This window comes from Aethina tumida, chromosome 3, assembly GCF_024364675.1.
Source record: "Aethina tumida isolate Nest 87 chromosome 3, icAetTumi1.1, whole genome shotgun sequence".
NCBI lineage: Eukaryota > Metazoa > Arthropoda > Insecta > Coleoptera > Nitidulidae > Aethina > Aethina tumida.
In genome coordinates, this window is record NC_065437.1 from 22,446,462 (window position 1) to 22,516,219 (window position 69,758).

Below are 69,758 nucleotides of genomic sequence, written 5' to 3' on the forward strand. Positions count from 1 at the left end.
ATGTATGGGTTGTTTAGGAGCATCGGACAATGAATGGTATGAGGGAAATCTGTGCAATAACAAAGTATGTAAATATTGTTCATATTTTTTTTCAGTACAATAACGTTGAATGTTAACTTTGTAAATTAAATACAGCCACGGATACTGTAATAACAACTGTATAATAATAGACATGTTTTTGATTGTTTTGTTTTGATATACAATTTTTATATTTTATTTCTCTATTATCAAAAACCATTTGATTTAAATTTGTTCAGAATAATTTTATTTATATGTTCAATTAAATAACGTAGTATTTTTATTTGTAAATAAACTAAAATAATTACATTGAAAGTTTTTTGGAGTGGATAATTTGAATTTCACAGAATTGATTTGATTTTAGCTTAATTACTCGTTTAAAAGTTCTATTTTTGCAATGCACTACAATGTTGTTTAATTTTTGCAGAAAATTATACTGTTGTATGCAAATGGTCAATCTAATTTTATTCTTTAAAAAAATTTCGTTGTTTTTATTTTTCACTGGCCAAAATTATAGTAATTTTTTACTTTATGGTCTTTCATTGCTCTCTAGAGATTACAGATCAGATATTGAAGGATCGCGACTAGAGGCTGGAGACCTCCTAATATTTCCTCTATAAATATAAACTGAAACGTAAAATATATTCAAATCCAGCTTCTTATTGGATGTATTCCTTGAATATAGAATTATCTCAAAAATTTACTTTTATATATTGAACAAATGATGCTCCTAATATATGTGTTTCAATATGAAAATAGTGGCAAACACAATCAAGATCTTATTAAGAATTTTTTCATGAGTTTCTGAATTAGCCTACAACTGGGTACAAAGAAATTGTATTAATCAATTAACTGGTAATTGTTTACAATCACGGCTGCACCTTTTTTCAGCAACAAAGATTCGAAAAATTGAGCTATACTACTCTTTGTACAAAAAGTTTATTAAAAATAACATATTTAAAAAAAAATTCTCGATAATCTAATTATTCATTTTTTTATGAATTTTTGAAAATTGAACAATTTTTATTAAATTGAGGTATCATGTTTTATAACATAGAAAATCAATATTTTTTATCTATTTTTCTATTGTCAATGAAAAAAAAATCAAAGAAAATTAATTTTAAATTTGAACAATGTTGCTGATTTTTTCTAGAAAAAAAAAAATTAAACAGCATACCTATTTTTTTCAAAACACTCATGAAAAATAAGATATATATATATATAAAAAAAAAAGAAATAAAAATCTAACCTAACCTATTTTTTTCAGAGAGTTCAAATAAAATAAAATATTAAAAAAAAATTGCCCATGATGTAAATTTTCAACTTTTTTCTGAATTTTTCAATATTTTGTCATTTTTATTAAATTTAATAAAAAAAATATTTATCTTTTTTTCATGTTTTACCCTATTTACATATTTTGAAAAATATACGAAAAAATTTTGATTGAAAAAAAAAAAAATTCAAATATTTAATATTCCGTTTTAAACAATTTCTATTTTACCGTCAACAGATAAAATTATAGTCATAATATATATAAAAATTAGATAATCTTATTATTGTCAAAATATTTACAAATCTGAAAAAAAATTAAAAAGTTTCAATTAATAAATATGTTCATAATATCAAGAAAAGAAATTCATGAAATCAGTATTTTTTATTTTTAAAATTATTTCTTCTCTAAGATTCATTTTATTAAAAAATTGAAAAATTACGTTATTGACAATTTTTTTTTGGAAATTATTTATATATTTTTAATGAACTTTCTGAAAAAAAATAGATTAGATTAGGTTTCTAGTTCTTTTATTTAATATTCTATTTTTGATAAACTTTCTGAAATAGGAATATAGTATGAAAAATTTTGATTATATGATTTTATCTATTTTTTTAATAACTCTAGACTTCAGAAATTTAAAGGGCTTCCAGACAAATCCATTTACCTCGGAATTGAAAATAAACTGGCCGCATTGCTATTAGCACATCTACGTATAATAAATAATGGGCGTAGCATATTCCGGGACACCATGACGCAGTTTTTTATTTGCCATAGTGTGTGTTGTGCACCAATGTAACGAGTACCTGATCGGCTAGATGCGGTGCAGATAGTATACAAGGTGTTATTAGAACCACTAAGCAGGTGCCGAAAGGGACCGGCACCGCGGCCGGTTATTACGAACGAGTCATTAAATTGTTTGCGGCTGCTTAGCAAGACTAACGAACGCTCCTCAATTTCGCAGACCTGAACAACCACTGACTCGTCCGAAGAACACGTTGTACTGCACCGTGGGCCCAAGACCAAATTTAATAAGTCTCCATCAATCTGTTTTAGTACGGAAACCATACTTCAGTGGATTTGATAATTATATTTGTTATGTTTAATAATTTTAAGCATGGATTAATATTTCATTTTAAAATACTAAAACAAGAAGTTCAAAAATTTAAAATACTTTTAGATATTCTAATGATGGAATTAGACAATTTTTGATAGTCATTTTCAAAGAATTGTCTGTCATACTCTAACACCATTTTGTCTGTATAAAAATGATTACAATAAATTATTTGAACATATATATTGAGAAATTTTGATAGTAATTCAGCATTATATTCGCATTGGACGTAGGTACGATTTTTTAAAAAACATCTGCCAACAGTGCGTCCATTACTGTCCCGAAGTGAAGCCCAAAATGACTTGCTAACTCATCAAAACCTGCCCACGTATTATTATAAACAAATTTAAAAACCTATCTGCCTCACAGACGCCCGATACTATCTCGCTTAATTGTTGCGTTAAGCTTTTAATTTGATACACGGAATGGTGGTCATTTTCTTCTTTAATCGTTATATTAAGGCCTTGTTATGTCAATATGGGTATTATAATTAAAAAGACATTTGCGGCTTCCACCGATGTCCAGATCGTATCACGTTTGCTAATTCGAATTCTAACAGTTACAAACAAGAAAATTGCAAACTGGGCGGATAAATTAGAGCTGTGTGGAGCCGAACACCTGTAGATTGGCTACATAAAACTGTCCCTAGAAATGATTTATTAGAAGTAATCGTCGTTAACCATCAAGGTGTGCATATACCCTAGATATGAAAATTTGGTTTCCAGTTTTAAGATTTTTAAATGCTTCAACCTAATATCATCTCAAGCAAGACTCACTTCCACTTATAACATTAAAAAAAACCACGCCCCCTACTTCTCCAAATGAATTAATTATAAAAGAAGATGAATGATTCCACATCCTTGTTCATTTTATTACCGACCTTGCCATAAGATACTCGACTTTTTTGATGTGGCGATTTATTAATGTTGGTTTCATATCTAAAATTCTTAAAAATGTATGAGCTATATATATTATATATATTAAAAATTTTTAACATTCTATTATTCTAACTCATTATCCCATAATTTATATACAGTAGGATTTTTAATGTACATGAATATGCATAAGGTTTTCCCAAGAACACTTTACGCCCGACTGTACGTAATTAATATTGGACACTTAATATAAAAAACCGGAAAATATCAACTATTAAGATGATTTAGTGGACATTTCTCTAATTTATTTTAATATTAGCTTAAAAACCAGTGTCACAAGCTTTCCTGAAAGTATAATTCCGTCACAGCAATACAGTAATACAGTGACGGAGATTAATTCCGATGTCGTATAAAGTTAATTAAGGATGTCATAAGAGATATTGTCGTAATTTCCTTCGTGAAGCTTTCATTAGAGCCAATATGCATCTGAACATAATAAAGTCGTATAATTCTTGCTGATAGTTTCATGGTAGGTTAATGATTATTTCAATTTTAGTCCCGCATAAGCTCCAATTGTTTAAATACGGAATAATTCGGTGAATTTCCTAATTTTAACTCGTTATGTTTCTATATCAGGAAGATTAAATTCCACGGCGTTTCAACAAAATTTGCCCGTATAAATACGAACCTTGGAAGGATTTTGTTGAATATTTATCGTGTTCAGGTGTTGGAAATCACTAACAAGATTTAAAAATTAATGTGTCGTGATTTATAGGTGCATTTTTTAATTGTTATTTGAGACTTAGAAATGTAAAAAATCACCCAGTTGTTAAAACAAAATTTACATTTTTCTATAATAAAGATACCTATCAATACATACGCAAGATATACAATTTGAGATAAGCGTTTATAATTACAACTTTCGTATCTCATCCGCAAATTAGACGAATTAACAAGACATATCACCATTATTAAAATGGTATTAACAGTGACTTTTAAGAATAATTAATAATATAATTATAGAAATTATAGTCGCCTGCAGAATTGTAGTAAACATTACGCCAATTTATTTAGAGATATTACCTTTAGTTAGGTTATTAACCAGAGAACTTGACTTATCATTATTTTATTTATCTAGTCTAGTTATCAGTTTTTATATGTTTTTGATTATTAACTACTACTAATTAAAATTTAAATGTGAATGAAGCTGTTTATTTAAATATATTTATTTAATGTTAATAATTGCTAATTAAAATTTGTTGATTTACATTTTAATCAGTCTTGAATTATCAGTTTTGTAATAATATGGTGATGGACATAATTATAACAATTTCAGAAAAAATTATGTAACATTTAATAGAATATATAAAACAAAATAAATTAATATTATTTTAATAGTTCACATTAAATAACAGAATCATGGATAAAATATTTAACATTTTAAAATAATGACCACTACTATATATTTATAATAATAATAATTCCAATTTATATTAAATCAGTATAAATGTATTTCCATTAACTGCATAAGTTGAGTTTCCTTCCGAAGCTTTTCCACCGTTAAATTTATTATTGTAATTTAAAAATGATATATTTCTTCGAACATGCACCGTATTAGTTCAATCGGTATTCTCTGTTGTCCACTTGTTCTGCTCGGTTATTTCTGGCATATTATTTCCGTATATCGATTACTTTTCCGCTAAGAATGCCGCACAAGTGGGCTTGAACAAATTGAAAGCCAACTGTTCGTACAAACTCAACATTCGTCCAATATTTATTTCACTGAATTCCTAATATCCGATGGTAAATTAAATTGCGTTGAGATATGAGTATACTTTTTTAACGTGGATTATGATGCTCGATCGTCCTTTGGTTTGTAATTTTCAACGAACATTCGTGAAAGTATGTTCCAGAATTGCCCGTTACAAAAGCTACGGAATTCGAACCGCACGTAAAATGTGTTTCAATTAATTAATTCCATTTAATATTTTTTACAAACATATTTATCTGCGATCTTGGGGTTCAGTTTAATTGACACTTTCATTACATTCATTAAGCGATGGCACGCATCGAAACTATGATAAATGAGGTATTCAAATTATCATTCAAATCGTAACTAATCAACTAATAAGAGGTGTATGACCTCTATACATGCGAGCAGTATATCACAATTGCAAAATCCAACCGGGGAGTTATCTATTAATTCGAATACCTGAGTAAATGTGATTTTATAGGAGGACATTTTTAATTAGTAAATGATGTATCGTAGTCACACATAATAAACGTTGATTAAACGAAATTTTATGTTAAGTCAAATCCAATTTGGTAATGAGTTATGGCGGTTTTGGAAAATTTAAATTCATATATTCCCCTATATTATAGCCATGCAAGAGACGAGTGAGTAATTTAGTAAATTTGTTAATATTTGATTGAAGCAACTGAACAAAAACTAATGATATTTAAAATCATGTTATTTGAATAATCGTATCAAGTTAATTGGATTAATTCGCCTTCGAACTGAAACCGACTAACCAATGAAGTCATTCCCATTCTAATTAAAATAGGTAACATGTCGCTGAGATAAATATTTTAATTAGATGCCATTTAGATTATAAAATGGTTCTGTTGTAAATTTGGTTAAAAATAGATATAACTGATCAATTTATTTGATTCGATAATATTGGAATTATTGAAAATTAAAAGATAACATAATAAGTGACATTTGGACATTTTAGAAGTAGTACTTATTACTAATAATATTCCGTTGAAGAAATTGGATACACATTATGTCACTGCAAATGTCTCCTTGCACCTGGAGCAACGTTGTGCAGTTGTGGTTTACAAAAAGAAAGAATTTGCCGAAACAAATATTTTGTTCAAATATTGTATAGCTTTAAAATTTATCTTTACAACTGTCAAAGCAAAATAAAATATCATTTCCGCTTTTCGCCCGAAACAAACCACCCTTCTCATGGCAGTTTATTTGTCACATAAGTTTTCACACCTTCCAATGCGGCAAAATTACTTCCTTATGCATTTTACAATTCTTGAGAGCGTGCGGCACGTGCAGAAAGATTCCGCCTTCTTTTATACACTTAATGGTTTTCGATTTTATATACCAGCTGGAATATTAATAGGGAACTGTCAAGAAAATGACGATAATAGAATCAAAAAGTTCCAGTATTGTAATAAATTGAAACAACTTCCAAATGGATAGAGTAATCAGTAAAATTTCTAAATCAATTATAGGGAAATTATTATTTCATTTATTGCAATGAAGTCTGTTTAATATTTGAAATACCGGAAATTAATAATCAGTTTGGACTGGAAGAGTGAATTTGGGTCAACCAGACAGAAAACGTCTCGTTTATAAATACTTCCAATTATCATTTTCCCAACTATTGTATGCTTAAAATCAGTTCCATTAATCTGTAAAATATGAAAATAAGTTTAATTAATTGAGGATATGAAGATAAAGATGTTTTGCTATCGAAATGATGATTTATAACAGACATAATAATAATGTATGTATATTCTAATATCAGATATAAATATTCTAATTACATCATGCATATTTATTCAATTCCAAACACTGAAACATTCACCTGGATCTAATCATCACAATGACGTGCATATAAACTACCTAATAACACGTCATCATGTCACTACAACAATATTATCAATCAGCTTTTGCGACATTTCAATAATATAATTGTGACATTTTTAACTCGTTATCTAGGTATTTAATCTTGTGCTCACCCGTACCCATAAACTGGCAACGTTAAACGAAACGGAATTTATCAAACAGATGGTTTAGTGCGGCATGAGGGCAAATTTTCGTGTTTCTCTTATTTTTAAAAGGATTTCCATGTTAGATTGCTTAATTGCCGTCCTTTTGTTAATTTAATTTGGACCGTGGCAGATAAAGCGCCACATGGTTGACTAGATAGCTTTTAATTTTTTAAATTAAATTTAAGGATTTTTATCTTGTGAATGCAATAAATGTCCGATTTCCTAATAAAAGGCTTGCGTAAATTTATTTTTCGGTTTAATAATTGCCCTTTACAATTTTATTGAATTTTCAACATTGAATTCATGTTATCTACTAAAATGAACACGATAATAAATTAAATTACAATTACGGTCATATTCACAAAATATTTATCAAACATACACTTTATGCATGTGTTCTACAATAATGCGTTCGTTAATTAAACAAAGGAACGCGAGTATAAAATTTATTTTTATCAGTATTCCATTCGAGACTAATCACGTAAAAATTCATTTTAAAATTATACACCCTGTTGCACTGCCGTTGGTGCAAAGGAAACCAAAAGGGAATTGAATTTACATTCACGTAATTAATTGGTAATATCTTATAATTAAAATTATCATAATTACCGTAAACGTTACTTACTTTATCTTGTTAGCAATTAAAGGAAATAATTTTGTTAATTTGTGAATTGGGCTCATTAAGTTTATTGCAGCAATGAAATGGTAAATTATTGGGAAAGAGGAATTTATCCACACCAATTAAATTTCTTATTTTAACGAAGGGTAATTAAAAATATTTAGGTCGTTTACTTTACGTACATCATTAAATGATCTAAATCGTGGTTATGCGTGAATATAAAAATTGTGTAATGTTTATTAATTTATAATATTTATAGCGCATATTCCGTAACACGGATGAAACATTTTGCTAATTTGAATTGAACCAACCATGTGTTAGTTTAACCTGTACTACATTCGAAGAAGTTCCCGAGTAATATAAATAAATTTAGTTGCGTGATAAGCACGTGGTCACAGATAATGGACAACGTCTTTCTTATTGGTAAGTTCGAAAGGGCTGGCTTGTGTTCATACCTAATTCATTGTGTAAGGGCAGCCTTCTGGCATAAAGGTTATAGTGCTATTCCGAAAACATTTATTTAATTTATTATTATTATAATTTTACGGGAAATAATGCCAATTACAATGTTATTTTTTGCTATGTTAAATGCTAAATTATTGAGTCCAAAAGAATATTCTTAATATTTGTTTAAAAAAATATTTGTATATCTTTAGTTTTAGATACGGCCCTTTCGACAATCATGTGAATATCAAGTAGATGATGGCGACAATTGTTTACTTCAGTCCGTACCTTGTGTGCATAGACTATAGGTTTATGTATCCATTACTCTGGTAAATTGGTTTAAAAACAAAAAAGAATGTGGTATCATCAATTTACGCTTTTGATTCATAATATATTATTTGAAAGTGTTTTATTCTCTTTCTAAGGCTGCTATTTATTTCTTTCCTATTGCATTTGAAATATTTTTGAAGTGATGAAGTGACACAACTATATTTTCATTGGTTTTAAACAGGTCCCCATAAATTACGTGAGGATAAGAAAATTGGGACAATTACTAACAAATTTAGGACAATTGTTAATTCTCTCTTCATACATAACACAAATAGGCATTGTATTAATCTTTCTGTTACACGCGACGAAAAATACATAGGTTACAAGAAGTCTTATCGGTCTCGACTAATGGTTAAAGCTAGTAAATTTGCAATATTAAAAAAGTTTAAACCCAATAGAGGTTTTGACAACTGTTTCATGGACTGTAATTGAAATTTTACATATTGGCTATGTATCAGGAGATCAAACGATCAGTGCAACTGTCTACTATTCACAAATTGAGAATTTTTTTCATAGAAAAACTTTTTTAGTCAATATAAAAAGAGTTCTGCTTCCTCATGATAACGGAAGACCACATGTCCCATTGGAGACGGAAAGGAAGATTCAAAATATTAAATGGGAATTTCTACCTCATCCACCATATGCTCCAGTTATTTTTTCATGTGACTGTTATTTTGTCATTGTCCAATATTCCGTTTGTTGTTTAGTAGTTATGCTATTTTAAAGTTAACCAATTTTTGCACAAAACCAGCATTTTCTGAGTTGATTTAGAAAGGTAACAGTGGAGTTTGATGTATTTAAATACATGCTTAAGCATGTAAATTTGGTAATATGTAAACAAAAGCGTAGACAAAATTGTAAAATTTTTTTATTTTATAAAAACCCTTTTATTATTAGTGATTAACGTTAAAGCAAAAATGATTTACGTTAAAAGTCCTTACAAATTCTCGAAGTGGTTTTTGATGACTCTCGCATATTTTTATGTAAACGAACACTTAAGTTTAATTTAAAAAATATGATACGTACAAAATTCGTACTCGTATTTCAGCTTTCACATGTATGGAGGTATATTTTGTTGAAAAAACCTCAGTGCAACATAAATTTACAGTTTATATTTGATGTTAGCAAGCCGAGGTAATATATTATTTAGAAATTGCATTTCGTTCGCGAAACCATGAAATGTGGGATACAAAAAAGAATGATTTAGATACGCCCCTGGCATCAGATGTTTCCAAATAAAAAGGGTGAGACTACGTATTACATTGTGTTTTTTTCGATGTTTAGAGTTTCTTACTGCGGGGACGAGGCCACTTTTTTTTCACCGATAATAATATCCTTGTGACAAAAATACATGAAAACAAAAAAAGGTACGAATGAAATTACAAGTGGAAATTCAACCGAACACGTTATCGAACTGGATGACAGGGCTTCCGGCCTGAGGTTTTAAACTCGGTGGCGTAAACGTCAACAACTTCTTAAACCTGTCATCGACACAAAGTAATTAACTGTGTCAACTCAAGGAATAAAAATTGTCACGATTACTCACGTACATGCCGACGGGAAAAGATATCCAAACGACTACTGTGTAATTAATTAATGGTTCAGCTGGGAGCGCTTTTTATCAACTTTTTAAATTGTCCCTAAGAAACTTAATTATTAATTAAAGTATCAAATGCGTGACGAAAATGAAAAGGCCGAGGATTTTTTAAATTACACAAAACGGGTCACGGAACAAAGGTCTGAAATTATTTTATGTTTAGGTTTCGACTTTTACGACTATAATTACTAATTTATTATTTCACTAGTTTTCAAAAAACTTTGCGATCCCCAAATTGCTAAGGTTAAGGCTGATAATGAATGAATCTATATTTTTTGGAAAAAGAAGTTTTTACTCATAACACAAAGTAGTTTCATCATAGCCACAATGTTTAAATAGGTGATCCCAAAATGAAATAAAAATTAGAGATTCATTCTAAATAATCCCGAAAGCCGAACCAGTCACTACTACGCAATACCTATTCAACTTTTATATAGATGTGATTGTACCCAATGTCACACACTATTAAACATGTTCTTTCTCTATTAACCAACAACAATAAGCAACTAATAAGATGTTTAGACCAAAATCCTATATGTCATCTAAAAATTTTGCAGTTTCAGAGAATTGCTCTTTGAGTAAAGTATAATTGCTTAAGGTACTTAACAGTAGGGGTTCCGGGACAATGCCCAAACAAAAAATGTTTTGGGACAAATGGTCTAGATTAAATAAAGACGTGTCAGCTGGTTGGATTGTCGAAAGATTTTTCAATTCGTTTAATTCTATTCTATTCAAAATATATGTGATTTTCTGAGGTTCAGGCACAAATGTGATGTATAATAGGTTTAAAATAGATTTAAATAGGTAGTAGTCCAACCTATTGTAAAAAAATGGGACAAATAAATATTCAGGTGTATAATTCAAGATATAAATATTTTTGAAAATTTATTCTAGATATTGAATTGCAGGTATATAGTGAAATAATTAAAAATTAGACTACATACTTCTTCTATATACCACTTTTAGGATCAAATATTTTTTTCAAGATTGATAATATTGAAACTTTCGAATTAAAATAACACTACAGAAAACTTCTCTCATTATATAAGAATGATACAATGGTAACCATATAAAATCGGAAATCTATAATTCTTAATAATCATGCTTAAAAAAATATTTTATTGATAATTATCAATTTATCAAATACACGTAAAAATTAAGCGAGAAATTCAATTTATATGTAATTATCAAGAAACTTTTACCATCATATTTTTATCTACACATATTAAAGTCAAACTGCATTAAATTTAGCTATTTCATATATATATTGTTTAAACATAGGTAAATTAATTAAATAATTAATTATTAAAAATAAAATATTCATGTTAATTTTAAATAAAACGTTGAATAACTGAATAAGCGAAATTCAAATAATCAGAATTGAAAATTAAAATTTCAATTTGCAAAATTGACTACGTTAAATAAACATTTAAATGTTAAAGTTAGCGTTTTTGCCAATCTGCGTCTGATAAAAAATAATATTGGTGTTTGAAAAATCTATATTGTAATTAGACGAACATTTTAACGTTTGCTTTTGACACGGATATTATTATTAAAAAAAATATGTATTTTTAAACTGTATCGCAATTTTCTTTATTCATTTAAATCTAAAAATAGCTTGCGGCTTATTGTTCCCCGTTTAAAACTTATCACCCCTTTGAGCACGAAAAATGGTGCACCATTCAGGGCGAGTTAAAAGCGGTGCTCGCTTTGAAATCGTCCGCTATCGCCGGGTAATTCGAAAAGTGACAACCCATCATCGCATTTGTATTTCCGGGAAACGTTTCGGCGATAGTCATCGAGCCTTAGTTGCAGCCTGACAGTATCTCACCATTTGGTCTATCGGTGTAATACGTTTTCACGAGCGCTGCCAGTTCTGTGACCAAATGTCCATTGATCTCCGTAAATAGGGTACGTACTTATAAATTAGGTGCGAGAGGAATCTGAACGACAGATGGGCAGGTAGAAAAGTAGATTGCACCAATTTCCTTTCACAATTTAAATTGGTAGGTAGAAACAGTGGGGATCAGACGCCGCGTCGGTTGTAATTTGTGGCTCACGGACCAAGTGCACACTTTCAGGCCACAATAAAACACAATTTGATTTTTAGGTCTATTTTGAATAAAACGAAGAATTGTTAATCACAATAAACTTTTAAACATTTACGACACACTTGAGTTATCTATTGTAGCTCTAGTTCAAGGACTTTAAGAAAGTTTAATTAGATAAACCACCAAGTTGGAGATAGTGTGGATTTAAACCCACAAAGTGCATGAATAAACAAGTGTGGACGGTATTTATACACGTTTGTTATGCTTCGCAATAAATTGCAAACATTTTGCTGTTATTCAAAATTCATTAAATTTAAATAATTTTCAATTATATGTAGATTCCTCGTTTTTATTAATTTGCATTTGCTCTACTTCCCCAAAAACTTCCATAACAACATACAATATGTACTGGTAATGACATAAGTATTAACATTATGTTAATTTTGAAAATTTGGTCAACTAATGAAGCAGGATTATTCCCGCCACATAATTTCACCCAAATATTATAAAATCCAATGGACGTCACTCAAACTTATCAAATTTGTTTCAACAATTTATTTAATGGAAACATCCATTAAAATACTAAAACTGTCACATAAAACTGATTGTATTTCATTTGTTTAATCTGCGAAATTTAATTTTGTTATTTTGGTTGTGACAGCACGCAGTATAAATAAATATTTATATAAAATACAAACGAATTGTGCAGTACCTACTACTAGGTTCCGGTAAAATGTGCTTTACTTTAAATTTATATAAACCCGATTCATTATTTTTCATTTGCATCTTAGGCAAGTATTTTAAACCCGGAAGAAATATCATTACCTTTGAAAATAATACAGCAATACGTCTGGCGCGTTGTCAGTTTCAGTAGACAACAGATAAAAAAGATTGCCAATTTATACAGTAAGAGTAAAGGCTTACATACCATCTCTAAGCTTGCCACTGACACATGGTAAAATACAATCCAGCTGGTATCGTTAGAAACTGTTTGCAGCTTGACAGACGTTGAGCTGGTACAAACAAGGAAGAATTTTAATATCGCGTCTCGATCTCGAGAAGATTCAAATAAACGCCTTACTGAACCTTGTTATATTCAGTGTAATATTGGCAGATAGGCTTGTCCTTAATATGGATGCTGATGCTCCGCACTCGACAGTCAGTTGTCTGTGTCTGTCGGGAATTTTTAGGATGCGGATTTACATCTGAACTTAACGAAAGTTGAATGAAATTAATATACTCACACATTGCAGAATTCCTTCCTATTGCGTCAGTTAATTATATTTTATAATTCCATTTTTTAAATTAAAATTGCTGGTGGTGTTACGAAGGGGATTGCAAAATTCCATTAATTTTTAAACTCAATAAAGGACAACAATTTTAAAAAAATTACGAGACAAGCCGACAGAAATGAACTATTTAATTTTACACTGGATTGCATTTCCTAGTAAGTACGCGTGGTCGAGCTTTATTAAACGGGATGGGTTCTGATGGCAGGGGTAATAAGTGGATTTGATAAAGGAAAATGTGCTGCGCTTGTGGCGGTAGAAATGACATCGTTTGGGTGCACAGTCAGGACAGAACAGAACGAAAGAGGGTCAATCGTTCCATAAACCTGGAATTGTCACGAGCGGAACTGAATTAGCTTTTTGAAAGCTCTCTGTTTAGCTGTTATTTTATAAAGAGCATCAAAATGAGGTTTGCATTCTTGTCGTTGTGCTTTAACAAAAAACGGTTTCCGCGTTTTTGCTTGTTTGCATTTTCCGCTGACAAAATTGTGCACTTAATGTTACAAACAACGGCTGAGGTAATTCATTACACACTTTATAATCATCAAAGGAAACTTGTATGCCTATGTATTTATGTTTTGTATTGTAATTAACAATATACATTTTCCAAATTTAGATTCTCTATGTTATACCGGTTTAATTCTGTATAATTAGAAGCTCTCTAACAAATAAATTTGGCAACCTTTGTTTAAATTGACAATTTTTGCATATCAGTAGAGGGCATTATTATAGGTTTAATTTTTTCCATATTTTTTTTAAATTAATGTGCACTGTTAAAATAATATTAATTTAATTTAATTTCTTTTATATCTATAAAATGTTACATATATTTTTGTGAATTGTATTGGTCATAAATATAGTAACTCTAATTTTGAAAGTGATTTTTAATGATTAAATCTATGTTATTTAATTTAACATTAACACTTTGTATAACATCTTTTTTGTTTTATAATTTTCACCCATTTTCGTTGCATAGACTCGACCATTTTCCGGATACACGACTATAAGTCTATATTTCTTCTAGCTTCTTGAATTTGTATGTCAAATTTAGTTATAAACTTGATACCCCAGGGCTGATAGCTGGAGATTGGGATAAGCAAGTTTTTCGAAGAATTTTTTTCGTAGTTACCATTTGGCTAGTTTCTCTAAATTTTTTAATAATATGGAATACGATTGTAGATACTTTATGTACTTTAGGTACTGACATTATCCAAGTGTAATATTTTTGAAAATAATCATTGTAATTTAAAATCCAATCTTTATCAAAAATTACGTCGACTTTCGATTAAAAGATAGCGTATCTAAACAACTTAATAATTCATTCAATAAAAAAGATTCCGCCAATAATAAAGAAATAAAAATAAAATCAATGTATAATAAATTCAATTATCAAGTTTTATATCCTAATTTAATCTTTTATTACTTAATATGGATCACAGAAAATGAAACCATGCCTCTTTAGGAACCGGACATCATTTTGATTATTTTGGATACTGATCTATATGTAAATGTGTTTAAATCCATTAAGATATTATTGACCTAAACACCCATAATAAAGTAGTGAATTAGACGGAAACGTTCAACGTTGTACCACATATAAAAACTCTATTATTAAGGTTTATAGAAATAAAATAGAAAATTCCCAGACACTGTAATAAAGAAAAATGATTTAGTAAACTAGTAAAAACTGAGGAAGAGTTCTTAAAAGGGAAGTTGTTAATTAAACCGAACCTAAAGTCGAGACATAACTCAAAATGAACAAACAAAAAAATGACAAACATCAAACAAAACTAGATTTGAAACGAAAAATATCCAATCAAAGTAACGACTTTTGTTATGTTTCGCGTAAAAAGAGCACCATCAAACGGATGTGAGACGCGTTTTGCATTTGTAGGCAAATTCCGAGTATGCCACGGATGCATTTTACAAGAGTAACGATACAAGATCTACAAGATCGGCGCAGTGTTTCTTTATCGGGCATCTCATAAAAGCGACAGTGAACAACATTATTATCAATGCTAAGAAGTTCCATCGTCTGGCGGTCACGAATAAAAGTCACGGAACCGAGCGAACGTGATTCATGAAGTTAGCATGCAATTGCTGTGGTCGCAGAGTGCAGTAGATCACGGCGGTCGGGACTTGAACGCCGAGCCTGGCCGGGGTCCCCAAGACCGTGGCAAGAAACTCCTCCAGGCCCCTTGCATTGTCATATTTATCCACGGCGATATTTCACGTTTAACGAGATATGGCGGTATTAGATATCTAGAAGGATTAATCCCGAATTTAAAAAGTACAAAATCACACTTGTCTCTTCCAAATAATTTATCTTCTTTGCTTGAAGTTGTTGTTGAAAACAGCGTCTGTCCCACTTTTATATAAAACCTAAATACGCATTTTTGTATTACAAATAACTTAATAAACTGTAATAGCTTATTTTTAATCAATAAAAGATTCAAGGGCCAAAATCCTTTACAAGAATCACAAACTAAATAATAATCAATTATTGGAGTGAATGATCTGTAGGAGATAAAACAAACTTGTGTAATAGTAATTATGGAACAAACCTGGTATGTGTCCAAGATGTATTTCAGCAATTGGAGACGAATGGACACAGAACGAACTTTCGTCGTTTCTGCTTTACCGGAAGACGTTATTGTTATATTGAAATTCTGATCATCTTCGTGTTATTGTTTCAGGTCGAGGTAGCCCGTTCTCATCACGAAGTGTTTGAAAGGCTGAAAGATGGAAAGAGATCGGGTCGTTAGCACTAATGAAGGCATTACATCCTCCGTTAAAGGTTTTCTTCAATAACTAACAACTCTTTGTCCAGCCAGTGCAAACACTATCTGGAAATTCTTTCCGATAATGGTTGACTTCCGTTTTATATTCTCTTCCTGATACAAGTTCTCGTATTTATATATCTGGAAGTGATGTGTTTTGTTTGTTTGTATGACAATGATTAATTTAAATACCAATTATTTTGTTAAACAATTAACAATATGTCATTATTGCTATGATCCAGGTTGAATTTAAAAAAAAAAAAAAAATAGGCTCTAGAGAAATTAATATATAAGTTTTGCTAAGTAGATTTTGATATATTATGAGAAATTTATAACCTAGAAATGGAAACTCAATATCTCGATGTGGCACATGTTTTCCAAAATTAATAGTTTTCTGTTGTATCTATCTTGATTAAGTAGATGCATATATTTTACACTTTATGTAACCCAAAACCTTATCGTTTTATCTTAACAATTTACCGTTTTCACCAATTAGTAACCTGATTAATGATTTCCACTTGGTTAAAAATTGAAACATCCAAGAAAATTTATTGACAATCGTACCGATAATGTTTGTTTATTTAGATGTAAATGATCGGTCGCCTCTCGCACCGAAACGAATCCTCGACCTGTATCTTTGAAGATAAAATCAATACCGATGTCAATAAGTAACCCATCAGAAATAAAGATGCACTCTTGCCGTGGCTTTTAAAGGTATTAAACTCATTTTAACATAGATCGTAGCAATTTAAACTGGAACAGCTAACTAAAATATTGAACTACATTGAACATCCTCTCCGCATCGAAGTTATAAATGATTTTATTTAAAAGTCTAATTGAAATCATACCATTCAACCTAATATATTTGTATATAAGACATAAAATTCCAGAGGATGCAATAAAAACGGGAAGTCTTGGGTCGTTGCATGCATTTATTGGAATACAAGGCTATAAAATGATTATTCCAATGAATGTATATCATTTATGTGTGAAAAAAAGATGAGAAAAACTGTAATAAAACGTTATTTACGAGTTTATGTAGTTTTGGCAGTAAAGTTTGTTTCTACAAGTTTGTTTGACTTGCGTTGAACGCCAACTTCGATGTTTCCAGGAAAACGTTTCATACTGAGAAGCAAAATATCGGATTTAAGTGTTTTTTTCCCCGATAACACCCGTGGAAGCTTTTATGCTCTAATTAATTTTATTCTAGTTGCATTTAGTTTCTTTATATATCCGCCAAGGCAATAATTACGAGCAAAAAGAGCACGAAGGTCGTAAATTTCATTTTCGCATTGTCAGGAAATTGACTTATCAAGAATGTATATGTTTTGCCACACACGTTGTCCCTCCTAACAATTGTCAATACATTTTCATTCAGTAAAAGGAAGATGTAACAATGAAAATGACATTTAAGTAGTAACTCAAATAGGAAACTTTCAAATAGATTTAGGGGAAATAATGGAATAGGCCTGGACAGCATCAGGAAGAACCTTTTTATATTGAGTAATTTTGTTTATTTTAGTTTTGAAATCACTTTAGTGACACTCGCATTTTACTATTTAATTTTGTTCAAGATTTATGTTCGGAATGTATTATACTAGACCTACCACTGTGTGTAAATTTCTATTATACGCTGCAACGACTGTGTTAATGTTAACAAAGGAAATACTTTTCAATGCAAAATACATATGTACTGTTGTGTAAACACTAATAAGTAGATCTTTTCATTGCATGAAATTGTATTTCGTTCGATGTTTGTATTCTGTTCAAAATTAGTGCCTTCGTCTATATATAATTTATTTATATCATAGAATGTAATGTTTATATATTCCTTCTAATTACGCTAAATAAAATAATAATAAAATAAATACTAGTAGTACTAATTTCAAAATTAAACTGTCAGTTAAAAATTGCACAAAGGCTTTTTCATAAAAAGGGAAAATTACGTAAATATAAATTTAATTAACGTAATGATATCAATTTATGGATAATTAAATTATGAAAGCACGTTTCACTTCAAATTAAATTAATTACCTAATGTTACATAAATGCAATTTGTAGAATATATGTATAACCTGACTTAATTAATTAATAAGGGAGGAAATAATAATTTATTAAACTAACAAAAACTGGTAAAATTTAACTATATAAAATAAAAAAACACCTTTTTCACCAAGGAACTAAACATATTCTTTCATCTTGTTTTTAATTAAAATAATTAATTAATTAATGTAGCATATACGTAATTTTATAATTTTGTAAATGAAGATATAATGTTTGTTTAGAGAAACTGCAGGTGAAGGTATTACTTTATTTACTATTTAGATTGTTTTATTTTGCTTCTATAGTGTATTCATTTAAGGTACGGAGTGAAGTAAACTATACACACAAACTGGTCATTAAGAAACATATTTCATCAATTACCTGCGATCACATGCAATTAAATTTATTTATGCTACTCCGTTCGTATTTAAAATGTATAAATATATTTATATTTAATATATTTATTATTTTCTATAAATGATTACCAATAATAATATTATTAAAAGAGATTTAATATTACTTTAGGTAATATTTTTGAATACCTTAATTATATCATGTGCTAAAAGTAAAATACCATTTACTGCATTTATATTTGCTTCCGATTTCATCAATCGTTGATTTTATGAGAAATTTTACATCGAAATAATACTACGAGACCATTCTTTTCGATTTTATTACTGCGCCAGCTAATAAAATATGTCGTTAAAGTTCTGATGAAAAAGTTGTAAAAGATTTTCACTAGATAACACAAGATGAGTACATAAAAGTAAAGTTTCGGCACTCCGTCCGTGTTCCCGGTTTTAATTTTCATTTTAATAAGATTTAAATATTTCATCCGAGAAAAGTTTGAAACACTTTCAGTTTTTATTATGTTGCGCGAAATGTCGAATTATGCACCTCCGACAACTTGTAAAGGCCATAAAAAGTGCAACAATTTTAATTTTTTTTCAGTAAGAATGGTAGTTTAAAAGCGATCAGTAAGAAGCTTGGCTTCAAATAGAACGGGAATTACCTAAATAATTTGTGGTAATTTGTCAAATACCGTCACGATATAAAATTAATGAAACATCTTGAGTGTTCGTAGCCAGCTACGTTGCATGATGCATGATGTTAATTTGTCACTGATGACGCTCGCTTCTAATTTACCGGGTCGTCTTTCAATCTGCCTGCTTCATGTGTTTATAAAAGTATCACCCTTTTGCTCGCAAGAAAATTACTTAACGACTTACACTGCCGTAATTAACATCAAAGAGATTGTTTATGTCCTTAATATAGCATCAATCCTGAAATGCTACTTTAAAATTTCCGTCATAAATTGCGAAAGGTCGCATTTTGTTGACGGAGGATTCCGACGCTCATCAAAGAGACAAAAGTTTTAAGTCTGTTTATAAATACATTTCGACTTCATTATCGAATTTCCATAGTGATGTTTCATAATGTTCAGAATTCCATTCCTTTTATAAAATATTAACAGTTAAAACTACCCGGTAGCTTCCGGTTTTGTCATTCCTTGTTAAATAGTTTAATTTAAAGAAACGTCCGAATTAAATATGCCACTACCGTAATTGAATGCAAATAGAAATAGGAAAAACCAATCATAAAACTCTCAAACTGGACCAGATAACAACTCAGAGTCCGAACCTCTCCTGATTGTATTTACTTTAATCACATTTCAATTTCCTGCTTAACTGTGCAAAACTCTGTAGCAGAAGTTACGTTGGGTAAACGTTTCTGTTACCCAATCTATTCCGGACTGATTTTATGAGCTTGATTTTTTTCAACTTTAAAATATACAAGGCTTTTAATCAAAACGCCCCTCAATTGTTGCCAATTTTGATTTCGATGAATGCTATCGCATTACCATAAACCCATGGGTTAGTGCACTAATTAATTATTCATTATTAAATCGGATTTAATACTGAAACTGGCAACATTGTAATTTAATAGAACGAACTTACAGTGTTTACAATGACCCAATCGGCTTTTAAGAATGTTTTAGTACTGCCATTTTGGCATCAGATCGAACAGAATATGGACTGATAATGTTTGTTGACGGACATAATAATAAAGGCATTATCAGACTATTACAGCTCATGATTCGGCGCTTTTATACCTGATTAATAAGCCAACTAATCAACAAGGTAAGATTAATATTCATTTGGATGGCATCCTTTTGTGTTGATTTAATTCTCTATGAATTTTTTTTTCTTGTGTTATATATGTTTTAAACATATATACACCACCAACTCATACATTATCAATATATTTTGTTTATACAATTTACTATTATTAATATCAAAAATTGTAAATTGTTTTCGGGTTTCTTCTATTTAAGTAAACATATTATAAAGCTTATTTATTTAAGTATAACAGAAATTTCTATAATATATACTTGTATTTTCAAATTTTTGTTCATAATCAGCTTTTGAATCACAGAAAAAATAAATTATAAATGATTTGTAGAATAATAAAAGATAAAAATAATAATTTCCAAAAATATACAGAATAAAAAAAACAAAGTTTGTTTTTAAAAGGATCAGTAGGTAACCTAAACTAAACCCACAAGGGTAATTTTAATTTCGAAGTCATTATTATTATCATAGTGGCATCTGTTTTACACATCAAAGCATGTGTAAATGAACGATGACATATGTTCAGAATTATGACAATTTGAATAAAACATTAAACGATCTAATTGCCCTAATTCGAAATTAGAACTGAGGCTATAGACAATTTTGTAATTAACACTACTGATCGTCAATGTAGCTAGATATTTCCTTAAACAGACCAAATTCGAATGAGAAACTGAGTTAAATGGTATTGTTTTAAATTTCAAAAAAACTTCTTGACTTATTACCGTTAAAATTTTAGTGGTAAAATTCTTCATCATAAAATAAGTCCAATAAAAGTGTAAAGTTTTTATTAATTCTAATAAGTAAACAAATGGAACGAACCTAAGTTTGTAATTAAAGTGTAACTTTGTTTAATCAAGAGTCAAACTTTGTAATTCAAATTAAAGCAAACTTTTTCTTTCTAGATATTTTAAAATTCGTACTGTCTAGAAATAAAGAAAAAAATACAGAATTCTAAGCTACTTTTAAAATGTGTTATTTCATTACCAGCATTTTAAACGTATTTCTAATTCATTTTAGTGTACATTGAAATTAAATTATGAACATTGAACGTTGAAAATAAATTATGAACATAATTTAATAAAATACTGATGATAACTTTAGAAATATTAAATTTTATGCTACAAAGTTACATGAACGTTTTTTCAATAGAATTGCAGGCACTAATTTTATATAATTTTGTTCAATTTGAATCACAATTAGCCAATAGTGAACCGCGAGTTCGAAGTGCTTTTAACAAAACACATTGTTAATTTGGATGCCGTTCAATTACTAGTTGGAAGGCTTAAATTTTTCAAATTGAGACAATTGCATAATTGAATTAAATCCTTTTTTTGTGATCTATCTGTAGCTATTGTTCAAAGTAAATTGACGCATAAATTACAATATGTTCATTTCATTTAAATATATATAATTAAACAAGTGCAAATCTATTTGACATAATGTAATTAATGGGGTAAAATAAAATTACTTGTACCACAAAATACCAATTTCGTTTTAACAGTTAAACATTTACTAATTTTTGTTCAATTTATTTTCATCAATTGATAAATTTCACTCAATAAGTATTAATTAAAAATGTGAACATACTATACTGGCATAAGAACAATTTTACATAAAAAATACAAATAAATTTTACATTTTGTATAATTTTTAAAAATGTTCATAGATCACGCAAATAAGCCTAAAATAAATAGAATTAAATAAATTACTGGTTTACTCTCATGCATGTTTGGTTTCAAATTAATTAATTAAAATGAGTGCAAATATGATGGATTTCGATATATTATTTTGGGTTGAAACAATAGCATAAATTACTCAGGGAAACGTGTATTATTTCCATGTAATAAATAATATATTATCTAGTCAAAACGTTTGATTACATGATGCTCATACTTTACTGTATGAATTATTGTACAAATAAAATAATTTATTTATATAACTGATTGAAACTAAATAAACTATAAACTGTAATTTTGTATGCATCTAGTTTTAAATGTTATAGAAAATATTGATGATTTTAATGCAAATTTTGGATAATTAATTTGATTTAAATAGATTCCGGTAGCATACGAATTTCATATATATTCTAATTAACATTTTATGCTTTGCGTTTGAGTGAATAGAATTTAAATAAAACAAAGAGCCAGTTTTATAATTCGTTCATATGTTTGAATTAGTTTATATTATGTAGAATGGATTTAATATTTAACTAAATTTATTTAAGGGGATTTACACCAAACATATAAAAATACGTCACATATCTTTAGCTGCGTATCAAGGACAACAGTTTACTGATACTGAAAGGGAAACCCTTAAATTAAGAAATATATTTTATCGTATAGCATGAAGTCACGTTTTGATAGTAAACTTAGAACAGAGCTTAAAATCTCGGCTACGCAACTCTGTAGCTATAGAATTACCCACTAATGTAGGTACAATCTGAAAAGTAATAAACAACTCTCATTGATTACAAATTTTGATTTTCCTCTATAATATAATTTTGCTTGCAGGCTAGTATTGATGATTTAGTGCTTATCAAATTTTAACAACATAATAATAACTAATTAATCATAATTAATAATTGATAAAATTTATTGTAAACAAATTCTTTAGCATCTGTTTTGAAACGTTTAAATTTTACATTCGTCTAGAATAGTAATTTTCTATTTTAATAGCAAATCTAATTTTATCTAAAAACAAACTATTCTCGCCGAGACAATTATAGCCACAAATTTATGAAGTGTTAGGAGAAACAACAATCATAGAACTGTGCTGTCTCGAACAGTAATGTTCCTTGATTATTCGTGGTGCAGTGATGTTTTATCTGGCAATGGCAGACACACAAAGTAACTTGTCAGTCAATAGACTCATTAACATTTTTCTGGCGCTCGATGTAAGAAAAATACTTTGAGAAAATTTGTACAGTTCAAACAGACCGACTGCGGTTATTAGGTTATTTTAATGCACCCGGAAATAAATTCGAAAGCATCCGACATTTTGAATGCGTTCAATTGAATATTTATTTAACGATAAACGTAAAATGCAATATAAATTAAAAACGGTTTTGGTTAAAAATCATTAAGCACACAAACAGATTTGTTACATTGTTGAATTTTGCTACCCAGTACAAATAAATGCAATTTTGCTCCCGTATTCAGAAACTTTTGTACTTAAAGCTTTACCCGCATGGAAGTTCGACCTGTTTCGTTCTACTACAGACGTTTGTTTATTTTCAATCAAAACTTTTCAAACAGGTCGGTTCTCTACCCAGGATTACATGGTTGACTGTCCACTTAGATTGCAATAAAATCTGCATATACAAAATGTTTCCGGATAAACGTTTTCAGATTTGCGAAAGGACATGGAAACTTGTTTAAAATTTAAAGAATTTACTATAACGTGTTGATGTTGAAGCTTTGTTCCATTTCGCAAGAAGATTTCTAAAATAATTTATTTCGACTGGTCTCTCACAAATGAGCAATATGAAGAAACACGTTTGCATATATAGAAAATTTATCTCTGCCCGATAACTGAAAATAGTAATCTGATACCGACTTTTTTCGACATAATTTATTGCCACGCTATACTTGTTACTTTATTTGCATTATAAACCAATTAATAAAGGCCGATGAAGTCTAACGGTCTTGATATATACGTTTTAATTTCGGTTTGTATATTTCAATATTTTTCACCGGTGCTGATAGATTTTGAAATATTTAATGAACACGGGCGCGTTGTCGAGAAAGCAGGCGCCCATTATGATTTAAACAACTGGGCATGTTGTGTTGCGTGTCTTTTCAAAATTTATATCAGTCTTATTCAACGGACTGTTTTGCTGCATGGTGTAAATCTTATTCAACTTAATTATTTGGAGACATTTTCAAAAAGCAAATATGTTCGTGCTAGATATAATTGATTTATTTCAATTTTTTTTAGAAAAATATAAACCTATTACGGAATAATAATTGATTAAAAAATTAAACAAAAATCTTAAAGCATAAATTGTTAGCAGCTAATAAAGGGTGTGACCCCCTCTTTGATTAAGACACTGACGTCTTAGTTCGTTAAGAGTCCGTGGAGGGCGAGGTAAATTCCTTAAGCGTCGCCTCATCATATCCCACATATGTTCGATTGGAGAAAAGTCTGAAATCTGAGAGGCCAAAGCAGTAAATTCACATGGTAGGCTTTTAAGAAGTTTAATGTATTCCTGGTAATATGTGGACGGACATGAAAAAATATTCTGGGATCTCTTCTTATGTAGGGTTGGCTCCAGTCATCCACATATCGTTGGGACGTCATTTTGCCACTGAAGGTGACCTGCTACCATAAACAATAGAACCCATTACACAAAAAGTGTAATGAAGTCTCCATAACAAAGCGAGGATCACGTCTTTCTCCACGTCGCTGGCTTACTAACAGATACTACCATCGTGCATGCCCAAGTAAATTCATCACTAAACACGATGTGATTCCATTCCTTATCCCAATGTCGACGTTCCACACACTTGTCATTACGTTGGCGCCTATGGTTTACTGGTAGAAATAAGTCCAAAAAAGGCGATAAATCCGAAAGCCAAAAGACCTTATACTGTGATTGAATACTAACTGGCCTACCGTCATTGGAAAAAAAATTCATCAGCAATCATCCGCGTTGAAGTGACTCTGTCCCTAAGGACTCTAAGACGACACTCTTGTGGCACTGTGGTAGCTCTGGGTCTTCCGGAACCTCTTACTCTATTCACTCCATGACTGCCAATATCGTATTACAATACTCATTTTTGTCCAAACGCCTCGCTATTTCTCGAAACGAAATTTCAACTTCATCCAGGTCCACTATTCTATCTCTATCAAACTCGTTTAATTTGTTAAAATTATTTCTTTTTCGTATTTTAGGCATATTAAACATTTAGTATAAATTACTAAATATAACAAACAATATGGCAAAAAATTTGAAGAAAAAAGAACCAAACAAATTTGAATCATTTTAATAGGTACCTACTTGTATACCAAATTTTATAAAAATATCTTAAAGCGTTCTGGGTGTTTTTTTCAGTTAGTATACTATCTACGAATTATTTAATTAAATAAAAATACTAATTAATTATGCCACAAATACAATTAATAGTTAGTCAATTATTTAAGTTCTGTAAACCATTCGTTCTTAATTATGAATAATAGACCACCTTTTTTACAGGACACACAATTTATATTTTGGTACAAAATTTTTAATAAATCATCTCTGTTATATTTAATCGATTTTTCAGCAGTTAAATGTTCCAAATGCTCTTGTATAATTCATTAGTCTTCCCTCATTCCATTTTCAAAGTTATTTTAAATAGTTGGCCGCAGATGTAGTACCTTCAAGAATTCTGATCCTGAAGTCGGTAGGTGGCATGGTACCCCGTGAAGTGACGAAGGGCTAAACCCATTTAGGACCATTATGTTTTAAATAAATATTACATATTTTTTTCAGTTCAAAGCGCCGAAGTCTTTTGCTGACTGTTTTATTATATTTATGTTTATTTCTGAGCAGATGGATATTATTTGTTTTAGGTTTTCCATATTACTTAATTATACGAAGCTGGTATTTGGATTAAAATGCATAATTAGAATCAATTTGTTTACAAACGTGTCCACGAGGAAACTTGTTTTTAGGAAAGAATGTGTTCAGTAAATCTCCTCGTGTTATGTGCTGCATTGGGCTGTTTAATAATTTAATCGCATTGGGTATTTAAACTACTTCACCAGATTCCATCGATTTGTGTAAAACTGAATTACACCTTAATTGACACTCATTTATTTATTTAGGGATCAGTATAGTGAAACTTTGTCAGTTAAATAATAAATTCAACTAGCACACAATCGCATGTTCGTTGAGTATCAGGTATTTAAAACACGAATTTCCAAATCATACATGATTTGTGTTTCAATCCAATAATGCATATGGATTCAAATCCACCGAAATATTTATTATTTCTTTCCGACCGAATTCGTGAATTAATTTCGTTGAAAGCTTTCGTTTATTAAATTATCTTGAAAGCTGATTTAAAATTAGCGACAAATATTGTATTTCATGGGTTGTTGATTTTCACTGTATTTAATACATCAGTGTTAAATTATTTAATATCAAAGGCAGAAACAAACCACAATTTTTTTATTGTATTAAAATTTGTATCAATATTTGTACAGTGAAGTAGATTCTGAAGCGTTGTCCTCTTTTTATCGCCTTATTTTCTACGTTACTGAATATTAAAAAAAAATAAACTTTTAATATTTTTTTTTTTACAATTTGGAAGAAAAATGTACTCTTGATTAATTTTGATCATCAAAGCCGTATTTGAGATATTTCTTACTTTAATTTTCCTCAAACTTTAAAACTAAAATATGAGGGGCTATATTTCCTTTAGAAGAAATAAATTTTATTTATATACTCTTCATTATTAAACATGTTCTAACTGTTCACATTTTTTTTAGAAATATCTATTAGATCAATTATCATTTATTATTTCTAATAAAATTGATTAAAATATTATTATTTATATAAATATGTAATATTTTTTGTTTAATGTTTATAATTTTTATATAATTTTAATCATCTATGCATGCTACAGAGAATACCTTTTAAATTTCTGGATTAATATGAGTAGACTTGACTAAATTTAGTAATTCAAAACGAATTAAACAAGACTTAAGGCCAAAATTTATATTCAATGAAAATAAATTTGGAAGATAGATTGTGTTAGGAATGTAAAATATTTTAATTTGTCTGGATTCTTGTTGAAGTTATGGATTGTTATGTAGCAGGAACTAAATTATGATGCTAAAGTATTTTACTGTGTTGTTTCATACTAAACGGCGAAATTAATATTTCGTCGTTCGGACTTAATTAAATTTAAATTAAGTCATTGTGTTAATATAGACTCAAATTGGATATAAACAATCTTTATTAAGTTAAGTTTCATTTTGATTTCTATATTCATACTATCTATGTTATATTATGATCTTATTGTGCAAATCAATCTTCATATAAAGAAATTTTACTTTTAATTCCCGCGATTATTTGTAATGTTTCCAATTTACTGAGCGTTATAACTGTTGAGACTTTTATTTATTCAGTGAACTCACCGCGTTATTACAAAAATAAAAATTACAATGACACATTTATATTAAATTTCCGGACTTTTTAACGCCAAATTAATTCGTGGGGGTAAAATTTTAATGGCAATCTCCAAATAACACGTAAAATGCAGTGTTCGAAAGCAACAGGGAGCCGTCTTTAATTTGTGATTCAAAGCAGCACTCGGTCGGAATCTCACCGGGCCAGGAACAATGCGAAATTGTATTCCTTTAAAAAAACTGTAAAATTTTGTTTTTTGTTATGTCGCAAAATTATAATTTATTTCGCTCTGTCAGCGGTCTCCGGGCTCTTTCTAATTCCACTTCAGGACAAGTGTTTATAAAGACCTTTTGTCGGCATCCCTCAAAGTTTTATTCTTTTCCAGATTTCGTTCTGAAACGGCTTCTGGTACCCGACCGTGACAAATCCATCAATGGGACGAATTAATTTGCTTGTATTGTTGGCGCAAACCTGCAGGTCTATTAATTGTGTAACATCTGTTACGTCATCGGGTGTATTCGTATTCAACAAAATCTAGCATATAATTAATTTATTGAAAAATGATTCTGGCAAAAGTAGGAAAACATAATATTATATTTAATATATACTTTATGAACGTATTTTGTTTATTTAAAAGCACATAAAGATATTATTAGATATTTTAAATTAAATATCTTATTTTAATATATTAATATTTAATAAAACATTTTTTTTGTTTGAAGCGGACGACAGAAATATTAATGAAAAGTTGCGAGAGTTGTATATTGGGTTCACAAAATTAGGTATTGAACAAAATTTTTTGAAATAGTTTCGTTACATTTTAACGAAGTAGAAAATATGTTTTACAGGGAAACGAGTACATTTCCCAACCCCAACTTAATTTTCCGCCATGTAACATCTAGCATGATGGCAGAAGTAAATGAGTTGCATTTCATTGTCGTTTTTTCCTCAAGCGTAACATTTATGGTGTTCTATTTACTTTTTTTTATTTTTGTATGTTCTTTAACATACGAACTATGTAATGTGTTTCGCCATGCATATGAGATAGGTTGGGTGGGGCGCACAAAGAAATTCCTGAAAAAGCACAACTGAAAGTTAAATAATAAAAAACAATCGTGAAAACCCGGTTTAATGAAAATACCTCTTATTTATTTCAGTTTTATCGCATAAAAGCCGCAAGAAGAATTTGTTTAAGGTGTTTAATTAAAAATGTTAAAGGTTAAAAAATTCAATTTTGAGATAATATTAAAAAACCTTTTTATTTCAACAATTATATTGACACTGTCTGGAAAAATAAATACATTTTTATGTGCAAAATAAATTTTTATTTCAGTTAACTAAATTAATTATGAAATAAAATCATTGGAAAAAATGGTCAATGGTATAAAAGGAAATAAAAACTCTTTTTGCATGGGTAAAATAATAAAAATATATCTGACTAATTAAATTCATAGTTACATCAAATTACATTTATTTTTATTTTCCAGTTACAAATTGGTTAAATTAAAAAAAAAAAACCTTCGTATAGGACGTAGTTAAAATAATTAATATTATTTTCTGCACTCACTAATTAATTATTTTAATGATATAATCTGCTAAAAGTGGATAATTAAATTATATGACTACGATAAATAAATATATAATATTAATTGCATAATTATTCAAAGATAAATAACGGAAAATATTATCTCTGTTAATATAAAATGAAAAATATCGAAAAAAAATTGAAATTTATCAATGAAAATTTTAATGAAAATTGTGTAATTCAGAATAACTTAATAACTAAATTTGTAAATACACTAATGGTACACAATATGTTGCTGTGATAAGTAATAAATTCAGTTAATGAAACAGATTCATCAGGACAAATGTCGAATATGTCGAATAAAAATAATTTAAACGTGAGTCAGCAACTAAAGGAAGGATAATTTACTTTGGTGAAATCTTGGCATTTTATTTACACACATATAGAAAGTGCATTAGTTATTACAAATAGTAATAAACTATATTCAATAAATAAATCGTTTAATATAATAATATAAATGATCAATTAGCTGAGAGTTGCATATTGGAAATTTGTAACGTTAATCAAACCAATTAAAGGTAAATTGGAGTATTAATCGTTTGCTAGATTACAACCTAACCCAATAATTACGAGTTAGTTAGAGCTTAATTTAGAAGAGTTATGTAACATAATATTGTAACATAGACTTTGAAATTTTAAAATAAAAAATTTATTATTTGTATATTTTAAAGGTTACTTATCAACAACACATAGAGGGCCTTAATAGTATCTAATTTAAAAAGAATAAATAATAAATTTAATTGACAAAGAAAGCTGAATATTTAAACCACTACCTATTTTGAATTTAAACTGTATCCAAGGAAGTGAACATGTTGCCAATGAAATCAAAAGAAACAACAATAAGTGATACATTCTTTAAAAAATCAATTTTAAATTTTAATTTTAAGCTGTGACACAACTATGAATTTAGACTAAAAAGGAAACGACCTAGAAAACATAAACTATGATGCGTTTTAATAAAATATTCGACAAAGTTGCCAATCCCTCATATAAACTTGGGAAGCCACGAATAATTCTCTTTCAAACTAATCAATACGTAAATCGGTTAGCGATCCGAATGAATACTAGTTGTCCGGAATAATGAAGAAAAATATAATTCTCCCCGACATTTATATCGAAACAATCGAAGAAGCGAAAAAGGCATATATATCGCCGGGTCTATTGTGCGTGGGCCGACCGAAAGAGAGACTAAGGCGGGCGCGAATATAAATAGAGTAGAAGAAGAATAGGAAGCGGCGTAATCGAGTAAGGTTCGACGGGGACGCTTCACCGAAATAACCCGGGTCGTTTGTCACGATTAGTGGCGGACCCGGAGCGAGCGACCGGAGTCCCGGAGTGGCAGGTGGCGGCTCCCGCGGTCAGCACTGTATTACTTTCCGACTTCGGGCACTGATTCGACCGGGGTAAACACCTGCAGACTAATGTCGTTACTTTATCGCCTATAAATTTCGTCGGTTTCGTGTCCGGTTCATGAGGGGGTACCCTCACGGTTAGGCGGTTTGCCAAATTTGAGTTTCGGATCGGGAACCAAAATGTGTTGCCACGTTGAAGAAAAACTACGTTAAGGACACTAAGACATAAATTTTTATAATGTCTGTTTTGGAATACTGTTAGTTGTGATTTATAGTATTTCTTCGACTACTAAATTAAAACTTGGTACCGCCTGAATTTCGGGAAGCTAAAGAATAAAAGAACTATTTATTTTCATTATTTAAATTTAAAATTTTTCTGAGATATTATTAAAAAATAGTTATATTGAGTATCCAGGTACCCGTAAAAAAATTGAAATTAATAAAGTTCACAAAATATTAACAATATTATATAAATCGAACTTCGATAACTCGAATTTTTGATAACAATTTTTACTTGATAACTTGATTTTTTTAGGCAAAACATGAGCTATCGAAGTATGTATTATTTATTACAATTTTCTTTGATAGTTGAGTGAACTTCATTTCATAACATATATACATTTTATTTTATTTATCAAATGAAGCTCACTCAACTATTAATTTAAATATTAAATTGTTGATAAATTAAAATCTCTTAATCTCGATTTTATGTTCCAAAAATTTCTTGAACCTATAAAGAATTTTTAATTCGAAATTTAGAGGGGGATCATATATAAGCACAAAAACTATCAAATTTTCTTTTTCTAATTTTTTTTTATAATTATATTGACAAATTGTTATTAAAAAAAATAAACAATAATAATTGTACATTCTAATCGTCATCATAATATTTTTAAAATTTACGTAAATTTTGATCAGAAGTTATTATATAATACTTATAAATTGTTTTACTAAAGCAAATTTAATAATGCTTGATCTAAATTATTAAAACTTTTTATTTAAATATACAGTTTTATGGAATAATGAAAATTTAAACAAAAAATCTATTGTAAATTTTTCAGTGTTTTCCAAGAACTTAGTAAAGTAAATTTGTAGTAAAAATTGTCTAGTTTATTTTTGCATTAACAAAAAATTTGATGAACATTTTCAAAAAATATTTTTGTATAATAAATTCCTAAATCACAATTTTTAATTTTTATTAAATTTTGAAAAACATAAATTTTGAAGAAAAGTATCATATAATTTTACAAAATGCGAAAAATTTACAAAAAGTACCAAAGAATTTGAATATTTATAAATTTTTAAATTTTATCTATTTAGAAATTGTCAGAAAAAAAATGTTATAAGTTGTCTAATTTGATTTAAAATGTAAATTTTAAACTTTTGTCACATGTTTGAGTGATTCATATGCATATAAATTTTTAAAAATATTTTAAGGATTTTTATAGATTTTTGTTAGAAAATTGTTAATTAATACATTAACTTTTTATTATATATTTTCTATTATCAAATAACTTTGCAGTCAAAAAATCTCTGAAGAGTACTTTTTATTTTTTTAAATGTATTAAAAATATAAATTTTGATTAATATTTACAAACGGTCACAAAAAGACAATTTTTAATTTTTAACTAATTTATTAATTTATACCAATAATATTATATAATTTTATAAAATGGGGAAATCTCATAATCTCGGTTTTTTGTTTCAAAAATATTCAAATATTAAGTACAAAATTATAAATTTTTTTCTCAATCTTTTTTTATAATTATAAATTGTCTTACATAACTATTTTTTTAATATTTACAAAAAATCTTTAAAGAGCAATTTTTAATTAATTTATTAATTTTCTTTTCTTATAATTATATTGACAAATTGTTATTAAAAATAATAAAATAAGTAGTAAGTAATAATAAAGTAAGTTTCCTGTATATTGTAATCGTTATCATAATATTCATTTCATCGTACACAACTATCTATTTTTTTTTAATATTTACAAAAAATCTCTAAAGAACAATTTTTAATTTTTAATTAATTTATTAATTTTGGGCAATTTTTCGATGTTTTCTAATTCTAGTATTATTTTATAGTTGAACATATCTAATTTGATTAAAATAAAAGCTTTAGTTATAATTAATAATAATTGCTTTTATTAGGTTAAATACAATAAATACAATAAATATTTATATTAAATATCAGCAGCTCATCTAGGAGAAAAAAAGGTAGTCAATATTCAATTTCAGTGCAGTTAACGTGACACTGCTTTTATTCAATGTATTCCACCTATTATGTCTGTGTTCATGTTCACCTATCTCACATGTTTTGATTTTGAACGTTTCACGGCTGAAGAAATTGCCGATATTGAATGTCTGATTCCTTTTGGCCGTTCAACTGGCGGCGAATCACGCAACAGATTGGTTTTGCAGAACACTCGCCTCGACCGTATAATCATAATCCTTGTTACAAAGCGTTCGCTGTTCCTTTTGCAATCCTAACTTGAAAATTGTGCTCCTCCCTAAAATAATTGGATTACGGAACACGGTATACGTACGACGGACCGATATACATGTTATCGGTGTTCACCAATTGTCCGCTAGATTTAACATATTGAATATCTTGAATAACTAAGAGAGATTTTTTCCAAGAGAATAAATTTAGGCAAGGTCTATGGGGCGCACATTTCTTTTACGACTGGCGCTCCAGTAAAGGCGGGGCGCAGACGCCAATGTCGTCCGCTTTCGGTTACTCTTCGCCTGCCCTCGGAAATATCATAAACCCGCGGAGTCAGAAGCTCTTTTCATGTTCATGGACGATCCAGCATCAGAATCCAGTCTTCAACATCACGTCGTCGGTAACGGCCGGCCACTGCTCCATCTCCGCAACTCTTCCGCAATGTCACGATATTTCTAACTTACCCAGATTCGGCATTTTTAAATTCGCACATAAACTGGAACAAATCGCGTTGGCCAGGACAGTTAGTAACCGATAATCCTTTATTAGCCTGGATCTGTGTGTGCGGATCCTGCAAAAATCCACAAAGTCGAATTTAAAACCATTGTCTATACATAAATTCCGATACTCTCTAATAATACTACGTAATAAACGTCAATTACGTACTATTATTAAAATTTACGAGGGTGAGTTATGTGGTTATACACGGGTGTGCGCCGGTAGTGAGGGGGTAGTGAGAACACACGTCTAGTGGGCAACAAGGCGCCTGGCAGTACGTATACGGCCGTCGAAGCGGTAACATCGGTGTTCTCTGCCGTGCGACGCTGAACACGCGTTCTTACACAGTGGACTTGTAACATGTACCGTTCTGAATTTTCGCGCTTGTGACAGTTGAAATAAAATCGTGATGGCTCTTTACGTTTTCGCCTTCAGTGTTTTCCTCGTGCTTTCAAGTGTCGATTCTAATGAATACCAGCCCACAGACAGTTCGCAGCCTTTGCGTTACGAAGCTCCAGATGACTGTCAGTGGTGGATACGTGAACCCTTAACCGCCGGCGGTCAGGACGAGGTGGCCCTCACTTGCAATTTACGAACGATCAACAGCGAATTCGACACCACCAACTTCAGCGTCATACCCTCGGAGCACACAACTTCTTTGAGAATCGAATGCAACGGGGAGATCATGTCGAGAAGTAGTTTGGACGATAAAAGTTTCGTCCATCTGACGAAACTCAGGGCCCTGGAGTTGGAGAACTGCAAACTGGGTAGATGGCCCTCGGGAACTCTGTTGGGATTACGTGACCTTAGGAATCTGACGGTGAGAACACATAATACCGAATGGCCGGCTATGAACTTGGAATTCGCCAAAGACAGCTTTTCACCTGTCAGACAGTTGGAGAGGCTGGATCTTAGCTGCAATAATATATGGTCTTTTCCGGAGAACATTTTTTGTCCGCTCATAAACATGGTGTTTCTGAACGTCAGTGAGAATCGATTGCAAGATGTGAGTGATTTGGGATTTCGAGAGAAAGCTCCGGGGCATCCGCAGCCTCTGTTAAGTGTTGCTGACGAAGATCAACCCCAACATCATCAAACCGCCCGCACGTTCTCACATCCGTGCAGTTTGGATATTCAGGTACTTGACACGTCATTTAATCATTTCGTCTTGATACCCGCGAACGGATTCAGTGTGCTTCGTCGGCTTCGCGAGCTTTACATTCATAACAACGAAATTTCGATGGTTGCCGATAAGGCCCTATCGGGATTAAAGGCTTTGCAAATATTCGATTTGTCCAATAATAAAGTTGTGGCACTTCCATCTGAGCTATTCAAAGACAGTGTCGGCTCAATAAAAGAAATTTATTTACAAAACAATTCCATAAGTGTTCTCGCACCGGGTTTGTTTGCCAACTTAGAACAATTGTTGGCACTGGACTTGTCAAGGAATTTACTTTCTAGTTCGTGGATAAACGCTGACACGTTTTCTGGACTGATTCGTTTGGTGCTTTTAAACTTATCCTATAATCGTATTACCAAGTTGGACCAGTCTTTTTTCAAGGATTTATACACGCTCCAAATCCTGAATTTGGAACATAATTCACTCGAAACCATACCGGCGGAGACGTTCGCCCCGATGAGTAACTTACACACCCTAATTATTTCCTACAACAAAATCACGTATTTAGACGCATACTCACTAAATGGTTTATATGTTCTTTCACTCCTAGCGCTAGATAATAATCTGCTCGAGGGAATTCATCCCGAAGCATTCAGGAATTGCTCCAGTTTGCAAGACTTAAATCTAAACGGTAACCAACTCAAAGCTGCGCCTCTAGCACTGAAAGATATGCGTTTGCTCCGTACCGTAGACCTGGGTGAAAACTTGATCACGACGCTGGAAGAGCCCGGATTTCGTGGAATGAGCAATTTATATGGCTTAAGACTAATCGGAAATCGACTACAGAACATCAGCAAGCGTGCATTCGCCGATTTACCGGAGCTTCAGATATTGAACCTCGCCCGTAATAAAATCCAAAGGGTTGAACACGGAGCTTTTCAATCCAGTCCCAACTTACAAGCGATCCGATTGGATTCTAATCAGCTAACTGACGTCAATGGCTTGTTTGCGGACATCCCGAGCTTACTGTGGCTGAATATATCAGACAATCAACTCGAATGGTTCGATTATGCGCTTATCCCGCGGGGCCTTCAGTGGCTGGACATGCATAAAAATAACGTACGAGAACTAGGCAACCACTACAATCTCGACTTCGAATTACGTCTGCAGACGTTAGATGCGAGCTTCAATAAGCTTTCAAAGATAAGTGCGGCCGCGGTGCCCAGCAGCGTTGAATTGCTATTTTTAAACGACAATCTAATATCAATTGTCGAGCCGCACACATTTATAAAGAAAACCAACCTCACCAGAGTGGACTTGTACGCTAATCAGATAGTCACTATGGATTTGAACGCACTGAGATTGACTCCAGTGGACCCTGAAAAGCCGCTACCAGAGTTCTACATAGGCGGAAACCCATTTCAATGTGATTGTACGATGGAATGGCTGCAGAGAATAAATAAACTGGACCACTTGCGGCAACATCCGCGTGTGATGGATCTGGAAAGTATTTATTGCAAGCTCTTGTACAATCGCGATAATAACTACGTGCCTCTGGTGGAGGCAGATTCGTCGCAGTTCCTTTGCACCTATAAAACGCACTGCTTCGCTTTGTGCCATTGCTGCGATTTTGACGCGTGCGACTGCGAAATGACTTGTCCGACGAATTGCACATGTTATCATGACCAGTCGTGGTCGGCAAACGTTGTCGAATGCTCCGGGGTTGGTTACACCGAAATGCCTAATAAAATTCCCATGGATGCCACTGAAGTTTATTTGGATGGCAATAACTTCGGTGAGTTATCTAGTCATTCTTTTATTGGCCGTAAAAATTTGAAGGTTTTATATGCGAATAATTCAAATATTGCTGCTATTTATAACCACACTTTTAGTGGATTGAGGAGACTGACTATTTTGCATTTGGAAAACAACCAAATAAAAGAGTTATTAGGCTTTGAACTGGCGACATTGGAATATTTAAGAGAGCTCTATCTGCAAGGAAATTTGATCCACTACATCGACAACCGTACTTTCATTCAGCTGAAACAATTGGAAGTATTGCGATTAGATGGAAATCGTTTAAGGACATTCGAAGTATGGCAATTTGCATTAAATCCTTATTTAGTGGAAGTAGGCTTGGCTCAAAATCAATGGTCGTGCGACTGCCATTACACATTGAAATTTAAGAATTGGCTCCAAGTAAATTACGGTAAAGTGGTAGACGCAAATAGAGTAGTATGCATGTACAGTAATATAACCAAAGAACTGGGTCCCCATTTGGCTGACTTTAACGCGACATCTTGTACGCTCCATCAAAACGGCAATAATGCCGTAGTGGAAACCCAAGTGATGAACGACTATCTGCCTCTGCTCTTGGTAACGATGTGTGTCTTCTTGGCGAGCGTCGTAATTGTGTGTGGCGCTTTCTATTATCGTAGGGAATTGCGTGTGTGGATCTATTCGCGTTGCGGATTAAGAATGTGCTATAAAACGACGGCTTTCGAAGAACAACAGGACAAGGATCGACTTTTCGACGCTTACTTGAGTTACAGTGTAAAGGACGAGGCGTTCGTAAGCCAAGTTCTGGCTCCGGGTCTCGAGTCGGGCGATCCGGGTTACAGACTATGTCTACATTACAGAGACTTTAACGTTTCGGCGTACGTGGCCGACACCATCATCGAGGCCGTCGAATCGTCACGGCGGACTATCGTAGTCTTGTCCAAAAACTTTTTGCACAATGAATGGTGCCGGTTCGAGTTTAAATCGGCGTTGCATGAGGTCTTGAAGGACCGGCGTCGTCGTCTCATCTTCGTCGTGACCGGTGAACTTCCTCAACGGGATTTGGACCCGGATCTGAGGCTGTACTTAAAGACAAACACAGTGATCGAATGGGGTGACCGTCAGTTCTGGCAGAAGCTTCAATTTTCCATGCCCGATGTACGGAGACCTTGTGTACACCAAAGATCTGCGATTAACATTTACGCCACGGCGACACCCTCCCACCTGGAACGGTCCAGGAGTCCTGCCATTCCACCGCCCCCGCCGCCGGGAAAGCTGCCTCCTTTCTTGCAACATTCCACGAGCCTTCCAAGGGACACCAGGACAATGCCGCATCCCCTGTGGGCGTAGCGGATGTTTTCTAGCAGGTAAGATTAATTCCTGTTATAATTTTTATAAAACTATGTCTTATTATCAAATTATGATGATAATGATAAAGGATATTTATTCCTTATTTTAATTAGCCTACTTAATTATCGGATCACAATCATTAATATTTTGTAAGAGATTTTATGCAACCATTAAATAAATCGTGTCATCAAAAAAAACCCGGCTATAGAAGGAAATAATCTGAATTAACTAAAAATATCCGATGACTCAGACTAACTTTTTTTGTGACTAACTTTCGTGTCCCTAATCAGGGTTACGTCTTTATCCGATCTTTGTTCGAGAACGTAAAAAAGTATTTATTGGGTTTATTATCTGATATAAATTGGAAATGGCCATAAAACTGTAGGCAACCTTTGGGTTGGGAGAGGTTACACCCGTAGATGATACGGGATAAAGCGTGACTCTTACAATTCTGGTCGTTAGTAGGGTCCCGATCATTTGACTATCCCAGGTCACTTCCGCTAAGGCGGAAGCAGACTTCCCGGCTCCAATCAGACTGTATTTTAAAAAGCTTAGTTAGCAAGGGAATAGTGTTCTTGTGGTCGGCGCTCGGATAATGTGCAATCATTGGCTGCTTGTTCAAAAATCCAATTCGTCCAATTCCCACAGATATTTTTGAAAGAAATAAATTTTACACTAACGACGGTTTTTAAAATGAGTTATAGAAAATTACCAATTTGAAGATTTGTGAACTAGAATTATTTGTTACGGCAGTGGTGAAAGTTTTGATCAAACAACGTCCCCACGCTGAGTGGAGCGAACGTAGTAACGTTTATTAGTTGAGACGTCTGGAAATAAATTAAATAATCGATAGACTCCCATTCATACATCAAAGTGACAGGTTTCATTCGACGTATTATGGGGACAAATGCATCTGTGACAATGGATACCGCAGCGTCTTTGTACCGTAAAAATCCCTCACAAAGACACATTTCGGTCCAGGATACTTATTTGTCCTTTGTGAACATGTCCAAGAGAGTTCACCTGGCTTCATATCGCAAATTGTGTTTGTTAAAATTGAGCATTGGTCAAAGGACCGGATACCCTCGGAGACATCTATTTACCTGTACCAATGATCTAGAAGGACAGATGTGATTATTCTTTTGTGTAAAATGTAAGGGTTTGCCGTTAATGCTGACCGCCGATCAATTAATCCAAGACATTCAATGTGACAGCAAGTACTTTACACAAATCTTCACTGGAAGCATCCCGAACGAATTTTTAGGTACGTCGACAATATGTGGTGAAACGGTTCGCTGCCAGTCAATAAATATGTTTCGGGTGTTGATATAATAGCGCCTACTTCAAAGAAAACATCATTCATTGACCTTAAACTTGAATTAAAATTAGGGTAAATACGTGATGAATCAACCCATTTGTTAATGTCGTTGTGGTCTAACTCCAATCGAACTCTTCGTGTCGGGAAGACCGTGAAAATCAATAAATCTGGCCGGCGCTGGTAAAGAATGGAAAATAATTAACACGACCTAATAGTTTACCAGTGCAGCAAATAATTCCTCTAAAATACCCGAAAGGCCTCGCCGTATATATCCGATAAAATTGCGAATTTCCTCCAGAAACCCGGGGGTCACTTATTGCCGACAAAAGTGTGCATTGTAGTGAGCGTATCGGCTGCGAAAGACGATATTATATCGGACTTCCACTCGTTCTCGCGTTTTCTGTTTTATTGGTTTGTTTCTTCCACGACGGACATTATTGCCCTGTAGCGGTGGCTCCTTCTTTTGCGCACAGGGGGATGTTTTTAAACATAAATATAATTAAAATGTAGCCAGTAAATAAATATTTTGATCTAAACATTGGAGAATGAATGTTATTAAAAGAATTAATTGCAAATTACTTCCAAATATTAATTGCCTTCGCATTTAATAAGGGAATACACCACTTCATAATTGATATATAACATCGAGCAGTATTCTCCAGGCCTGTTGGATAGCCAGTTGTTTTTTAGATTGATCGCACCCCCATTACAGTTTATCACGATCAATTATAAATGTCGCTGTCTGAACGGTATTTACAGATAAAATGGGACACATAATCCGGTTTTTCCCTTCAGCAATTTCGCCAGACTTAGTCGTTCTTTAAAGGGTCCGGCACGATCAATATAGGTATACCCACAAAACTTCATGGAAACTAGACCTGTGTAATTACAAATGCAGATTGTGGCGAGTTAGGTGCAGTAACGTGTAATTTTCTTTTTGCTGTGGAGTTTTAAACAGGTCGAATATAAGCAAAATTGCAATAAATAACCTTTGTAACCGCGTTATCGCCGCCAAAGGCAAAGTGTTTTAAAAAAGACGGGCGCAATAATTTACTTTTTACAAGGGCATCTGTCAAATGTCCCATTTGCATCTGAAAAGGCAAAAGTATTGTGCAAAAGTTCTTTGTTGTGCACGCGTTTGTGGCAAAGCAACCAGAGATTAACAACTCGTTTATTCAGTTATCCTTTATGATTTTCACTCAAACGTAGATAATATGGTTTCAGTTTCACTTAAACGGTTTATATGCCATTGTTTGGCTGATCAATGTGCCGCGCATATTCCAGACTATGCGATGTCTAAGACAAAAAAGCTAATATTAAAATAAAACGTCTTTTGTTTGGTACGGGAGTCTGAAATATTATCCCGTATAAGAAATACATATACGGTTACTTCATATTGTCTTCGGCGGAAGGATGTATTGTAAGAAGATCTTATAAATTTACTTTACAGTCTCGCAACAGGTAATTTGAGATCAACTACTTAAAAATTGTCTTCACAGATTCAGTCCATTGGCTTGGGAAACAATTAAATCAGTAGTTTTTGCACACTCTATTAAATTTGTGCTGCTACACTACGTTTTTCGTATAAAGTTACCAATTAAATTGAAGATCAGACTGGGCTTGTCTTTTTAGTTCGTTTTTAAGGAGCAACATGGAATGTCTTGTGTTTGTTTGCGAAATGCGAGTCGTCTCATATTTTGGTAAAACATGTTTTTCATAAATCAGGGTAAATTAGCAAGGCCATCTGTCAAATGAATCCCCACAAGGCAATTCATTTTCATACGTATATATAATCCCAAAGCTGAAATCATTACGAGCAAAATTCTGAAAACCCTATGTGAGCGTTTTTCATTATTGGCACTCCCTTTACATATATTCATATTTTTATTTTTTCCCCGTGACATCGTACTAAGTAATTGATCAATTTTTCCGGTTTGGATTACTGTAACCTTTTACTCCGTTGTTTGAAATTTGATACATTTGGAGTTTTTAATAGACCCAAATACGGCAAATTAATCAGATTGTGAATAATTTGAAAACTATCGGATCAAATATGCTTTTACACCATAATATCAAATGATTCATTGTTCAAGTTTTTTAATTAAATTTTTTTATCCATAAATAATTAATGCCAAATTACATCGATTTTTTGTAGTTCACTTCATTTCACGCCTATCAAGCAATTTCAAACGGACGAAATTATGGTAAATAACAATAATAAGTCGGTAATAAAAATACAAAAGAAAAATATAGGCATCCGACTGGTGTAAAGTACCTGATTAAAGAAGACAGGAACGTTACAAATCGATGCGGACTATAATAAGTCACGAAAACATGTTATTACACCACGGTTGAGCTGTCTCGAAATCACCGTGTCGATTTTTCGAACGCCGATAAACAAATAAATCTTGGCCGTAAAAGATGCAACAAAAGATTTCAGCGAGTCGGCCACGGAACTAATTTCAAAATTATTCCATACGCAACGAATTAGTGACAGTCACCCATAATTTCCCCTTCAAACAATTCGTGAACGTAATCAGGGTTTTTTCTTTCTAAGCGATTGTCAAGCATTTTAAAATAAATAAACGGGACTAACAAGGAACGGATATGCTACATTACGACGATAATTTTTTCTACCACGAAAACGTTAATAACCGCTCTGGATGAGGGGAATTTATCACCATTTCTCACGTATTCCATTGTTTATTTTTAATAATTACATTTATCGCCCCGTCGTGTTCTAAGCGCATTTAAATTGTCTTAACGGCCACTAATACAGTTGTCGCAGAGGAAATTACAAAAAATCATTTTTAGAGGAAGCCGTTAAATATTAAACTGCCTCTTTGAATGGCTGGTTTAAAATCAAAATTCTCACAGAACGAAAAAGTTCACAATAACAAATACACTTTTTGTCTAATATTTCTTTATCATGCACAAACAAAGCGATTAAAAAGATATCGGAGGGGAACGAGCGCCCGCCGATTGGGAATTCAATTATCTTTGCGAGACTTTAATCCTAGCAAATGAAAATGAAATTTGTAAGAAATAATCTTATGATTCTTCGCTCCGTCATCGTTTTCCCTTCGTATTACATTCATTTTCGAGTGCCTTCTTCAGTCGTTCATCATTCTCCAGGTGGATTTCCATCTGAAATAATCGCCACTTACAGTTACACAGCCGCCGAATTCCCCTTTGTGTTAAAAACTGTCTGAAATTAGATCGGGCATTCGCTAAGGGCAGGTAATTCTAGCACAATGTAGAAGTTAATAAATATTTATGAGCTTTGACAGACTCGAAATATCTCTAACCACTTCTTCCCCCATAAAAGATTCCGCAATTTAATTTGAACGCTTCCACAAAACGCACGTCAAAATAATTAAACTGGTTTTTCGTATCCAACATGGTTGGAATAAAAGTGTTTTTTTCCTGACCTAATCTTCTTTATGATGCCGGACTGACTTATTTCTAACAATAGCGGACAAATTTGAACAAAGGATTTGTAGAATTGCATTAAACCACTCCCTTTAAATTTTTTGTGGAATGATTAATTGAGCCGGTGAAGAATTCTTGTCAAATCGAGTTCGATTGACTATAACTATTGGCCACTCCTCGTTTTTCTATTGACGGATTTAGAAGATGTCTCTAGTCGATTTGACTTTACAGTTTAATTTTAATCAGCCGCTTAAAATCTGGCGTGGGAATATTTGTTTGGAGGAATAAATGTAAATATTTTTTACACACCTAATACATTCTAAGTGTCAAATATAAATCCCAACTACAAGTTCTTATGAAAACTAATTTGTTTGATATTCTTGTAATGCCCAATAATTCAAGCTTGTGTAAGGAAAAATTTAATTGGACTAACATTTAATCAATATGTCAGTTCATATTAGACCCAATGTTGTTAGCTTAATTAATTCCTTAATAATGTATATCTAAACTTAAATCACTATAAGTGATGGGTTCTTTACGTTCAATTTATTAAGATATTAAGCCTCATTAGGCCCTTACAATTTGATTTTTTTCCGACTAATGTAATTCAAACCTCAGGAAATTCAAACTTATTAGAAACCTTAGAATTACTAAACCGGGTAATCTGATACTTTTGTCATTCGAATTACATACGAAACGGCATGCGCCTTTCGGGCAATTACTTATTTCAAAATTAATTCGGTTTGACGGACTGGCTTGAATTTGGGGACCGGGGGGACGGAAAATATAAAATTACCATTAAAACAACCGATAGAAATGTCATTGGAATGAATCGACGTTATAATGGTGATACCGGTGGCATCCATCTTAGGTTACAAAAATATGTCCTTTGCCTTATTGTGTTCTTTAAATCGGTGACAGTGAAAACGTACAACGGGGACCCCGGTCCTTTGGCATTGTGCGTTAAAAGGATGGGAGGAGCACTTATCGCCGTCTCTTTTGTACTTTTAATTTCTGGTCGGAGTACAAGCGAGACAAACAACGAAATTTTACAAAGGTTTCGGTTTAACAGTCGCCTTTAGCCGTGCCGACCCGATGAGAAAATATCGGTTGACGTTTTTTTTTTTTTTCATCCACTTCTTGAGCCATGTGCAGGGTACGGTAACATTGAAAGTAGTCGACAAACAAATGCCAAGGTGGTGCAGTACTCTTATAAAGTGGCCATGCCTAGTTAACTGAACAAACATTTGCCGAGGGTCATTATTTGACATCTTTAAAAAGATACTGCCAGACATAATGAGACACTTTCCAGTTTCCCCTTACTGTAAATAATTTTTAAAGTGTGAACAAATAAAACCGCCACTTCCAAGTGCTCCTTTCACACCCAGCACACACAGGAGACATTCAAAATGTTCGGCCGTTTAACTGTAATGGGGTTTCCGTAATTAAATTGCCAATAGAATAATGTTTTAATGAAATTTTTAGTGGCCAACGGACATCCGTATTTTGCAACGGAATGTCGCGTTTGGTTTCCAGCAACAATAGCAAAATATAATAAAAAATTCATTATGCAATTAAATCCTTTTATAAATTAATTTATTATGGATTGAAATAAACTGCATATGTTAATTTTAATGTATAGAAAGTAATTAATTTTCACTTGCGACTATAAATTGCATTAATAATAAACTAACGTGCAAAATTCACCAAACCATTCGTATTGATTTATAAAATAGTAATACCAAACCGCCATTTCCTATTAACACCTAGTGAAACAATAGCAAAGCATTTTGTAGTTTTAGAAAAGGTAATAGGAAGCTTTTTATTCAGGAAGTCGTCTATGAATTAGTTACCATCATCACTGTGTTACTTAAACTTAATTACTCGGCTTTAAACTGCTACATTCTTCTTAGAATAATCCCAATTAAAATTAACCTCGAACATCAGATAAAGTTTTGTAACAGAAATTCATGAAATATTTCATAAATGCCGCCTAGATCTGTGAGAAAGTATTAAATCTTCATATAAATGTGTTAAATAAAATCAAGTAATTCGAAAGTAAATGATAATTATAATTTCATTGCATGGACAACACCAAATCAGGAATTTCATAAGGATACATTTCCGTATGGAAAATTTAAATAATTTAAAATTTAGTATAAATTTATTCTTTCCTTGAAATATTTTGAAGAATTTATTTGTATACACACTACTTGAATCAAACAATAAATCATTTTTTATTTTACCGCATTCCGCCAGAATATAAAAATCTCCACGCTTTTCTTATGTTCGTAGAGACTTCGTTAAAAGGGCCTTATTTATAATATACTTCCTGTCCAGACTTGGTGTGCGTGTGTGTGATAAATTTTAAATTCATTTTTCTTATCCGATACGGCGCAAAGTTGACTACATAAATTTTATACGGATATGATGCAGTGGCGTATTTACTTATTTTTAGGGTGCGACATAAATTGCCCGCTTTAAAAATAAATACGTTTCCCTTATCGATACTGAACTTATTTTCAGAAGTTGTGAAGATTATAAATAGCTTTTCCGATAAAACGTGCAATCTAATCCAATTTCAATTTTCATTTAAACTGTATTTTTATTCCGTTATGCCACTTTGGAAATAATTATTTTGAATATTTTTCGGGGGCGTCTCGTTAACCTAGTTTAGTAAGTGGGCCACAAATATTCTTACTGCATTCTTAAAAAAAAATAAGCTTCACAATTATTATTCCCTTCGAAAAATCGTGCCATTAAGCACGAGACGATTGTTTTCCGTATTCTGAAAATGTATGTAAAGTCGGAACGTGGATACAATAATAAAATAGCAGGGAAGTTATATTTATCTGTTGTGGCGCCGTATAAAGCCATAAGCAGACGGCGGGTGTCTTTCTCTCAGTGGTCCATGAACAGTGGCTTGAATTCAACACACATGCGTCGACATCGTCTATTTTAATGAAATTTTCGTGTAGCACGCTATAAAACAGGAATATATGTGAATATCTCGATGTATTTTATATAATAGAATCACACTAGTGCCAAAAATAGATCATATTACTAATATATTTCAATGATGGTAGGTAATTTATAAAATCTTAGTTCAAAAAATAATTTTTGGTGTAAACCGAATTTAAAAATAAAAATTTTGCTGGCAGTGGTATATTTAATTAATTGGAGTATATTTAAATTGAAAAATATTCCGAACTGACCAACAATGTCAGTAACATGAAAGTATTTTAAGCCGTGCTCTAATTAGAATATTACGCTACGTTTATATGTGCCCGTTATTTTTATTTCGGAATTAGGAATCACATGTAATACCAAATTTATTCGCCTGGAATATAATTTGAATATATTTTTATAAGTTAAATCCGCACCGAACAGCAATAAAAAATAAATCACGTTTCTGCTTAGAAGCGCAACGTGCTTTTTATTATTTAATCTAATATTTATAAAGGCGTAAAAAATACAGCGCATAATTTCGTTCTTTATATCTGGCAGTGCAGCATTTCAGTCCGAATATGGAGCCAAACCAAACAATAACCCTTACCGTAGGTATAAATAAACAAGGGCCATTCGAAAGGAGTAAAGGCAAATATAAAACAAATAAATAAAAATGAATTTCTGCAATGTAAACATCCGAGCGCCGGGTGGAATCACTACTACTGAAGCATGTTTCAAATATTAAACAATCACCTATAATAAGGGGCAGATATGCCGGCTAAACCGAGAAACAAAGGGGTCGAATGTCCTGAATTAAACACACACACACAACCCTACCCTTTTCGCCCATATTTACTTGCAGAATGGGGAAAAGAGATTCGGTCAACAATTTCAGTGCCGTATACATCAGCTGGTCTCCGGGATTTTATAGGTGTCTGCGACATGTTTTTGTTACAGCTATTTATGTTATTTTAACTAGATTATCTTTTTGTTGATTAGGGACGGACACAAAAACCGTACGTAGGGTGTTTTTAACCATTTATATATGACCCATTTTGCCGGCTTTATCTTGAATGCATTAAACCGGGATTTATGGGACGGGATAGCCGATATATTTTTGTCATGTGAACGACTGCGAAGTTTTAGGTAAATATTCGCCTTTATGACGCTTACTCCCCGGCAAAGCGTAATCCTATTTAAAACTTTATTTTAATGATCTAAGTATTAATTTCGTTTTAATAAGAGTAAATATTTATACAAGCATCAAGATATCTTGTACATCAAAACAAATAAATCAGACCTAACCGAAATATATTCTTACGGGAGAATTTAGTTTTATGTTATATCGTTTTTGTTTGTATTCCTGGTTGTAGATCACCCCGTCATTGATCATTAACTCCGCCATTCACGGTCTTTATGCTTTTATTAATCCTTATTTATGACACAGATACCTGCAAAGTGTCCGATCAACCCTAAACATAACGATCTTTTCGACGTATTGTGTTTTAAACAGGACAAAAAACGCACAAAATAGAACCCTTGGGGCTGTTATCTTGTGAAAAGTTCGTCGTAAGAATAATAACTTTTTGGCTTGAAAATTACGGCTATGCTAAAAAAGAGCAAATTGTTTCTTGAATCTCGCTTGGCCAGAATTTAATGGTGTACTTTAGTTTTAATTTCAATCCTCCATTATTTTTTCAAGAGGCTTCCCCGGTTAGAGACCTCGGGCGATCTCACCGTAATTTAAAACTTTACAAAATAAATGTTGCATGTTTATGTACTTTATTTGCTTTCCTGTACTAGTTAGTCACTTCACATCGCGGATGCTTTTAATGGATGTTTAAATATTTATATGCAAATTTTCTGTTTTCCTTCCATATTTAAATTAATCGTAATTTATAATGCGAATACCTAAAACTATTGGAATTTATTTTATTGTAAACCATGATATGCACATGGCGTATGCAAATTAAATATACAATATGTAATCGTTAATTTTACATCGAAAATCCGCTCGTATTATTGCTGCCACAAATGAAATCAATTTTAAAGCACAACAGATAAATTATGCGCTTTGTGTTTACTAATTAATGGCTAGATAATTGTACAATACTACATCGGATAAGTGGCTGGTAAACGGCAGCTGCAAAGAAGCTATAAAAAATCCGAAGCCATTAAAATCAATTGCTTGAAAAAATCTCGAAAGAGGTGAATTGTAATTTCGTAGTGCTAAACAAAGTGTACATGATTTGCAACCTCGTTTCTCGGAACATCAAGTTCCAGTTGTAACACCTACTAATTATAAATAATAGCTCCGATATTTCGTTGTAAAAAAAAAATAACAGGTCCCTCGTACATCATCGTGAAGTGTTCATCCGGCAATTCCAAATAAACGGGCCCAACATCCAATTTTCTTGTTAACATTCTTAAAGACGGTCGGAGTTATTAAAGTGGCGAAACATAAAAACGGGCCACTTAAAATTCATCTAGAAATACTATTTCATTCCTAAACAACCTGTTAAATAAGACTGATACTAATTTAAGTTGTCAGTTGGCACCGCCCCCGTATTTAAATGTGCCTCATAGATGTGATAAAATAGGGAACAGTGGAGCTATCAGATGTAGAAGTCGGTAGCAATTAACATTAAGCCAACGCGGTTGCCACGTTCTAAATTATTTAAAATACGTTATAAATTGTGCTGCTTATCGGCCATCTAATGTTGTTCAGTGTCTGGAGAACAATGTTGGAGGATCTGCCTACAATGGTTTGTATATATTACGGACCAGACTCCAACTAGACGCCATCCAAAACAATTGCCCACTATACAGCCGTCCCAGTGTGCATTGTATTAAGTCGCCACCCCTTATTCCTCTTTCTATCAGCCGCTAATATACTGGAATATTATTGGCAAATATAAAACAAGTATATAATTACTAAACATAAACTCCTTGTTCCATTTTTATATTTCACAACTTGTCGCTGAAACCCACTTCTTACAACACGCACGTTTTATAACAGTTTCACATTCAGTTAGATTTAAAACACCATTTCTGCACCACAATGCAAGTAGTAATTGCGGAACAATGTTAACTGTAGGCTGTTTATTCCGCACTTGAAAACTTGGTGAGAGTGCATCATGGTGTGAAGAAGTTTTATTAGACAATACTGTATTGTTTACGTTATCATTCAATGGGGGAAGACAAACAGGAAAATGCATGTAAACACAGTTATTGATCCGTTTTCGAGGCACCGTTGGCCTATTAAAAAGTCGTGAAATAATTAACCGACTCACAACCCCACAATATTAGGTACTAGATCGTAGATATGGGTGTAATTAAAATAAAATCGAAATAAATTAAGTGAGTGTTCGTTGGGTATCAGTTGGTCTAAATATTTTAAAATTAGGCGAAGGCCATTTGGATGAAATTTATGTCCTTCGCCTTTTTGGTATGTTATTTACTACAGTAGACCCGCAGATAAACTACAAAAAGGGTCCGGGCTATTAATATAAATTATTGGGAAAACTTTAAAATATGTGGGGGCTTGATTAAATGAACTTGTTGGTATCAAACGTGTAAGAGAGCGCTTGAAGCGGAGGAAACGCTATAAATTTATATCAGGGAAAGTGTCACTCCTTTCTGTTGGTCATAAACACTTACGAACAATTGGATATCGGAAGCTCTTAGCAATGTGTCATTCCGCTACGCAGGATATATTTCATTTCAATCGATGGGAAGAAACGAATAAAGTTTATTTCCTTTAATCCATCACCTTCAGATATGTAGTTGTGTTTATTATATTATTTTATATATTTTTTGGCACGTTAATTTGTTTTTGGGTAACTTTGTAATGATCGTCGTTATTAATACATTTAGCTGTAACTTTATCCCTGTATGCGTATTATCTGACAAGCAGTGCATCAAAATAATATATCCCCGTTTCACTTTAATGAATCTTGTCGTCTTATCTATTTGTAGCTAAAGTTTCTTCTAAAGACAGTCCACATTCCAACCCCTGTGAAAGGCGATACAGGGATGCATAATGTATTCATCTTAAAATAAATTTCAGGAAACTTTTGACATAATGTTGGGAATATAGAGTTTCAGCTTGCCAACCTACACGACGCTAATGCATTATAATATGACGTGATAAATTCGACATGTAAATTTAATACCAGGAACTCAGTTTTTTATTGCGAGTTATTAACTTTATCAACGACTCTCCTTTAAACTAAACACATTAGAAATCAATTGTCTTTTAGTCCATTTATACGTGGTACAGTTGCGGGCACATGTTTGCCTTAATTGTGGGAAAGATTGTGAATTGCTTATTTAATCTTAATTGCAAATCGTTTAACCTCATTTAATAGTAAATTTGTTTGCAGTGAATGTTCTCATTCTCAAACAAATATGCACTTGTTCTGTTACTCGAGGAACTTTGCTGAATGTTACAGAACTAGCAGCCGCTTTCAAGTACACTTGACTGATCTTCAGCTGAAGTACTTTTTTAAATCATAAATTTAAAATTTAAATATGCGATTTGACAACTGCTGATGCACGGTTCAATGTATCGCTTATAAGATCTATTAATACATTATTCACACCATTTTAACCGTCGCTCCGTTTTTTATGCATGTTAAATTGAATTACAATAGTTTAAAAGAGATCTATCTATCAACGATTTCCCCTTGGACTGGAAGTTAATCTTATATAATATGCTAATAAACGAGCTCCCCGCCGAAATAAATGTAAAAGCCAAGATAACATCATAAACGAAACAAAAGGCCTTAGGTTGGTGGCACCAGTATGATATATAATTTCCCATATGGCGTACCTAACTCAAATTTGATTCATATGAATCTTATCAGTGGAAAATCAAAAACGCCATTGTCTAAATCAATGATACGTATCGGCGAGCCTGTATTTAACAATTCTTACACCCCACTTTACTACGTAATAGATGTGGTCAGGAGTATTGTTTGGAAAATATAAACGGCGTCACAGACCAGTAAATCCTACCCCCGAAAAGTCTTCACCCCATACACACTTCAAGAGCAGTTGATAAACGCGTATATTTGATTTCACGCGATTCGAACTTGGCTGTCGTAATTTGATGCAGTGATAAATTATTGTCTGGTGACGTCATTAATCGTTAATGTCAATATGCACTATGCTTTAAATTTTATTGGAAGCACCAATAAAAATTTAAATAGTTAATGGATTTTTTCGCTAGTGTGGGTGATGTATTAATTATTAATTGCATGTAATTAGTAAAAACATCTTTAATTAGAAGCGAATGCGTCTGTACTCAGAAAATTTCCTGCCAATTAAGTTACTTCAATTGTGCAAGTCCTGTAAATTACAATAATTTAAACTTCTTGTAAAATCTTGGACATTAACCCTTATTGCTTCACATTGTAAATTATTGCGCATATGAACTAATTGCTTTTTTCCACATTAATCGTGTGAAATGGCATTGAGCTTAATTGGCGGTAATTGTGAATAATGCACGATTAAATGAGGAACAATTTCATTCTTTATCTGGATTTATTGCTGGAGTTTAAGTAACGGCACATCAAAGTAATGAAAGAGCGTATTCCAGTTTACATTTTCGAAAATCACACATATCGAGTAAACAGACGGGTTTCCGCAAATAACTTTCATGCAGGGCACCCCTTTCAGAATTTATAAAAAGCGAAGATAATGAACATGTAAAGGGGTTTAACGCGGTGTTACATGACGTGTGAAATTAGATTAAATTTTTTTGCCGGATTAGCGTCATCTACACGAATATATGGGGTCGGCTGACAACGATGTAACGAAAACAAATGTAAATAATACAGTGTCGGTGAGTGAAATAATCAAGATTCGACACACGAGAGAGTTTCGCACGCAGCTGCGTTAATTGGGACCTTTATTTTATGAGATTCGTGATTCTGGAACGAATGGAACATACACTACGACTTCTATAACACTCACAATCCCGTCGTTAACTCAACAATGATCCTTTCTGCTCCTTAATATGCGAAACTTGGGGTTCGAATTTATGAGAAATTTAATTATGGCCGGTTGTAATTAAAGTTTCTAACTGTACGAGAGCAATTATAATTCGTACCTTTGAATTATTGTCTTTCTTTTGTACATTTCACTGATGCCACTGTGGGTGGCAATGTTATTTTATGTTTAGTGGCTAATTTTTTTCGCTGGTGAACTTGTCAACTCTGAAATTAATACTTTTCATTTTTTCTGTGTCGCTTCTTTGAAATGTGTGCGGTCGGATGAAATTTTGTTTGTGCACGTCGAAAAAACAAACATGGAAAACATATATGGAAAAGTAAATTGTGGAATTAACTAATTTTCGTACGCAAACGGGCATAAAATTTGAAATGAAAATACACAAAACAGCTGTTACATGGTACATATTAATAAATTAAATTCATCATGAAAAATGGCGCTGAAAAAATTCACAAAATATTATAACGTTATTTATTTATTTTAACAATTTGAGCAATAAAATTAATTTTTTTTTAATTTTTTTCAGTATGCCTACATACCATAGCAGACGAGTGGCGAGAACTAGACAGTTTGATGGACGGTCTATCCTTGTTTACTAAGGCGACTGGTGATTGTGATATTTTTGTGAATAATTCTAAATGTAATTCTCCATTTTATTATGGAACGGATATTTCTAGTTACAATTGTTATTAATTTTTAAGGATACGGACTGATTATTTATAACGAATTTAAACTTTAAATACAATTTATATTCAGTCTTGATATATCAATGTTCGTTGAATAAACTGCTTCATGAGCTTATTAATATAGTTGTAAAAATTGTACAAACACACTTTTATCTAAATATGCGATTTGAATCTAATATGGATTTTGTAATTCCATTTCGTTGACGAAGTGAATATTTCTAGAAGGTTGTGAATTTTTCATGTCTGGCAGTTTATATTAGTTATTTTTGTATATTTGAACTAATTTGGCAATACACTCGAAAACTTTGTTTTCAATGTTAATCGATTAAAGGGTTTACAAAATTTGGTTAATGTATATTATTTTATATAGAACAAATAGGATCATAGGAATGAAAATTGTAACAACAAACTAACAATAATAAGTACATCAACAGTATTAATGATGTAACTATTATATTGTTTCCATCTTGTTGGTATTTATAAATACGTACTGTAAAAATATGTACTATTGTAAGTCAAATAAATGAATAATAGATATTCTAAATCAAATTTTGTAAAAAATTAATAGTGTCTGTCGTATAATTTCATTTTTTGACTTTCGCCAAGCGTAATAAAACCGAACGTTTTATTATTGCTGTAATTTAGTCAGACATTGTTATATTCTTTGATCATTAATTGTAACCACAACGATATTGATAGACTTAAGTACTTTTTGAACAAACCATTATTAAATACAACCATTTCCTATAACCCATGTATATCTAAACTAATTTATTGTCCATAATGGTAATATCTAATATTGTTTTGTTCATTATTCGATTCCTAATATAATTGACACATTTTTCTGTAAATATTGTGTATAAATAATTTAAATATATATTTTCAACAGAATCCCAAAGCACTATATGTAAATAGTATTATATGCTTATTTGAAACGTAATTTAAAATAAATAAACTATTTAATTTTATATGTGTCGCTTCATTTCGGTTATATATATTTAATTTACGCTAGACTAGGACCAATTTTTAAGATATATTTGCCGTCCTTTCTGGTTTGTAAACATATACAGGTAGGTTAAGTTGCGTGTGCAGATGTTGTGCGATGTTTTTAGTCGTAAATAAATCTTAAACGTTGGCAGGTAAGAAATAAACATCTGCTCCTTATTGGGAGCCATTCCAGGGGAATTAAATTTAATCAATTTAATTTGTGGGTAAGTAAATTAAATATAAATTATCTTAATTCGCATAATGAATAAACAAAATAAATATCTGCATATACTCTGTTAAAAAATATAAATGGAATAAATAAAATATTCAGTTTGTGGAGGAGGGATCATCATAAACTCTAAAAACAGTATATAATATTTAAATGTTGACCCATTTAATTTTTATTGAATATTATTCAATATTTAATGCATGTGTTGAATGTTATGGTTATAGCATATAACATTAAAAATTATATGCTTTTTTCATAAAAATAGGATTTTATATATCTAATCCTAACTATCAATAATATTGAAAATAATCACTCAATGTAAATTCATCTCACGCGTAATAGATTTTATTTTAAAGAGCTTAAAATTTTTTTATCTTATGTAGATTTTTATAAACTCAACTATATTCGAATAAATAATATTTTTCAATATGTTATTTTAATAGAATCTGTATAGTAGCATGATTATGTATCAATCTAGATTTTTCTGTTTAAAAAATATAAATTTTAAAAACATTGCCTTAAAAATAATAATTTAATTTTGAAGATGTGACTTACAGTAGTGGCCATAATTATAGAAACTAAATATTATTAAAATTATGAGCTGTATTTGAGTTGGATGCAAGAATATATATAATGTTTATTGTTTTTTCTGCTGTTGTTGTGCCCACTATTTATTATTCAATAGACATAATTATTAGAACTTTTTACTTATGACCTTTTGTTTATATTAATTTAATCATTGGTCAAAGTGAAATTATTATATAAATAATGTCAAGTCAGAGTTTCCAAAATGAGTCAAAACTTAATTAACAAAAAATGATGGTTTTGCTTATGTTAAATGTTTATTATGCTGTGGGATGCTTTAATTCTTCTGATGTAGGTCCCCTCAGACTGATTTTTATACATATTAAACAACAATATTCAATAGTTTGAAGAAATGATACTCTTAATAAATGTATTTCAACATGAAAACGATCCCAAATACAAATCTGAAGTTGTGAGAGATAGATTAAAAGACCAAAGAAAGCATAAGTGTTTTATCTGGTCCGTTCCAACCTCCAGACATCAACTCTATAGAAAATATGGGAAGTCATTTTCCTAAATTAAATGAACTAACTCATCACTGCAATTCAAGAAGCTTGAAAGAATATAAACTTGTCATATATTCAGATGTTGATCTACGGAATATCACGGAGATAGGTCAATATTATATACATATTTATTTAATCATTAAAATGCCTCCAAAGTTTGTGTTATTCAGAACCTATATATAACTTTTAATAGAATAAAAATATAGTAGTTTTTATAATTCTGTATAAAATTAGAGTAATAAATTAATATTAACATTAAATAAAAGAGGTATGGCTAAAATATTTAACATTTTAAAAAGTTTCTCTAATAATGATCACTAGTGTAGAGAAAGTAACGTCATGGTAAAGTAATTTCAAGAGTTTTAAACAGTTTACATTAAATTTATATCAATAGTTAACAAGTAATTAAAAGTACCATATGCTAGAATTAAACATAGAGCTGTGTCCGAATTTGTTTACATAAAAATGTTTCTTAGTATTTTATTTATTTCTTTTTTGTTAATAAACGAATATACCCATAGACTTTTTTTTTAATTGTGTCGTTTGCACAATGTTTTTGTTCAACTAAATTGTTGATTCATTAAAAGCCTTGAATGTTTACTGGTAATTAATATTTAGTTCCAATTTGCGGAGTGGAATATGTACTATACTATGAATGAAATTTGAGTCCGATGCTTTGAATTGTTGATTACTGATGCCAATTTAGCTTCAGTTGCCATAGGATCCTGCAATTGTCTATTTTTAAGCGGTTTCATTAATGTTTTAAACAGTTAAAATGTGTTTATATTGACAAAACTTTTATGACGCAAAAAAATTTAGGCCGCTTGTTTTAGGCACAGTCTAGCCGGTTTTATTGGGTGCTAAATTAAGGACATCATCTGTAAACTATTAAAAAGCTTTGATGACGGGGATTGGCTGCTATGTAAATTTCATGGTTTCTGGCCACGTTAATTTCATATAAAACAGTTCGTGTCTCTGTCATGTTAATAGACACCCCTTGTACAAAACATTTCGATGGTGTGCTGAAATATCAAATTATAAATTTACAAAAAACAGACGTACTTTTGTTTGCATAATTAATTAACAGTTTATATAAACAATATTAAATTGGTTGAAATTATGTTTTGCACAGTAATTAACATATTAAAGTGATTACTATTCAACATCCAGTATCATTTGACTGTGGCGGCAGTGAATAGGAAGTTCAAAGTTGTTTCAAATAAAGACGGTCGTGGTCAGCAAGATGAATCGTTACATTCAGTGTTCAAGAGTAGTTCTTTGTCCGTATACATACCATTCATCATAGTGTCCATCTTCCTAAAGACACGGGCCGGCCTTGAGAAAGTTAACTGTCCTAAGTTTGTATTCAGAAAATTTCTACAAAATTTTCTTTGGACAGCGGAGCTCCATCCTATGATTTATTGTTAGACTTACATGCTCGACATTCTAAGTGCGATTTTAAATCCTAAATAAAGGTAGACTGATAAATTGCGCCAAAATCTATTCCAATTATTGGGGAAAAAAGGATCTAATAGAACACTGTCGGATTAGAGTGAAACTTATTTACTGAATAGTTTGAAGTTTTTCCCGTAACACCAAGTTAATATTGATTTACTAATACTTGTTCATGTATTTGTTTACTTTACTTAGTCATTAATTTCGTCTCGTTAGGTATAACTAAGAAGATAAAAATATTTCCATTAATATCATAATTTTTGGCTGCAATTTACAAATACACAACTATTTAGATGCGGCTAAAATTAATTTTACGAAAGATAGTAGATACCTAGAAACAAAACTCATAATTTACAGAAAAACACATTTAACACATATTCTTTACAACTATGACGTACATTTATTTAAAAATAAAATGGTCCTCAATTATTTTTAATGTCACCGTAGCGGCCTAATCGGGTTCTTTAATCAGGAAATATTTATAAATTACTTCTCTTTAAAACGGGAATTTTTAAGATACCTCATCAGCATATTTTTAACACGCCTGTTCTTATTTTCATAGCCATAAGCAGGCATACCTTTCATATACCTAACTTTCATGTCTTACTATTTAAATTAAATAGAAATGTAAATTAATGTAATGTTACTTTAAAAGTTATGCCTATAAAATTTAATACACAAAACATAATACATTAATTTTTGCGTCTTCATAATTTTTAGTATGACAATTAATTTTTATTATAAAATGTAACAAAGCCTAAAAAAATAGGAAATTCGGTTTGTGGATATTTATTGCTTTTATAACGACTGATTCTACAGTCTACATCCGACAACAAAACATCAATAAATTTCCTATCTCACCCACACCATCCATGACTGACTAAATATAAAACTAAATTTTATATCCAGATCAAATGGTCTGAGAGTAAATCGTTTTAGAGTTTATTTACACAATTGGAAAAGAAATATAGGTCTGTCCTTTGGTTATGTTCCAACAGACATCCATAAACGACAGACCAATAAAAGTAATTGTAGCTTGTGTATTATTTTAGAATGAGCATTTAATATAAATTTCGCGACCTGGAAACAAGAATCCACTTCTAGAAGCATTTCACTAATTGTAGCACTAAATTTTAAATGAATTTTTTTCATAAATAATTTAGAGCCATTTAGTATTCAGGCTGCAATTTAATAAAAACTTGTAACTTCACGATTACGGCGTTCAAAGGTAAGAGACTTTATCGAATATCATTTATTTCCGAATGCAAAACTGAGTTTGAATTCAATTAATTAGATATATTCGCAAAATAAATCCCCATAAAGGACGTTCAGTGCAAGATTGTTGCAAAAGTCTTATGAGACCGGTTGCCGATTCAATTTTCCTAATAAAACGCGCAAAAAGGCAAATCTACTACAATGCTCTCGGGTCGTAAAATAACTTTATACCATGCACAATACAAGCTCTCTATTTCATAAATTACTGCGATAAAATTTATATTATGGAATTGTTTGTTTAACGTGAATGTGTTTGCATTTTGTATGTCCACGACGACCCAGTAAGTTGACTATACAAATATGTTGTCCTCGCAGGACATTCTATTAGAATCTGGATAGACGTCCTGCAGATTTGCGCTTAATTTAATTTATCGAGCTTTTCAAATTCGGATGGAGATTAGTTATAATGAAGATGACGCATAAAACTGAAACAATTATTTTCGGTAGCTCAACACAAATATAATATGGGTTGTAAAATAAGGTTAAGAGAAAATTATGTCTTGCTCATATAATAAATATATCTTACATTCGATTGTGTCTTTGTCTGTCAAATGAAGTGCAGAATTATATTAAATTTATATATTTTCTAGTAACAAAAAGATATTGTTTACTCAGATTATGAATATGATTTTGTCACTCAAATTGTTATTTTTATTAGGCTCTGTTAATACGTTAATGGATAGAATTTGTACAACAATGAATAATTTGTTAATTGGTATGAGACCGTCTGGTCTAAACACATTTCGCAGCTTTGAGAATTTGTTCCAGTCTGGAGACTTTGACCATTCAAAGATAGTTTGAAGGTGTTGGTTATATTTAGCCCCACAACCCACAACTGTAAAGCATATTAATTACTAAAAGTCAAGTGGAAACCAAATAGGAACACAAAATATAATATCTCAAGGTAACTTAATATAGTTACTTCAGTTCAAATTTTCATATTTTATATCGATAATTTTATTAAAAACACTTCCTAATTGGTATAATTAATAAAACGGAAGAATTATCTGTTCTGAAATAGTAATTAGAGACCAATGCACCACGTTGGTCAATTTAAAGATTGTGCCTCCAATTTCCTGTTTAACCATAATCTACTAAAACGGTATATTCCAGTGTACACCAATTTAAATAATTTCAGTAACAGTTTGTCGATGTTGTATTAGGCAAATTACTTTGAACACGCAATAACTAAATACATAAATATTTCTGAAAAATGTAAAACATTTAAATTATATTTATTTTATTAAAAATAATAATGCTGTTCACTGAATACATTAAATAAATAATTTATTGCAATAGAGTAGAGATTTCTATGCTATGGAAATTTATGTTGTTTCTTATTATTATTGTTATTAATTACGATTACGTTATCACGTACATTAAAAAATGATTGGCAATTTCTAGCTCAATATGGTTTTAATGTTTAGAGCTTTTAATGGTTACAAGTACTAGATAGTAAACTAAAATTTACAATTATGGCTAATAATAACATAATCAGATAACAGTTAGAAATGGTCTTAACACAAAATAATTAAAATTCACGATCCAACTTGTATTCATAAAACATTCAATGATGTCAATTAGCGCATACAACTTGTATAAGTAATAGGCTGGGCATTAATTAGTGAACACGGTGCATAAATCCAGCTATCAACACATAATCATTATAACATATGATAGATACCCAAACGCGTTGTAGTTCCATTTCAAGTTCACACACTGGCACCGTAAGTCATAATCAAGTTGTACAATCTAAATTATAACTAACGGTATTGGCAAATTATAATCATTTAATTAGGTCTATGCAGTTTAATCAATCGGTAAGTGCATAAACAGCAATGTGGTACGGTAATAACCAGCCATATGTACATGAACCGCACTGTTTTCAAATTAACTTCAGCCAAATGCTATTCAGCAAAGTCCGAGAGATATGTGCAGAATAGTCAATAGCGTCATCTGTGATTGACCCTATATTAGGCCTCTATGGAATGATTCGGTGGGAAAGGACTACGAAATTTATTATGAAAATTATTGTGAATATATTTTAAACGTTGTTTATACATTTTACAACAACTGCATGTCAACTTAAGAATTAATTTTTGTACAACTATTATACCACCTATACCATGATATATTTGTCAAAGATGTCTAGTTTTTATGTTTGATGTTACGGAAGTGAATAACTTTTTAATTTTATCTTTAATAGTCAATTGTTAACGTTGCATTTTAAGTAGAACTAATTAAGATGAAAATGTATGTTAACGACAATAATGCAAATAAGAATAGTTATATTAAGATATAAACTACACCTGACGATTGAAATTGTACTTTTGCCACGAAATCGTAAACAGTACGTACGCTGATTATTTTATAGCACATAAATTTCCACGATAAAAAATCTTGCTACTACAACATTGTAGTGATTGCAATTAAGAAAATTAATCGCCTATAAATTTAATATTCTGTGAGCGGGTACTGTTATAAATTTTCGTGTTGAATTAGTAATTAAATTTTAATACTATTGAAAGATGTTTCCGTTAAAATTTCACACAAAACAATATTCAGCAGAATTCGTAGTTGACTGCAGCAATTGTTGTGACCAAATATAAATAGAGATACAGAATTATTTAATGGTTTTAATGGAGAGTTATTGTTAAGATGAATGACGTGTGGTGGAGATTATGAAATCTTTATTGTTGGAACGTGCTTGTCATCCGTTTTGTTCAATATTTATCACTGGTCTACCTAAATGTGTGTGAAATTAATTTGCTTAAAAAGTGACTAAATGTATTACTCAATTTTGCACACTTTTCAATACGATTATATTTATGACTGTAAAACGTACCTAAAATATTAGTCATAAAAAATGATGGTGAAATATACAAATATTCAGTACGGAATATACTTTTATTATACAAAGAGCCGATTTTTTTCAGACAAAGATTTTCAATTTATAAAAGCTTTGTTTCTCTTGAAACAGTGTGTGACTTTAATGAATTTAACAAAACCTTTGTATTTGAGTAAATCCATTATTATAACGTGGTCGCTTTAAACGGACAAAAACTCATTGATTTGTTAAGCTTTTGGTGCAATAAACGGTTCGTTGCCAATATAATACATAATCCTCCAAAAAATGAACATTTTTATAGAAAACGACCACGTGTTTGGACCCCTTTGTTTCGTTTTTTCACGTCGTTCCTGAAGCGACTATCGCACAATGGTCCAAATAAGATTGGGGAAGCTTCCAAGCTTAAAAGCTTTTATAGGTAATTTACCTATTACCTATTACCGATTTATTAATGTAACTTTTCTAGCCAATTCATATGTTAATTAATGTTTTAATTTAGCATTTTCTCAGTAAGAAAATTATATGTATATTTAATTACTTTAAGAAAATTAATATACATGGAACCTCATTGCTGTTTATTAAAATAGGGCAATAAATTGAATTTAGATTTACTTGGGCCTATAATTCTGTGAATAAAATATTCTCTCAATTGAAATATTAAATAATAAAATAAATTTTAACAATTATATCAAATCAACATAAATAAGGTAACCTTTTAACTGTTGATTATTTATGGTAATAACCTTTTAACTATTACACATGTATGTAATGTAAAATAATTTAAACGAAATATTTTTATTATCAATATATTTATAAAATGTAAACTAAAAGTATTACCTTTAAATCTTGACCAAATTATTATTAATTTCTTCCGCTCATAAATTAAATAACTCCAATTAAGGCAAACTTTTAAAGGTTAAAACGTACGATGACAAAATTCACAAATTCCCACAACTGTGCATGAACTGGGGTGTTGGCAACGAAAACCGAATTGACCGTGTTTTTATCCTCACTGATATCCTATTCAAAGACCGTTGCAGGACATGTATTGAATACAGGACAAAACCGAATATGACCAAATATAGGCCGTGGCTTGCAGTTTCCAACCTTTTACCACGTTTCAACACATTCCCCGTTCGTGTTTCGGTTATGACGAGATTCAAATACAAAACGAAACTTTTGTATTGGTTACATTATTTCGGCTTTAGCGGATTTGTTTATTTATTTAGTGTGTGATATTAAAAATAAAACAAAACACATATAATATGTAATTTAACGAATACTTAATAACTAACTTTATAAACTTCGATGCACAGGAAAGTTTATATTGGGAAAGTTATAAAACTGATTTTTGAAGCATGTTTATTAAAATACTTCCAAGAGAAAGATATATTAAATTCCTTTACTTCCGCCTACAGGATATATACTGATTAATTTGAGTGTTTGCACATTCAAAGCAGGCGCAACCCCTAAATTTCAAATTTGTATGTATCTATTGAGGGCACTAATTTGGAAATGATTACGTGGTAATTAAACAAATATTGAAGTGGAAAATTAATTTTGCAATATTCAAAAGTTGCACATTAATTACATTTTCAAATTATTTGTAAATCTGTGTCATTACTTTAAAATGGTATGGTATTAATTTAACAAATATCCAAAAACATATTTGTCATTCTCTTAACAAAACGTTTAAATTGCACTTATAATTTAAGTGGAAAATATTTATTAGCTAATGAATCTGGCATATTAAATAAACGGATATTGAAAATTAATGTCTAGCAATATAAAACTATCAACAAGTCAGTAATTCATATTCCTAATTTGAATTCAAAAATAATCTGATAAATGCAAACAGTCATCAATCAATCGGCAACTTCCAAAGATTTTCTTGAATAGCTTCTGCAGACTAATGCTTTGCACTGCATAAAAACAACTTTTTTTAGGTGATAACACGTGTAAAAACTGTGAGTTATGATCGGCTCATCATTCGATTCCATTCCACACTTTTCTTCTTACCAGAAAAAAAAAATATTATAAATATAAGATTGAATTGAAATGATTTGATTTGTTGTATTTCTATACACAAAAACAGTAATTGTCGTTGTCTCTACCTGAATACAAAAAGTCTCTGGATACAGTTCACTACCATAAGTTACAAACTTAAAAGATGTTTCATTTTTAATGGTATGAATACATTGGTCAGCATAGTTTGCAACGAACATAATTTTTATTTTAACCAGGAAATTGAGATCTTTACTTCCCGAGAAAGTTATGTAAGTATATGTATTTTAATGACCGGATCAATTTATGATTTCTTGGATTTGCAATCAAAACGTATATTTTCCCAATAATTTCGTTCAGGAAATGTGCATTTACGAGTGTGTATACGGTACTCGTGTTCAGTTATTATACGTCCAGGATATCTACGCTTGTAGATAATCATTTTTAATGAGACTTCGTTAAGATAATTAAAATATTTTTTAATTTTGTTTATGGGATTTGTTTGTGGGATTCTCTAGAAAAAAGATCAATAAGACATTCAACAAATACTCAGTGACTGAAATTACCATTAAAACAGAAATTCTAAATTATTTTAATTCTCAGTTATTTAATAAAAAATGATAAAATAAAGTTTCAGTTTTTAGTTTTAAAATATAAAATGTTTAAACATACTTTTAGTGTATTAAATAATTGTTTTATTTATTTATTTTATTTAAGTCATAAATTGAAACACACACACATTTAAAATCATGTTGAGGATCACATTTATGTTATTCATTAAAACTTTGGCATTGCACCTGAATTTGAAACAAAATACTGCGAAATGTGGATACATTTGATGCAGACCCTTTGTCCTTTTCACATATGTGACCAAATTGGATTATAGGTAATATATTTGTATTTATTAATTGTAAAGTGGTTAGCGTGTCACGAAAACAGCATGATGTTTTTAATGTTATTCCGTTTTCATTTTGGAGAATTATTTATTTGATATAAACACAGATTTATTCGACATATTACATATTGGGAACTACACAATTAATTTTATTTATTTTGACAATAATTTGCAATTATATTGACGGATCGTCAGAAATTTTAATGCAGTGTTTTCACTGTTTGCTCGAGTTTTATTAAAACAAATCTGTTTTTTACTCCTCATCAATTACAGGGGTCTATGCCACCGGAATAATTAATAATTTTTGATTTACAGTTTGTTTCGCAATGCTGTTTATTTATTAAACTTTATTTTATGAGTACTGTATCAGAACTATGGTCAACTTTCCAAGTTTTCCTCTACAAACTAAAAATGCAGAACAAGTGTATGTTATGAAGTTGTAAAACTTATGAATTTCTTTTTTAATTCTGAACATCAAAATATACCTATATAGAAGAATTTTTAGACCTTTATTAATGAAACATTTATTTATCAAATCTTTGGGAGAAATAAGATTGGCTTCTTAAAATAAAGAAAAATAAATGGATTCGTTTACTCTCAATTAATATAGATGGAAGTGCAGAAAGAAATAGTGAAACGAGATTACTCATCCTATTAGATGTCCCTTAGATCTCCTCGAGTTTAGTTAAACTCACTTAAAGGATCAAAATAAATAAAGGAATAATTCCCGTTAAAGAAATTGATCCGGATTTGGGAAATCGAACAAAAAGTAAATTGCTTTTGTGCCGATAAGATATTATAATGTCCTCTATGACTATAATTCAGATCTTGCGGTTCCATTGCATATTTCAGCGGTTTGCAGTTAATACTGAACTTTATGAAAATTTCTCATTGGATTTTCCTAGCTTAAAATCGCAACGCATTTAATTTACACTACATTAAGCGATTTCGCTGTGCGGCCGACTTCCGTTTTACCAAATCCGATATTGGGATACGATTAACTCGTATACACCGTACATCAATTATTCAAGTGCTTAATTTTTCCACACTATTTATAACTTCCGGTCAAGGATTTCAAGGTTGCAGATTAATTTTAATTAGACAATGTCTCGTTGATTAAATGTTAACAAAGAAATATCTTTTATACTTCGATTTTATAGAAGAAAGGAAGGAAAAAGTGCAAACATAATTAATTTAATAATTAATATAATATAACTAATAAATTTCCTCCCTTATCTGTTTTTTCATTATTATATTCGAATATCATGAAATTTATATTGATGAAATTCAACATATATATTCCTATGCTGACAAGTGTGGCACAATTAAGCTTTCATTGCGTACCCCATTTAAAATAGACTACTTTGCCTACTAAATAATTAATGTTTTACCAAGAGGAGCGATCTCTGCGAAGTCGACACTGATGATTTCGTTCCTAGCTAATTTACGGAGCTGCGGTTAAATTATTCGGATTAATGAATACATTATGATTTACGTTGATTTGTTAAATTTAATGAATTTTTCTTTGATGTGATTGCAGATTTGAAAATATCTTGTTCACCTATTACAATTAGGATGATGATGAAATTTTTCGTTTAATTCCAAACTTTGATGAGAGTAATAGACACCATCAGATTGTAAATTAACTAAATGAGAGGTGGGCAGTGGTATGTGTCTCGTTACCCTTAATTCCCAAACAATGACCGGCATTAATCCCCTAATTAGAGTTCAATGCAACGGCTTGATATTACCAACTTAATATGATTGTAAACAGAACATACACATTGGAAATGACAATAATGCCGATTGCTAGTTAATCTCTATCATATTCTATTTGTCAATTGTTTAAACGGCCGTGGCACTGTGAGTGATTCAGCTGGTAGCTGAGGTAGGTATTAGTAGGGTCTCTAATTTGGATGGAACTCGAGGCAATGATTGTTATCCCATGAAATATGAGCAAAGCGTTTCTATGAGAAACGGTAGGCTCTCTCCTCGTTCTATGTGCAAAAGGGTTTCGGGGTCAGAATGCAAAGCGACCAGTGCTTGATTTTATACACTCTGAGAAAGTTAAGCTCCATTGTCACCATTCAAGTTCTCTCGTCTACAAAGCCACAATTTATATATAGAATTTGTCTGAAATTACAAAAGGTGAATTAGTTATTGACACAACTGAATTTTTTATAGTGTGTCAGATTAATTACTTCATTTGTTATCTACATAACTGGGAAAATACTTTCCCATAAATCTTTTACGTAAAGTTAGATAAGTCTACTTTATATATTACCATTTTGCTTTTGCGAAATGTTTGTCAAAGTTAATAAAATAAATGAACTAACCATTTTATTTTTTTATCATTGAATTTTATCTCTATTTAGGTATCAACTACTCATTGTAAGAATCCACAATATTGAGACCTCCATTTAAAGGCTTTCAAACCTTTCGAAATACAAGTTCTCAATCTTTGCGTCATACTGATTTATCATTAAACTCACAATGAATCTCAGTTATTATTTTGCCTCAAATAAACCTTTTGCAAATGGTTATTATTCTCCAATATTATCGAAAATGTATGTACTGGATTTGTATAATTATTGTGTTATAAATATTAACACACTTGTTTATACAATAAATTATACAGATTTGTCCTACATGTAAAACAGAGATAATTTTAGATCGCTTTAAAATTCGTGCATCAATTTGTTTTTCCAACATGTCACCTCAAATGTAAATTATGTCGTTCCTGCACTCTTTATGCAGGAGTAAATTACGATTTATTTGACAACAAAAATCTCACTCCTGCTCCACGAGATTTGTTGTGTCTTCTTTGGTATTCGTAAAAACTAGCAATATTTAAACTCACTAATTACGGCAATAAAATACTTGTTATCTTTGCATAAATTGCCTAGATTTATTCTTTCCACGCTGGTACTAATATGCCAATTAGTAAAGAACTTTATGTACACTATGAAGTTTAACTATCTACCTACATATGTTCCAAAATAATATAAAACATATGTGTTAGTCATTTTTAACATATTTGAACTGGTGTTAGTGAATGGTGTATTTTTAACTGTAGTTCTAAAATTACCAACAGTATTAAATCTTAGTTTTTATTCTATGATGTTAATTTCAACCCTACGAAGAATCCTCTTTTTACATGAAATTTTTTTAACATGGTTTATTGAATTTTAAGTTTTAAAATTTAAATTTATTAAATTTTGAAAATTTAAAATTTAAATTTATCAATTTTAAATTTTGAATTTTAAACACGAGAAAAAAATAAAGAAAAAGAATCTCTTTTTACACGAATTATTTTATTTTAACACGATTTTCAATATTCTATGAATTTATATATTAATGAATTTTAGAAAATATTATCATTTTTTCTAAAGTATATTTTTTATAATATATTTAATTTCACACCTAATTCTCTAAATCTATGTATTTACGTAGAAAATAATAAAATATTAATTTTATTTATCTTTTATTTTTAAATAACATTTCAATATAATTTTTTAAGTAAAATTATTTTTATTATGTCCACCCCTTTAAGTATTTTTTAAATAAATAAATATATGCGAGCAGAGAATAATAAATTTTAAACAATCCAAGTTCTATTTAACTTAAGAAATATTTTTAGATTTTTTGGACGTTTATTATATAAGAAGTCAACCTAGAAATATAATAAAACTGTAATCTTGTTTTACAAAATCCCTCGACTAAATTTCTTTCTTTGTGAAATGCAGTTATACAGGTTGCAGAAACTTTTTGAACAAAGTTTTAAATTGCATAAAATAAGCTGGAGGATACAATTTTAAATTAAATTTTTTGCTACAACATTTTAAGTTCTTTGTAGGGGTAAGTGTGAATTTTGTCGCTATGCATAAATCCTGCATTATTTTAAATTAAATTCATAAAATATAATTCTTTAAACAGGGTTTTTAGATTTTATATTAAGTTTTATTTGATAATGGATTAATGTTACGGCACTAAAATGTGATAATGACTGATTCATGTAAAAAATTTAAAATTTAATGTATGTTTAAATTTTGTAGACAATAAAATTTCGGTGAAGTTAATAATAGTTCTTGCATTTGTCATGCGGTTAACATATGTTATGTTATGTGTATGTATGTTACTACATTTCGAATAGTGGGTATGTTTACTTTTGAAAACAGTTAGAGATTCACAAATCATGACAAAAAATGTTCAACATTTTCTTCATAAAATTTTATTATTATAACTATTAAAAATCCATAACCAATAAAGTGGATAGAAAATGTGGCGTATTTAATTTTTGAACAATAAATTAGAACTAAAAAGAAAACACCTGCTCATATAGACAGTTCACACTCTGGCACACTGCTGATATAAATTAGAACGTAATTAAAATTAATAGAAACTAGCACAATACCACAGTGCATCATTTATTATTGGTCCCAAAAGCTGCCTTTATTTCTACATTGAGCCATACGAGAACATAAATTATTGCTATCGTGACTTTCGTATTCGACCAAAAAACACCTGCAAACGCTTTTAATTTTTAAGAGCAAAGCATTATTAGTTAAAGTAATTAAATTATGAAAAATGCAATTGACTAGTTTAAATAGGGTGCAAAGTTTCATATTTTATTTGCACGAATGCAGTGTTGAATCGGTAAAATATTTAAAAATAAATTTCCTGGTCTACAGATTTTAATTTTAAATTATGCTAGAGAATAAATATTTTAATATATCAATCGTAAAAATCATATCCGCACATAAATAAATAATCACAACGTTAAAAATAATGAACAACATTAAAATATTTATGAAGATATAAAGTTTAAAAGTTTAATGAAATAAAAATTTATTTGGTAGAAAATAGTTTAGAATAAAAGCGGAGGAACACGTGCTGAAATACAGGCAATATTTCACGCTATGACAGACGCTAATCAACTTCGTCTAATATTTTGGCTCAACAGTCATATTTAGACATCCCAGTTGATTGTTTATTACATCGTTTTTGAATGGCTTCATTTTATCTTGGTGTTCGCCTGGAAACTTGTTGACATGTTTAAATAAAAAAACTGAGCTGTTCCATGACCACACACGCATGTGTGTCATCTTATTAACAATCCTAACAAACTAGAGTCAGGTCCAGTTGTAACATGTCAACAACACTCGTCCCATGAAGAGCTGACAGATATGCTAACCCCACTCACAGTGGTAAAAACAAAAAGTCAGAGATGCTCATGATAAAATGAATAATTAAAACTAAAATTAATTGTCGTTTATCAAAAAATATTTTCGCTAAAATTTCAGTTTCGCACAATATGTCCTTTATCCTTGTATGATTAATTATTACTGTTTTAAAACAAACAAAATTAACAAACTCATTACGTTTACATCAAAAATATTTAAGTTTCATCAACACCGACACCTTTTTTGAAAAATATAATCACAGTGTTGAAACGCTTGAAAATTAATTAATATTCCGTTTATTTGATTTAGTGAAATTCTATGTGTTCTAACCACTGTGCGAACATACTGAGGGATTTTAGCGAGGGCGTTGCATTGTGTGAAACTGAGAGGGCTGTGAGGGCACTTAATGCAACGCGTAAACCCCCTCCTCAAGTCAATCAGGGCGTGAAAACTGACACATTTACATACCACCCCATCGAATCAGTACGAGATTCCGAAGAACAACGGTCTCTATGCTGAAGACCCTTCACTACGCCTAAATGCGACCGATTCCCCGTTATTTATTCAAATAACAGACCATCGTTCCCAATTTGTATTCGAAAATAAGTAGTTTTTTAATTTGAATTGAAAATTATGTCTGTTGAGGTGAATGATTCAATCTGCAAATCAAATTTTGATCTGTTTTTGATGGCCGAATTTACCGAATCAAATTAGGTGATGAGAAAATGTTCCATTTGATTTATATTTTTTTAATTTTCCAGTAGCAATATTTTTATTTGTTTATGCAAAATTAAATCTTAATATGCAAGCGTTAATACAAGCGCGGTGTTTTAATTACAGATTTATCATCAAAATGTACTGTTCCCCCGGATTTCGCATGGGAAGCAAAACAACCTATTTATGTAGTACGGTTGCTTTTATACTATTGACTTTCATGTTGTTGGACATTCGTTTTATTTACAAAGTAAAGAACAGTTGTATAATTTGTATGGGCGTATGGGAAAACAAATACTGCATTATTATAGATTTTTTTGACGCGGAATGGAATGCCAGCAGATTTGTGTTTGCTATTTCCTACTCTTGCTTATTCAGAATAAAGTGAAAATTTTGCTTTAATCCCTAAACTATCCTTAGTATCATAGGTTTTAGAGGCCAATTTGCAATGTACATGTTTTGCAACATCTTATTCGATTTTTTACAAAATAAAAATAAAAATATAAAATTCCAAAAAGAAATTAGTAGATTACTTTTTATAAAAAACAAAAATAATAGTAAATAGTGAGGATAATTCTAATTAGACATTAATTATTATTTTTAAATTATCGATATTTTTTATTTTTTCAAATTAATATAAATCAAAATTTAAAAAATCAATAAATAATTACTGGGTTACCTTTTATGAAAGAAAAATTGTGTATAGGTATTATTACTAATGAAGAAAATTTCAAATTGGATAATTTTATTTTAATATCTTAATTAATTTAGATTACTAATTTTTTGTGTATTTCTTTTTAGTTCGTTACATGGAAAAATTTGTGTAGAAACCTACAAATAAAAATACTTCCTTTACTTTTAAAATATAGATATATTATTATTTTTTAAATTAATGTAAATAAAAATGTAAAATTTAAATTTTATACTGGTATTATTATTAATTACGGATAATTTCAAATTAGACAAAAATTTATTTTTTTTAATTAATTATATTTCATCACAATTTTAGTTTTTGCATTTACCTGTTAAATGAAAAAAATTGAGAAGAAATGGCTTTATTTGCTAAAAAAC

General features: G+C 30.9%; 1 protein-coding gene across 1 annotated transcript; it reads left to right on the forward strand.

The window, feature by feature from the left end:
• The first annotated feature begins 33,260 nt into the window (after window positions 1-33,260).
• On the forward strand, window positions 33,261-52,974 carry LOC109600686 (toll-like receptor 6). The gene is made up of 2 exons (XM_020016860.2): window positions 33,261-37,623; window positions 51,847-52,974. Exon 1 carries the CDS (start codon window positions 33,767-33,769, stop codon window positions 37,604-37,606), a length of 3,840 nt encoding a protein of 1,279 aa, XP_019872419.2. The 5' UTR covers window positions 33,261-33,766; the 3' UTR covers window positions 37,607-37,623; window positions 51,847-52,974.
• The last annotated feature ends 16,784 nt before the right edge of the window (window positions 52,975-69,758 follow it).

What these genes read in the sequence shown, in the direction of transcription:
- LOC109600686 (XM_020016860.2), top strand. Translation starts at nt 33,767, where the DNA reads ATGGCTCTTTACGTTTTCGCCTTCAGTGTTTTCCTCGTGCTTTCAAGT.